Below are 72,089 nucleotides of genomic sequence, written 5' to 3'. Positions count from 1 at the left end.
TGAGGGGACAATCACCATACCTTTTCCCTGCCACTGATGCCATTTTGCCATGTTCTGATCTTGTGCATTCTTGCTGCAGGCAATTCTCTTACTGTGTGTACTGACACTAATTATGCCTATTCTGTGATTCATGACTCTGGTACAATTTAGCTTGACTGTGGATTTCTCACTTCTGCTGTAAACCCCATTGCTCATGTGACTCCTATCTCAAATCTCCTGTCTCCCAGTTTACCCCCCTCTCTTTCACTCACTCACTCACTCACTCACTCACTCACTCACTCACACACACACACACACACACATACATACATACATACATACATATATATATATATATATATATATATATATATATATATATATATATATATATATCTGGATGACCTAATTCCCCTCCAGAAGTTAGCTGCTGAAGTAGACCACTGCCATTGGCATGCCACCAGCACACAAAGCATAGAGATTGATGCATGGGATACTACAGAGCAGCCTTTCTCAACCGGGGTGCCGCCTGGCTTCGTTAGGGGTGCCATCAAAAAATTATATATTTTAACATTGAAATAAATAAAATGAATTAAAATTCCAAAAAACAATAGTTACACTAATGCAGATCATTGCCGCCTCATGCATCATCAAAATTTGTCTCATGGCCCCCTTTCACAACGTCACTGCCGGGGTCAGCGTGACTGCATATATTTTATATGGGGTGCCTTGAGAATTTGCATACTTCTGAAGGGTGCCGTGACTGAAAAAAGGTTGAGAAACCCTGCTACAGACAATCAGCCTGCTCTTCCTAAGACTGTTTTCACTTCCTTGCAAAATTGATACATAAGAAAGGCCATGTTTTATGGGTGGGGGGGGGGCAGTACAAAATTCTTGGTATGCACCAGGTTGATCAATTTTGTAAATAGTGTACAGTTTGTATGGCAATGAATATTGGGAAGCCTACCAATCCTTTTTTTTCAACCCAACCAGCCTGGACATGCCATCTGATCACCTGATAATGGGCTTCATTAAACTAATGCCATGTCAAGGTATCACCTATTGTTTAGTGATTGTGAACATGTATTCCCAATACCCTAAATGTTTCTCCTGCTGGAGACAGAATGTTCAGACTGTCACAAAATGCCTGATGAGACAAGTAATCTCTTGGGAAAACGGCACTCGCTCTGTGAACAAAAAGCAATTACACATCTCTCTGCAGCACTGCAAATTAACATGAAAATTCATTGAGCTTATTATCAATGAGTGCAGGAGCAGTTGAATGGCTGAATGAAACCATCAAACAAAAATGGTAAAAAATGATGCTTAAAACAGGGCTAAGTTGGGTACAGGCCCTCTGGTGCTGGTATAAATACAAGGTACATACAGACAGAACAACCAGACTGGTTTAAGGTCACACAAAGTACTAAAGGTCTTCCAATGAAAATCTTGATATTTATGCTTACAGGGCCCATGCAGATGGATTCATACAACATATGGAAGACAAAATGTTTCTATATATGACAGCTCTGTGCAAAACTATGTATTCACATGTGAAAGAAGCGCTACACTGAAGGGAACTAATGCAGAGTCAGAAGGGTCCAGAAGAAGATGACTACTAAACAAAGAATGGACTGTTGTTTCTGTTGGTTTGGAACATTAACTCTCATTTACTTTAATTAAACCTGATGAGCAAGCTGTAAAAGTGCTCTGTTTTTTGGCATATGTAGTGCTGGTGTGGAAATGTAGGTGTATAATATTGAACTAAGGTCTAAGTCTTTGTTTTTTCTACAAGGTGGTGGAGAAGATCTGAGATATTATTGTTGGTATGAACAGTCTTCATAGCAATAAGTATTGCAAAAAAGAAATCATTTGATTAAGAAAGGAGTCCTTTAGGTGAAATTCCACCACACTCAAGAATCATATTATTAGGCATTGATTGATTAAATCACTCAACCAGCCCATCCATCCAGGCACACTGGTATGAATTGATTTAATTCTTAATAATTTACACCACTGTTCATGAATTTGGAATCACTCACAAATTACCCTGTTTTTGAAAGAAACTTGTTTGTTTTTTTGGGCTGCTTGAGTATCTGGAGCAAGCATTTATGGGCTCAGCTATGGTCTCAGAATGGCCATAAAGAGAGGTTTCTTCAAGATCTCATCAGTCTATTGTTGTTTTGAGAATTGAAGGCTATTCCATGTGAGTAACTGGCAAGAAATTGAAGATATCTTACAAAGGTGTGTACTATTCCCTTCATAGAACTGTAGCGGGTATAATGTGTGGGTGGAGCACAGAAGACGGCAGGACAGAGATCAGGATGAATATCAGGCTTTTATTGCCATACTTTTCAGTCGGACACCTCAAAAGCAACACTTGGAGACTCGCACACACACACACTCTGTAGTCTCCTCTCGGAAAAGCTCCCCTCCGCTCTCACTCTCCCTCCTTAAATAGGGCGTGGTTTACTGGGGAGAACACACACAAAACACAGGTTAATTACACTCAGGTGTAGCGATTCTGCCACTTACCTTCCCCGACTCCGCCCTCCTGTCACAGACCGGCGCTTGACCACGCCCCTGCTGCCACATACCCCCACCGCCCGACTCAGGCCGGGCGCTCGTCCGGCCCGCAGCCGACTCCCCCCCCCTTGACGGGAGAGGAAGTCCGCCATGACCATCTGCGCCCCCGGCCTGTGGACCACCTTGAAGTTGAAGGGTTGGAGCGCCAGATACCAATGGGTGATCCGCGCATTGGCATCCTTCATGCGGTGGAGCCACTGGAGGGGCACGTGGTCCGAACAGAGGGTGAAAGAGCGCCCCAGCAGGTAGTAACGGAGGGCGAGGACCGCCCACTTGATTGCCAGGCACTCTTTCTCGATTGTGCTGTAGCGCCCCTCACGCACTGACAGCTTTCGGCTGATGTATAATACTGGGCGATCCTCTCCCCCCACCTGCTGGGACAAAACGGCCCCCAGCCCTCTGTCCAACGCATCCGTCTGTAACAAAAAAGGGAGAGAGAAGTCAGGGGAGTGTAAAAGTGGCCTCCCACACAGTGCAGCCTTTACCTCAGAGAAAGCCTGCTGGCACTGCTCCGTCCACTGGACCAGATCTGGCGCCCCCTTTTTAGTGAGGTCAGTCAGCAGGCTGGTGACGTCCGAATAATTAGGTATAAACCTACGATAATAGCCAGCCAGCCCCAGGAACTGTCTCACCCCCTTTTTGGTCTTGGGCCTTGGGCAGGCCGCAATCGCTGCTGTCTTATTAATTTGGGGACGCACCTGCCCGTTACCCAAGTGGAAGCCCAGATACCATACTTCCACCCGCCCAATCGCACACTTCTTCGGGTTGGCAGTGAGACCCGCCCGCCTCAGCGACCTAAGGACGGCCCTCAGGTGTTGCAGGTGCCGCTGCCAGTCATTACTATAAATGATGATGTCGTCTAAGTAAGCGGCCGCATAGGTGGCGTGGGGCCGGAGGACCCGGTCCATCAGCCGCTGAAACGTAGCGGGCGCCCCAAACAGCCCAAACGGAAGTGTGACGAACTGGTGTAAGCCGAACGGTGTGGAAAAGGCCGTTTTTTCCCGGGATAATGGAGTCAAGGGGATCTGCCAATATCCCTTCGTCAAATCCAGTGTCGAGTAAAAGAGAGCCGTGCCGAGTCGATCGAGCAGCTCATCAATACGAGGCATTGGGTAGGCGTCGAATTTAGACACCGCGTTGACTTTTCTATAGTCCACGCAGAACCGGACCGAGCCGTCGGCCTTGGGAACCAAGACCACCAGGCTGCTCCAGTCACTGTGGGACTCCTCGACAATGCCCATTTCGAGCATGGCCTGAAGTTCTTCCTGAACCACCTTTTTTTTGTGTTCGGGTAATCTATAAGGACGGCTACGTGCTACCACCCCCGGGGGCGTCTCTATGTGGTGTTCTATGAGGTTGGTGTGACCGGGCAGGGGCGAGAACACATCCGAAAACTCGGCCTGCAACTGAGCGACCTCCGTGAGTTGGGTCAGGGAGAGGTGGTCTCCACAGGGGACCGGAGAGGTGCGAGATGCCAATGACCCTTTTTGGACCTCCAGCCCCAGCTCCGCCTTCTCCGGAACTACCGACACCAACGCCACGGGGACCTCCTCGTTCCACAGTTTCCGCAGATTGAGGTGGTAGATCTGTAGCACCCCCTCCCTGTCCGTTCGCCTAACCTCATAGTCGACGTCCCCAACTCGCCGTGTGACCTCAAAGGGTCCTTGCCACATGGCGATTAATTTGGAGCTCGACGTGGGCAACAGGACGAGTACCTTATCTCCCGGAGTGAACTCTCTAAGGCGCGTGCCCTTGTTGTACAGGCGGGTTTGCTGTTCCTGGGCCTGCCGCAAATTCTCCTGAGTTAGGTGGGTGAGCGTGTGGAGTTTTGCGCGCAGATCCATAACGTACTGAATTTCGTTTTTGCTCTGTGAAGGTCCCTCCTCCAAATTTTCCCGCAGTACATCTAAGATGCCGCGCGGCTTACGCCCATATAATAATTCAAATGGGGAGAACCCCGTGGAGGCTTGGGGGACCTCTCGCACTGCAAACAACAAGGGTTTGAGCCACTTATCCCAGTTACGTGTGTCCTCACTTACGAATTTTTTGATAATATTCTTGAGGGTGTGATTGAACCATTCAACTAAACCGTCTGTCTGCGGGTGATACACGCTGGTGCAAATTGGCTTAATACCCAGTAGCCCATACAGTTCGCTCAGTGTTCGTGACATAAACGAGGTGCCTTGGTCAGTCAGAATCTCTTTCGGGATTCCAACCCGGGAGATGATGTGGAAGAGGGCCTCTGCAATACTACGTGCAGAGATATTGCGAAGAGGCACCACTTCCGGGTATCGCGTTGCATAGTCCACCAGAACCAATATAAAGCGGTACCCTCGTGTTGACCGATCTAATGGCCTGACGAGATCCATCCCAATTCTTTCAAACGGGGTCTCGATTAATGGTAGGGGGCGCAAGGGTGCTTTTGGAATGGCCGCTGGATTTACTAACTGGCATTCGCGGCACGCCGTACACCACTTACGGACGTCGCCGCGAATCCCCGGCCAATAGAATCGGGCCATTATCCGGGCGAGTGTCTTATCCTGCCCGAGGTGTCCCGCCATGGGATTAAAGTGAGCCGCCTGGAATACCAATTCCTGGTGGCTCTTTGGAATTAACAACTGGGTGACTCGCTCCTTCGTCTGAGTGTCCTGCGTCACTCGGTATAACCTATCCTTCAAAATGGAAAAATAGGGGAAGGACGGGGTGGCGTTCGGCTGGAGCGTTTGACCATCGATTACTCTCACTTGGTCAAACGCATGTCGCAGAGTCTCATCTCGCAATTGTTCCAGTGGGAAATCCACGAGGGATTCCCCAATAGAAAGAGGAGGGGCCGGGGGCTCCTCACTCTGTCGCGGAGATGACGTAGACGGCTCTGCGACCGCAGCTCCAGCCAAAGCGACACCGGGACCCTCCCCTGACAACCAGCAGGACCCACTCTTTACTAGGCGTGCCATCAACCCCCGAAATCCCGGCCAATCAGTCCCCAAGATCAAAGAGTGGGTAAGGCGAGGATTAACCACCGCCTTCACTATCGATTTTTCCCCTCTGAAATGTATGTGGACCGACACCAACGGGTAGCTGTGAATATCCCCATGCACACACAACACCTTCACCCCTTGTGCTCCCCCCAATGCCTCGTCTTGCACCAGGCTTTGGCGGATCGAGGTCTGATTGCAACCCGAATCCACCAACACCTGATATGTCGCCCCTTGTACACTTACCGGTATGCGATACGCTCCAGCCTGATCGAGGGCAGCCTCTGGCGCATCGGGGATCCACACCACCGCCCCCACCTCCATCGCTGCACACTGTTGCTGCAGGTGGCCCGGTTCCCCGCAGCGCCAGCAAACCGGCCCGGGCCTCCCCTCTGCAGCTGTGTTCTGAGGGTCACTCACCTGAGGGGGGGGAGAGACAGACACAGAAGGGAGAAACGGGAGGGCACCACGGGTGCGGTGGGCTGGCTGGGGTGGAGCCGGCCCCCACCTCCGTGGTGGGGGAATGGGGCGAGGACGGGACACGGGAGGAGGGGGAAGAGAGAGAGAGAGAGAAGAGGAGAGAGAAGACGATGTCATCCATTGTCCTGCCGCCGGGACAGCCGCCAGATGATCCTCCAGCAGTCCTACGGCATGATCCAGCGACGCCGGGCGGTGGCACTGGACCCACTCCGTGGTTCCGGCGGGTAGGCGGGCGATGAACTGTTCCAGCGCCACCTGGTCGATGATTCCCTCGGCGTTGCGATCTTCGGCCCTCAGCCACTGCCAGCAGGTGTCCCGGAGCTGCTGGCTGAACGCGAACGGGCTGCCGACTTCCTCCATCCGCAGCGCGCGGAAGCGCTGGCGCTGCTGCTCCGGCGTGCGCCCCACGCGCTGGAGGACAGCCCAGCGAAGGTCGGCATAGGCCAGCCGGCGGTCGGCAGGGAGCTGTAGTGCGGCCAACTGCGCCTCTCCCGTCAGGAGGGGGAGGAGGCGCGCCGCGCGCTGCTCCATCGGCCACCCCGAGGCTTCGGCAACCTGCTCGAACAACGCTATGAAAGCCTCGGGTCGTCCTGCGGGCCCATCTTGGTCAAGGTGAGGGGAGATGGGCCCGCGGCCGGGGCGCTGGTGGACCCCGCCGACGCGAGGAGGCGCCTGGAACGCCTCTCGGTCTTCCTGCTGAGCCAGCACCAGGGCTTTGAAGCGGCACTCCTGCTCCTTCCGGAGCGTGACGAGTGCCTGGTGCTGGCTCTGCTGAGCCGTGGCGAGGGCGTGGACCAAGTCCACGAACGGGGAGGATTCCATGGGGCTGCAGGACAGGTGCTCCACCTTTCCTGGGTTTCAGCACCACTGTAGCGGGTATAACGTGTGGGTGGAGCACAGAAGATGGCAGGACAGAGATCAGGATAAATATCAGGCTTTTATTGCCGTACTTTTCAGTCGGACACTTCAAAAGCAACACTCGGAGACTCGCACACACACACACTCTGTAGTCTCCTCTCGGAAAAGCTCCCCTCCACTCTCACTCTCCCTCCTTAAATAGGGCGCGGTTTACTGGGGAGAACACACACAAAACACAGGTTAATTACACTCAGGTGTAACGATTCTGCCACTTACCTTCCCTGACTCTGCCCTCCTGTCACAGACCGGCGCTTGACCACGCAAACTATTATATAACAGAACACTACAAACTATTGCTAACCAGGATAGAAAAAGAAGTCATAGGTCCCAATGCACAACTGTACTAGAATATATATACAGTCTTTAGTTTGAAAAACACATGTCTCACAGGTCTTCAGCTAGCAGCTTTATTAAACAGTACTCACAAAGCACCAGTCTAAGCACCTGTCTTCAACAGGGAAAAGGCGACTCTGGCATTCTGCTCTTCAAGGCAGAGCTTCAAAGAAAAAGCCATATCCATGACTGGTCAATAAATGGTAAAGGTTAAAATGAGCAAAACATCACAGACAGTGGACAGAGGATAATGGGGAAAAAGTTGTATGTACAGATGAATTCAAGTTGAGGTATTTGGATCACAAAGAAGAAAATTTGTAAGGCACAGAACAAATGAAAAGATCTTGGAGGAGTGCTTGACACCATCTGACAAACATGGTGGAGGAAATGTGGTGGAATGTTGAACAATGAAGTTTATCACTTCATTTGCGATCCATGCCATCCATTTGCACTCCAATCAAGTGACATCATGTGTATGCTGCTGTCGTGGAAGTCTGTACCTCAAAAGTAGAGAAAAACACACACAAAATAAGTTACCTATGAAAGTGCTTTTATTGCATAGAGACAATTCTGATGCTAAGTGGGTCTGGATTACACTGAATTCTAAAGTTCTACCATTAGCTTTTTACAGCTTTTTCCTGCTAGAAGAGACCAACCCTACAACTGCTCCAGAACAAATTGGCGGCTCCTATTAAAATAATTGTAAAAGGACTTTTCTTTGTTTAAACACACTTCTGAAAGTGTGTTTTGTTTAAACACACTTCTGAATGTGCTGCCTAATACAGGCTTCTCATTTGCTAAAGCACAACTTCTTCTGTCTTTAAAATAAAACAGACTCGCTCTTATTTCTTACCATGATATTTTAAGGGTTTTACATCACAATGGCAAGTCTGTGTTTGTCACGCAAAATGCCCTAACAATGATAACCATCAGTAGTAAACAACACAAGATCAAATCAAATCAAATCAAATCAAGTTTATTTGTACAGCGCTTTTAACAATAAACATTGTCGCAAAGCAGCTTTACAGAATTTGAACGACTTAAAACATGAGCTAATTTTATCCCTAATCTATCCCCAATGAGCAAGCCTGTGGCGACGGTGGCAAGGAAAAACTCCCTCAGACGACATGAGGAAGAAACCTCGAAAGGAACCAGACTCAAAAGGGAACCCATCCTCATTTGGGCAACAACAGACAGCCTGACTATAATATTAACAGTTTTAACAGATATAACCCTCAACTGTCCTCATGGGGCCGTCCTTCACAGGAGTGGGGCGATAAAACTCCGACCAGACACAGGGCACCAGGATGGATCAAGCAGGTCCGAGGGGCAGAAGAGGCCAGCATCTCAATCCCAGGATCAACATGTAACTCAGAGGGACAGATGGGGGGGGGGAGAGTGAAAGAAAACACGTTGTTAGGTATGCCCTAAAAATGACAAGTATTAAATCTGTGTGGTAGGCTCGCAGAGACGAGAGTCTTTACATCAGGCATAACACACAATGGCATGTTAATATGGTAAAAAATATATCATGACCTGCTCTGGCTGGATGCTTGATTGGGTGATGGGAGCACACTCCTCAGCAATGATGAGATGCAGATGGGACCCTTAGGCCTGGCCAAGACAATTCAGTTACATTTCACCGGGTCTGGGACATGCGACAGAATGTCTGACGGCCGATTCCCTGCAGGCTACGATAGCCAGTCGAGGTCCCCACCGTCTCCACCAAAAGATTTCCTGTTGACTCCATGTAACTCAGAGGGACAGATTTGGGGTGGGGGGGGAGAGAAAGAAAACACAGGTGGTTAGGTATGCCCAATGTCACCTGAATAAGTAGGAACAGTATACATATTGCACCGAGTACAAGCAGGGACTCCGGCAACTAACTATGACAGCATAACTAAAAGGAGAGAGCCAGAAGGTAACACAGGCATGAGGGAGCCCCGGGACATAAAGCAGCCAGCCACTACACCGTCAACAAACTCGAGTGAGCAAGCGAATGGGGACTGACAGCATCCATACATCCCAGTTTACCAAAACACTCTATGTCTGAGGACCCTCCAGATCTACTCCTTTACCTCATAAACACCATTAACAAAAGGCTTGACTAAACAGATATGTTTTCAGCCTAGACTTAAATGCTGAGACTGTGTCTGATTCCCGAACATTACTTGGAAAGATGGTTACACACACAAGATCCTCGAAACATTGAAACTCATAAATTATTCCTTGGCTCAATTTAATGTCAGAAAACCTCCTAAGAATAATATCATAAATTCAGGCTAAATAAAAAGACATAATTTCACCATGATCTTAGAAAAATAAATGGAGCAAACTAATGCAGTTGTGTGTGTGTGCCAGGCCCATAAAATATTGAAATGAGAGAATACTGTCTTTCTAAACTACCTAACAAAGGTATATTCCACAGTCTGGCCACAGTGTAGTTTCTGGATGCCATTTCCTGTGACATACAGTAATTCCTATTTTTGAGTTGTTTGCAGTGAGTCTTTTTTTTCGGTGTTGAGTTTAATTTACAATATTTTTCATCTTTTCAGGAAATAATTTTTCACTACCATTTTCATTTTTTGTTTGTATTTTCACTTTCCCCTTTTCCTCATTTTAATTTTTTTTGGAGAATGCCAAAGACTGGAAGTTTTTTTCCTTCCCATGCGAAGACAGAAATCGGAGGTCATCCACATTGTATCTGCCTTAATATCAACAGATTTTTGATTAAAATGCATAAGCCATTATCATGACACACACATTCAGCTTGTTCAGTGTGTTGAGTGCGGGATGTTTAGTCATTCTTTCTCTGTCATTAGTGATAGATTTATTTGTGGTAAGTGTAGATTAGCTAGCTCTCTGACAGAGAAGATTGCAGCTTTAGAGGTGTGCATTCAGATTCTAGAGAGGGTTAGTGAGAACGAGAGCAGTGTAGTTTTTGTAGGGGAAATTCTGGATGCCCTAGGTGGAGTTAGCAATTCTCCAACTCTGGCATTAGAGCCTCACAGCGGGGTGAATGGGTGATGATTCAGCAGCATAATTGTAGAGCCAAAGCTACTGCTGAGTCTTGCCCACAGGAGCACCACTGCTCTCCGCTTCACGTGTCTAAGAGGTTTGCTCTCCTCAGTGATGCACCCACTGAGAAACCTGAAAGAACTCTGGTTATAGGAGACTATCATGCAGCATGTGAAATTAGCTAGGCCTTTAGGGGCACCAGCAGCTTTAGTCAGGTGTATACCAGGAGCCAGAGTGCCGGACATAGCAGGTAATCTTAGGGTCCTAGGCAAGCACAGGTTCTCAAAGATAGTTATCCATGTAAGAGCTAATGATATACACCTTCATCAGTCTGAGATTACTAAGTGTAACTTTTTTAGAGCTGTTTAAAATAGTGAAGGCAATTTCCAGTGCCGTAGTATGCTCTGGCCCCATCCCAATGTGGTATGGTGATGTAGCTTACAGCAGGTTATGGTTGCTGAACTGCTTGTTGTCAAGGTGGTCCTCTGAAAACAATGTGGGCTTTAAAGATAATTGAGGCAGTTTTGAGGGGAAGGCTGGCCTGTTAGGGCGGGATGGTATCCATCCCACTCGGGAAGGTGCTGCTCTCATTTCTTGCAGCATAGCTCATAGTCTCCGAACAGGCTGAGTTTACTTTTGACAATCCAGAGCCAAGGCCAGGGAACAGATGAACAGGCTAAATCAACTGTCTGTTAGCTGCACAGAGTCATCACTCAGGTTCCACAATATCAAGAGTGTGTCTGTTCCCCGAGCGATACAAAAAAGTAGAATACTCAGAGTTTGAATCAAAATAATATAAAGTTAGATCATACTGACAATACAGCCACTGCCAGCACCTTTGATCTAAAGGTAGGACTATTAAATATTAGAGCTCTTATGTCTAAAGTGCCAACTGTTAATGAACTTATTACTGATCAGGAGTTTAATATACCGTGTTTAACAGAAACATAGATTAAACCAAATGAGTATGTAGCATTAAATGAAGCTAGTCCTCCTGAATACAATTATAGACACCAGCCTCATCAAACTGGTAGGTGTCACAGTTATTTATAATGATTATTGAGGCATAACACAAAAACCTGGATGTAAATTATTAAATACATTTGAAGTTCTTCATACTAACATAACATATGTAGCCACAAAAAATAAGTCTACCCAGTCAATTCCGTTACTTATTATTTACAGGCCCCGGGGCCATATTCTGAGTTTCTTTCTGAATTTGCGGATTTCATCTCAGACCTGGTGATTTCCTCAGACAAAGGTTTAGTTGTTGGAGACTTAAATATTCACTTCAATAACCTAGAAGACTCTCTGAAAACAGTGTTCATGTCCATTCTAGATTCAGTAAGGTTTAATCAGAACATCATAGGACCTATATAGTGGTCACAGTCTTAATTTAACACTCACATTCGGGTTAAATCTAGAAAATATAGTCACACTTCCACAGTCTGAAGCTACCTCAGATCATTATCTCATCTTATTCAAAACATGCCTGAGCAATAATATTTGCACCTTGCCACACTATTGTGTCAAACATATATTTATGTCAACTACTGCACAAAGTTTTATCAATAGTCTCCCAGAGTTATCAACTTTGATTGGGTCACTGTCTGACCCCACAGAACTTGATCAGACAACTGAATGCTTAGTGTCAATGCTCTGCTATACTTTAGATAATGTAACTCCACTTAAAAGAAAGATGATTAGAGAGAAAAAAAAACTAGCACCCTGGTATAATGATTGGACTTGCACTTTAAAATGGACCACTTAAATATTGGAATGTAAATAGCATCAAATAAAATTGATAGCATTTAAATTAGCTTGGAAGGAGTGCTTACTGAAATATAGAAAAGCTCTTTGTGCTGCTAGATCAACATACAGTGGTGCTTGTGAACCCATTAGAATTTCCTATATTTCTGCATAAACATGACCTAAAACATCATCAGATTTTCACACAAGTCCTAAAAGTAGATAACGAGAACCCAGTTAAACAAATGAGACAAAAATATTATACTTGGTCATTTATTTATTGAGGAAAATGACCCAATATTACATATGTGTGAGTGGCAAAAGTATGTGAACATCCAGGATTAGCAGTTAATTTGAAGGTGAAATTAGAGTCAGGTGTTTTCAATCAATGGGATGACAATCAGGTGTGAGTGGGCAGCCTGTTTTATTTAAAGAACAGGGATCTATCAAAGTCTGATCTTCACAACACATGTTTGTGGAAGTGTATCATGGCACAAACAAAGGAGATTTCTGAGGACCTCAGAAAAAGCATTGTTGATGCTCATCAGACTGGAAAAGGTTACAAAATCATCTCTAAAGAGTTTGGACTCCACCAATCCACAGTCAGACAGACTGTGTACAAATGGAGGAAATTCAAGACCATTGTTACCCTCTCCAGGAGTGGTCGACCAACAATTATCACTCCAAGAGCAAGGCGTGTAATAGCCAGTGAGGTCACAAAGGACCCCAGGGTAACTTCTAAGCAACTGAAGGCCTCTCTCACATTGGCTAATGTTAATGTTCATGAGTCCACCATCAGAAGAACACTGAACAACAATGGTGTGCATGGCAGGGTTGCAAGGAGAAAGCCACTGCTTTCCAAAAAGAGCATTGCTGCTCATCTGCAGTTTGCTAAAGATCACGTGGACAAGCCAGAAGGCTATTGGAAAAATGTGTTGTAGATGGATGAGACCAAAATAGAACTTTTTGGTTGAAATGAGAAGCGTTATGTTTGGAGAAAGGAAAACACTGCATTCCAGCATAAGAACCTTATCCCATCTGTGAAACATGGTGGTGGTACTATCATTGTTTGGGCCTGTTTTGCTGCATCTGGGCCAGGACAGCTTGCCATTATTGATGGAACAATGAATTCTGAATTATACCAGTGAATTCTAAAGGAAAATGTCAGGACATCTGTCTATGAATTGAATCTCAAGAGAAGGTGGGTCATGCAGCAAGACAACGACCCTAAGCACACAAATCATTGTACCAAAGAATGGTTAAAGAAGAATAAAGTTAATATTTTGGAATGGCCAAGTCAAAGTACTGACATTAATTCAATCGAAATGTTGTGGAAGGACCTGAAGTGAGTAGTTCATGTGAGGAAACCCACCAACATCCCAGAGTTGAAGCTGTTCTGTATGGAGGAATGAGCTAAAATTCCTCCAAGCCAGTGTGCAGGACTGATCAACAGTTACCGGAAACATTTAGTTGCAGTTATTGCTGCACAAGGGGGTCACACTAGATACTGAAAGCAAAGGTTCACATACTTTTGCCATTCACAGATATGTAATATTGGATCATTTCCCTTAATCAATAAATGACCAAGTATAACATTTTTGGCTCATTTGTTTAACTGGGTTCTCTTTATCTACATTTAGGACTTGTGTGAAAATCTGATGTTTTATGTCATATTTATGCAGAAATATAGAAAGTTCTAAAGGGTTCACAAACTTTCAAGCACCACTGTAGCTCTCCACCCTAATAGAAGATAACAAAAATAATCTGAGATTCCTATTTAATACTGTAGCAAAATTAACCAGGAAAAAGACCACTATAGACACATGCACACCTGCAGTATGTAGTAGCAACGACTTCATGAATTTTTTCAATGATAAAATTGAAAATATCTGACAAAAAATTCAAACTACTAATTTAAGGCCTGACAATTTAAGCAACCCGGTAGTTAACAATATAACTGTATCAGATCAGCAATTACAATGTTTTACTCCTCCGAGAGAATTCAAAATAATTTCATTAATCTCCGCATCAAAATCCTCATCTTGTGTACTAGGTCCCTTACCTACATGACTATTCAAGCAGATAATACCTGAAGTAATTGAACCGCTTATAAAAATAATAAATTCTTCTCTTAGGACTGGCTATGTGCCAAAATCCTGTAAACTAGCAGTTATCAAAACCCTAATTAAAAAACTTGACCTCAATCCTTGTCAGCTGTCCAATTATTGGCCAATATCAAACCTCCCCTTTATCTCCAAGATCCTAGACAAAGCTGTAGCTCAGCAGTTATGCTCATATCTTCATAGGAATCACATCCATGAAACGTATCAATCAGGATTTGGACCTCATCACAGCACAGAGACAGCACTGGTTAAAGTAGTAAATGACCTACTGTTGGCATCTGATCAGGGCTGTGTCTTACTGCTTGTGTTGCTTGACCTTAGTGCAGCATTTGACACCATTGATCATTCCACTCTCCTGGATAGACTAGAACAGTGGTTTTCAAAGTGGGGGCCACCAGGGGACCCTAGGGGGGCCTCAGAAAGTTGGAGGGATGATAACAAAAAAATCATTATTATAAAATATAATTATTAATAATAATACATCATATCGAAATGTTGTTTGCCATGCTCATCTCTCCGATTGCCTGTGATGTTGTGGTTTGCACCATTTATCAAGCTGCTTTGCACCTCAAGCTAGCGTATTGCTAGCTCAAAATGGACAGGTTTTTGAAGAAGAGACCGAAGGAACAAACCAACAACCCTGCGAGGCACTGGTCACAAAAAGGATGGATAACGAGTTGAATCAGGTACTACAGGAGGTTATACAAGTAGTGAATTTTATTAAAGCCCATCCCATGAAACACAGACTGTTTACCCTGCTTTGTTATGAGATGGGTGCTCGTTTTGAGGGGCTGCTGCTTCACTGCTGCTTAACTGATCGCTATCAGTATGTTGATGTAAATGGTGATTTTTTTCTAGACATACTGAGGTAAAGCTTGGTGTTCCACAAGGTTCTGTCTTAGGCCCACTGTTTTTTTTCTTTATATATGTTACCTCTGGGTGATATTATTCATAAGCATGGTTTTAGTTTCCACTGTTATGCTGATGACACACAATTGTATTAGCTTGACTTGCATTGACTTGACTCTTCTAAAAGTAATACATTTTTTCCTTACAGTTGGCTCTGTACCAAAATCCTTTAAATTAGCAGTTATCAAACCCCTGATTAAAAAAACCTGACCTTGACCCCTGTCAGCTATCCAATTATAGACCAATATCAATAGACACTGGATGCTTATTAAATTTCTTCTACTTAAGTCTAACAAGACAGAAGTATTTGTACTAGGACCACATGCAGCTAGAAATAGGTTTTCTGATTACACAGTATCTCTGGATGGCCTTTCTTTTTCTTCACATGCAGGAGTAAAAGATCTTGGGGTGATCATCAATGCCAGTCTTTCATTTGAAACTCATATTGATAACATTATGCGGATAGCTTTCTTTCATCTCAGAAATATTGCTAAGATAAGAAATATAATGTCATCTCATGATGCAGAAAAACTAGTTTGTGCTTTTATTGCCTCTAGGTTGGATTATTGTAATGTCTTACTGTCTGGATGTTCCAATAAGTGCATAAACAAGCTCCATTTAGTTCAAAATGCAGCAGCAAGAGTCCTTACTAGAACTACAAGATATGACCACATCACCTCATCTTATCCACATTGCATTGACTCCCAATCAAATTTCATGTTGATTATAAAATTACTAATATTGACCTATGAAACACTGAATGGTCTTGCACCACAGTACCTGAGTAAACTTCTGGTCCTTTATGACCTGCCACACCTACTTAGATCAAAAGGTGCAGACTATTTCTTAGTACCTCATATAGTGTCGGCTATATCAGGTGGCAGATCATTTTCTTACAAAGCCCCACAGTTGTGGAATTGCCTTCCAAGTAGTGTTCAGGACTCAGACACAGTCTCAGTGTTTAAAGGGGAACTGAAGGCAAATTTTTTGATTATCAAAATTCTATTTATCTTATTTTATAAAATGTAGGAATGCATTTCTGACAGCTATTTTGTCACTGCTATAGCAAGTTATGAGTGTTTGAAACATGTTATTTAATATATCAGTCCATATGTCAAAGCAATGGCCATAAATGAAATTTGCTGAGACCTGTGCGAGACCTGTGCAAGACTTCGTAGGATAAAAGTAAAATGTACAGTGGAAATCAAAGTGAGTGACCAACATCTGCCAATGTTGTCAAAAGACGTGCGCGCCCTCCTTTGAATGCTGACATAATCAACCTGGAAGTTTTCCCTGTGTCTGAAATCACTCCCTACTCACTATATAGGGCACTATATAGTGGAGACACCATTTTGTAGTGCTGTCCAAAACCTTAGTGAGGATTATGTGGGGAATGTGCTCAGTATAATATGTATTTATCACAAAAATACATGCATGTATTTATTATTTTGAAAACCCACCAGCCGCATGATTTGGCACGTTTTAATTGTGAGATAGTAATGATATAAATACCAGCATGATGGACTAGTTCTTATTCTGTCTTCTTTCCAGCTCATCTCTACTCCACATTGGTTTGAAGTCATATGGAATAATCTCCATCACTGATGAAGATGGCAAATCTTGAAATTAATCTAAATTGGAATGATATGGTGTTCTGGCCGCTGGCGACTGGCCGAGACTTCACATTTGAAGTCTCACACAAGTCTCGTGAAGATCGCGTGGATAAGCGACGCCTGCCATAGACCATACAAACTACATTCAACATGGCTAAAAACCAAAAAGGCCGATAAGTGTAATATATACGCCAATATGAGTCACAATATAAGGTTAATAAAACCAAAAATGTAATTGAATAACACGCTAATTAAGAAATAAAGCAAGTTTAAAAATGACTTCAGTTCCCCTTTAAGTCTAGGCTGAAAACATAACTTTTTAGTCAAGCTTTTTGTTAATCGCTTTTCATGAGGTAAAGGAATAGATCTGGAGGGTCCTCAGGCATAGAGTAAAGTGGGATTTTGGTAAACTGGGATGTATGGATGCTGTTGCCCCCCCCACTCTCACACGTTCACTCGAGTTTTTTGACAGTGGAGTGGCTAGCTGTTGTATGTCCCAGGGCTCCCTCATGTCTGTGTTAACTAAAAAGGAGAGCCAGAAGGTATGCTGTCAGAGTTAGCCTTGTCAGAGTCCCTGCTTGCACTCAGCACAAAATGTACACTGTTCTTAACCCTTAGGTGACATTGGGCATACCTAAAAACCTGTGTTTTCTCTCTCTCCCTCCCTCCCTCCCTCCCCTCCCTCTCTGTCTCTTGCTGTCAAGTTACATGTCGATGTGGAGGACGGCCCCATATGGACAGTTGAAAGTTGCACTTGGAAGATGGCTCTGGACACTTACAGTTTTGCTATAATGGCTGAGAAATACAATTGCCATCATAACTTTAGGACTTAAAGGATTTAGTTATCATGAACAGTTTTGCATTCAAGTCTCCATCAATGAACAGTTGATAACTTCAACAAAATAGACTTCATGCTAAAACTATAATGAATTTCCTGGTTACACAGTTGTACTTTGTGACTCTATAGGACACAGTTCTAGAAGCAAGTTATTTATAATCATGCTATCTGTTATCACTCAAATGAGGATGGGTTCCCTTTTGAGTCTGGTTCTTCTCAAGGTTTCTTCCTCATGTCATCTGAGGGAGTCTTTCCTTGCTGCTGTCACCACAGACTTGCTCATCAGGGATAAATAAATTTATTAGGGATAAAATTAGCTCAAGGGTGGCATGGTGGTGTAGTGGTTAGCGCTGTCGCCTCACAGTAAGAAGGTCCTGGGTTCGAGCCCCGGGGCTGGCGAGGGCCTTTCTGTGTGGAGTTTGCATGTTCTCCCCGTGTCCACGTGGGTTTCCTCCGGGTGCTCCGGTTTCCCCCACAGTCCAAAGACATGCAGGTTAGGTTAACTGGTGACTCTAAATTGACTGTGAGTGTGAATGGTTGTCTGTGTCTATGTGTCAGCCCTGTGATGACCTGGCGACTTGTCCAGGGTGTACCCCGCCTTTTGCCCGTAGTCAGCTGGGATAGGCTCCAGCTTGCCTGCGACCCTGTAGAAGGATAAAGCGGCTAGAGATAATGAGATGAGATGAAATTAGCTCATGTTTAAAGTCTTTAATTTTCTGTAAAGCTGCTTTGTGGCAATGTCTGTTGTTAAAAGCACTATACAAATGTACTTGACTTGATCCTTGTAAAACAGAGTCTGGTACAAAAGATAAGATTGCGGTGTGATCTGGATATGTGTCAACAATAGGCCAGTATACCAGGGGGCAGTCTAATAGGGAACGTCAGGTAATAGTGGACCAAGCACAGAGTTAAGGGTCATGTGATTTTGGAAGTAAAGCACTCAACGTGAAATCCAGGTCTTAGCATCTTTATTTATTGCTCCACAAAGAACCCAACATGACATGGTGTCAGAAGTGGCTCTGCAGTGAAGGGAAGGATAGAGGGCACCATATGAGAAGATAAACTAAAGCACTAGCAAGTAAGTGGACATCACGCTTAGCTGAGCTAACCTAGCAAGCATGTTGCAAGAGGAACAGCCTGAGCAGCACTACAGCCCACAGATACCAGCAAAGCCTTCAGCAACGTTCTTGATAAACCCACCAGAATCCTTCGACTTTTCAAAGCCACAGGACTGGGAAAAGTGGATAAGATGGTTTGAGCGCTTTCAAGTAGCCAGCGACTTGGACAAGTCATCACAAGCTAACCAGGTGAGCATGCTTATATACTGCATGGGAGACGAGGCAGATGATGTGTTGAAGGGGCTAACATTAACTGCTGAACAGAGACTTGTGTACAGCTCTGTTAAAGATGGCTTCACAAACTTTTTTGTGCCTAAAAAGAACGTCATTTATCAGTGAGCCAAATTTAACATGTGAGCTCAAGGGCCAACCGAATCTGCAGACTCGTTTATAACCACTTTATATGCATTGGCAGAAGATTGAGAATATGGTGCACTTCGAGACGAACTGTTAAGAGACAGGATCATTGTAGGCATTAGAGACAGTGCACTATCACAGAAAACGCAGATGGAATGCAAACTGGATTTAGCAAAAGCCATTAACATGGTCAGGCAGGCTGAGAACATTAAACGACAACAGACAGACTTGAGAGGAGACGCAACACATGCTACTAAAGCTACAGTGGATGCGGTGCACAGTAACAAAGGGAAAAAGCAAGCCTGGAAAAACAAAAAACAGCCAGTTAGACAGTGCAAGGACAAGCAAGAGACACAGCCGGGAGCAGAATAGTCATGCCAGAGATGCGATAAGGCTCCAGTTCATACTAAGTTCCAGTGCCCTGCAAAGAATGCAGACTGCCATAACTGTGGGAAAAGGGGGCATTATGGCAAAGTATGCAAGTCTACCAAGCGTGTGAGTCCTGTCTCGGAAGACACAGACAAAGATCTATTCCTTGGCACAGTTGACCCAGGCAAACATGCATGGACAGTAGACATAAAGATTAAAGACACAAAGGTAACATTCAAGATTGACAGAGAGGCAGACATTACCGTCGTACTAGAACAGGTATACAGACAGATATGCGGCGGTGCCTTAAGCAGCCTCGCGCCAGGTAACAAGGCATTGTATGGGCCAGGGCATGTACCTCTCTCTGTAGTGGGGGTAGCCAGGGAGGTGCTGCACTGTGGTGATAAGCACACCATAGAGGACTTGTATATAGTGAAACACCTGAACACAGCTCTGTTGAGCAGACCTGCATCAGTTGATCTCAGACTGGTAGTCAGAGTAGACAGTATTGACTTGGATCCTGTAAAACAAAACTACCTGAAGCTGTGTGATGGGCTAAGTTTAGTATAGCAGCCATACACCATTAAGCTCAGACCTGATGCAAAGCCCATGTCCTTGAAGGTGCCACGATGTGTCCCACTGCCTTTGATGGGAAAAGTAAAGCAGGAACTCCAACGCATGGAGCAGCTAGGAGTCATTAGCCGGATTGAACAGCCAACAGAGTGGTGTTCTGGCATGGTGGTGGTGGCACCAAAGAAATCTAAGGATGAAATACGAATCTGTGTTGATCTCTCTCCTCTAAATGAAGCAGTGCACAGGGAAAAATTCATCCTCCCGTCAGTGGACCAGACCTTGGGCAGGCTATCAGGGGCAAAGATCTTCACAAAGTTAGATGCCAACATGGGGTTTTGGCAAATCCCATTGACAAAAGACTGTGCCCACTACACTACCTTTATTACTCCATTCGGACCCTACTTCTTCAACTGCCTACCATTTGGCATAGCCTCCGCCCTGGAACACTTTCAGAACCGGATGGTGAAAGTAATGGAGGGGTTAGAAGGAGTCGTCTGTCACATGGATGACGTTCTCATATGGGGTTCTACACAGGCAGAGCACGATGCCCGGGTGCACGCAGTTCTGCAGAGGGCACAGGCGGCTGGCATAACATTGAACACAGCTAAGTGTGAGTTGAGCAAAACAACAGTGAAATTCCTTGGATGCGTCATATCAATGGATGGGGTAAGCCCAGACCCAGAAAAGACATGTGCTGTACGGGAGATGGATCTGCCACAGAACATCAGCGAGCTCAGGAGTTTTCTGGGCATGGTGAATCAACTAGGCAAGTTTGTGCCCAATCTAGCTGAAAAAGATAAAGCTCTCAGGGACCTGTTGTCAAAGAAGAACCAGTGGTACTGGGGGCCAGATCAATGGAAAGCATTCACCAGTCTCAAGCAGGAGTTGTCGTCCACGCCAGTGTTGCAGTTGTATGATCCAAACAAAAATCTGAAAATCTCTGCTGATGCCTCATCATATGGGCTAGGTGGGGTACTTCTGCAAGAACACTAGGGCATCTGGGCACCAGTGGCGTATGCGTCCAGAGCACTCACAAGCACAGAGCAGCGCTATGCTCAAGTGGAAAAAGAAGTGCTGGCCCTGACCTGGGCATGTGAAAGATTCAGTGACTTCATCATAGGTCTTCACTTCAAGCTAGAGACTGATCACAAACCCCTTATGAGCCTGCTGGGTGGACAAGCGCTGGACGCACTCCCACCTAGAATACAAAGATTCAGGATGAGACTCATGAGATACAGGTACACCATTACACATGTCCCAGGGAAAAGCCTCACTACTGCAGACACACTCTCACAGGCTCCGCTGAAGATCAGTGGAGTCATGGATGGTGATGGCTTGATGGAGGCGACAAACGTATATGTGGACTCTGTGATGGCAAACCTGCCAGCAAGTGAGGCTTACCTGTCAGAGCTGCAAAAACAGCTGAGTGCGGATAGCATATGTGCTGAGGTCATGAGGTACTGCACAGAGGGCTGGCCAGATCGCAGCAGACTAGATGCGCTAGTCAGACCCTACTGGGCCAAAAGGGCTGTTCTTATCACACATAATGGACTGCTATTGCGGGGTACTAGACTAGTAATTCCGTCTGTAATGAGGAATAGTGTGCTAGAGAAGATTCATGAGGGGCACCAGGGGATAGTTAAATGTCATGGAAGAACCAAGCAATCTGTGTGGTGGCTGGGGCTAAGTAGCCAAATTGGAGAGCTAGTGTTAAAATGCACTGCGTGTGTCAAAGAACGAACAAATGCGTTTGAGCCTCTTATGCCCACCAAGCTACCAGACTGGCCATGGCAGAAGCTAGGGGCTGATCTCTTTACACTGAAGAACACTAACTATCTGCTTGTTGTGGACTATTTCTCTAGGTACATTGAGATTGCACAGTTGAGCCCAACTAGGTGTGCAGATGTTATTGTGCACCTCAAGTCTATTTTTGCAAGGCATGGCATACCTGAGACTTTAGTCACTGATAATGGGCCACAGTTCTCGGGTGCCCAAATGTCAGCGTTTGCCACCGAGTAAGAGTTTGAACACATAACAAGCAGCCCGAGATACCCTCAAAGCAACGGTGAGGCCGAGCGTGCTGTCCAAACCATTAAAAACCTCTTGATGAAAGCAGCAGACCCCTACCGTGCACTGCTGGCTTACAGGAGCACTCCTTTGAGCAATGGCTTCAGCCCTGCCCAACTGCTCATGGGGCGCAGATTGCTCACCACAGTGCCAGCTTTTCCCGCAGTGCTTGAGCCAGCCATTCCAGACCTTCGGTCAGTGCAGCGTAAAGAAAGAGAGAGGAGGTGGATGGACGTGAGCAACTACGACCACAGACACAGAGTGAGAAATCTCTCTGACCTGTGTCCAGGAGACCCTGTGTGGATCACAGATGCTAAGATACCAGGTACTGTGACATCCGCACATGAAACACCAAGATCCTACCTGGTCAGTGGACCCCCGGGCACTCTTAGGAGGAATCGTCGCCACCTTGTGCCCATGGCAACAGACAACTGCAGTAAGAATCAAGAACAAGCTGCTGGGGCAGACCTGCAGGACACTCCTACAGACACTAGTATGGTGTCCCCAGAGGGGTCACATGGCTCTCCCCAAACCATTAGAACCAGGTCCGGTAGAGCTGTCATCAAGTCAGATCAACTGGATTTGTGATGATTTTGTATGTTTGAGAACAGAACAATGTGAAAAAAAGAAACACATTTATGGAGTTATACTGTGTGATATAGTGATGCAATGTTAAATAAGGGTTAAGGGGAAACAGACCCTGTTGTATGTTGACTTCATGTTGTCTAAGGTGTGTTCTTAGGTAGCCTAAAGAGGGGTAAATGAGTTAATATTCTTTTTGACTTTAAGAAAAGGTCCATATAGAAGTAACAGTGTTATGTAAGCTCTCTAAGGGAATTGTTGAGCAAAGCATGACATATGATAACAGTAAGGTTAACAGGTTAATGCAAATGTATTAAGTATAATGTGCTTCACAGTCTATCATTTCTCAGAAGGGGAGATGTGGTGTGATCTGGATATGTGTCAATGATAGGCCAGTACACCAGGGGGCGGTCTAATAGGGAACATCAGGTAATAGTGGACCAAGCACAGAGTTAAGGTTTGTGTGATTTTGGAAGTAAAGCACTCAACGCAAAATCCAGGTCTCAGCATCTTTATTTATTGCTCCACAAAGAACCCAACACGACAAAGATAACTGTGGCCAAAGAAGCAGAAATCCTAATACATTCTGATGCTCTAACCAGTAATCCTGAGGTATAAAATAATCTTACACCACATGATTGGAATTAATCTTATCCCAAACCCAGACAATTACCCAAAGCATTGCTCAAAATTATGCAAAACTTGTTTAAGGAAGAAGCAATTAGCTGAAATTTCAGCAACAGCTGAAATGGACTGGCCAGCACAATCACCAAATCTCAGCCTTATCGACCTATTGTGGGAGCAGCTTGACCGGATGGTACAAACAAAAGTGCCCATCAAGCCAATCCAACTTGTGGGAGGTCCTTCAGGAAGCATGGATATTGGTGCAGATTACCTCAACAAATTGATAGTTGGAAAACCAATGGCTGTAATTGCTGTGAATGCAGGATTCTTTACTGAACAGTGGAAGTAGGGGCACTGTCAAGTGCAGTTTGTGAATGGAGGATGGAACCAGGTAACATGAGCTATAAGGATCTACATCTGTGTGGAATTTTCCATCAAGTGTTCTGTAACAGTTTGTATGGGTGGGTGGAGCACAGAGGATGGCAGGACAGAGATCAGGTTCGAAAATGGGGTTTTATTGCCACACTTTGCAGTGAACAACTTCATAAACTTAAACAGACACACACACAACCGGCGTCTGGTTTGGGGAAGAGCTCCTCTGCTCTCGCTCTCGCTCTCCCTCCTTAAGTAGGGTGCAGTCACTTGGAAGACACATAAACACAGGTTAATTGACATCAGGTGTAGTGATTCTGCCACTTACCTTCCCTGACTCCGCCCTCCTGTCACAGACTGGCGCTTGACCATGCCCCCGCTGCAACATACCCCCACCACCCGACTCAGGCCGGTCGGCCGTCCAGCCTGCAGCCGACTCCCCCCCCCCCTTGACGGGAGAGGAAGTCCGCAACGACCATCTGCGCCCCCGGCCTGTGGACCACCTTGAACTTAAAGGGTTGGAGTGCCAGATACCAATGGGTGATCCACGCGTTGGCATCCTTCATGCGGTGGAGCCACTGGAGGGGCACGTGGTCTGAACAGAGGGTGAAAGGGCATCCCAGCAGGTAGTAACTGAGGGCGAGGACTGCCCATTTGATCACCAAGCACTCTTTTTCGATAGTGCAGTAGCGCCCCTCATGCACCGACAGCTTCCTGCTGATGTACAAGACTGGGCGGTCCTCCCCCTCCATTTCCTGGGACAAAACAGCCCCCAGCCCTCTGTCCGATGCATCCGTCTGCAACATAAAGAGGAGCGAGAAGTCAGGGGAGTGTAAAAGTGGCCCCCCACACAGTGCAGCCTTTACCTCAGAGAAAGCCCGCTGGCATTGCTCCGTCCACTGGACCGGATCTGGTGCCCCCTTTTTAGTCAGATCAGTCAGCGGGCTGGTGACGTCCGAATAATTAGGTATAAACCTATGATAGTAGCCAGCCAGCCCCAGGAACTGTCTCACCCCCTTTTTGGTTTTGGGCCTCGGGCAGGCCGCAATTGCTGCTGTCTTGTTAATTTGGGGACGCACCTGCCCGTTGCCCAAGTGGAAGCCCAGATATCGTACTTCCACCCACCCAATTGCACACTTCTTTGGGTTGGCTGTGAGACCCGCTCACCTCAGCGACCTAAGGACGGCCCTCAGATGTTCGAGGTGCCTCGGCCAGTCATTACTATAGACGATAATGTCATCGAGGTAGGCGGCCGCATAAGTGGCGTGGGGGCGGAAGACCCAGTCCATCAGCCGCTGAAACATAGCGGGCACCCCAAACAGCCCAAAAGGAAGTGTGACGAATTGGTGTAATCCGAACGGTGTGGAAAAGGCCGTTTTTTTCTCGGGATAGAGGAGTCAAGGGGATCTGCCAGTACCCCTTTGTTAAATCCAGTGTCGAATAAAAGCGAGCCGTGCCTAGTTGATCGAGCAACTCATCAATATGAGGCATTGGGTACGCGTCAAATTTAGACACCGCATTGACATTTCTATAGTCCACACAGAACCGGACCGACCCATCGGCCTTGGGTACCAAGACCACCGGGCTGCTCCAGTCACTGTGGGACTCCTCGACGATGCCCATTTCGAGCATGGCCTCAAGTTCTTCCTGAACCACCTTTTTTTTGTGTTCGGGAAGCCTGTAAGGGCGGCTACGCACTACCACCCCTGGGGGCATCTCAATGTGGTGCTCTATGAGGTCGGTGCGACTGGGCAGGGGCGAGAACACGTCCGAAAACTCGGTCTGCAACTGGGCGACCTCTGCAAGTTGGGTCAGGGAGAGGTGGTCTCCACAGGGGACTGGAGAGGTACGTGACGCCAATGCCCCCTTTTGAACCGCCGGCCCCCGCCTCCGCAGTGGGGGAATAGGGCGAGGACGGGACACAGGAGGAGAGGGAGAGAGAGAGAGAGAGAGAGAGAAGAGAAGAGAAGAGAAGAGGCTGTCTGCTGTCCTGCCGCCGGGACAGCCGCCAAATGGTCCTCCGCCAGCTCGATGGCCTGATCCAGCGACGCCGGGCGGTGGCACTGGACCCACTCCGCGGTTCCTGCTGGCAAGCGTGCGATGAACTGTTCCAGTACCACCTGGTCGACGATCTCCTCAGCGTCGCAGTTGTCGGCCCTCAACCACCGCCAGCAGGTGTCCTGGAGTTGCTGGCCAAACGCGAACGGCCGGCCGACTTCCTCCAAGCGCAAAGCGCGGAAGCGCTGGCACTGCTGTTCGGGGGTGCACCCCACACGCTGGAGGATGGCCCGGTGAAGGTCCGCGTAGGTCAGCCGGCAGTAGGCGGGGAGCTGCAGCGCGGCCAGCTGCGCCTCTCCCGTTAGCAGGGGGAGGAGGCGCGACGCGCGCTGATCCATCGGCCACCCCGAGGTCTCCGCAACTTGCTCAAAGAGCGTGATAAATGCCTCGGGGTCGTCCTGTGGGCCCATCTTTGTTAGGGTGAGGGGGGACGGGCCCGCGGTGGGAGCGTTGGTGGACCCCGCCGACGCGAGGAGGTGCCGGAACACCTGTCGATCCTCTTGCTGGGCCAACACCAGGGCCTCGAACCGCTGCTCCTGCTCCTTATGGAGAGTGACTAGCACCTGGTGTTGGCTTTGCTGGGCTGTGGCGAGGGCGTGGACCAGTTCGGCGAACGGGGAAGACTCCATGGGGCTGTTTGGCTTCTGCGCTCCAGGTCCCGGGTTTCAGCACCACTGTAACAGTTTGTATGGGTGGGTGGAGCACAGAGGACGGCAGGACAGAGATCAGGTTCAAAAACGGGGTTTTATTGCCACACTTTGCAGTGAACAACTTCATAAACTTAAACAGACACACACACAACCGGCGTCTGGTTTGGGGAAGAGCTCCTCTGCTCTCGCTCTCCCTCCTTAAGTAGGGCACGGTCACTTGGAAGACACACAAACACAGGTTAATTGACATCAGGTGTAGTGATTCTGCCACTTACCTTCCCTGACTCCGCTCTCCTGTCACAGACCGGCGCTTGACCACGCCCCCGCTGCCACATGTTCTGTTTTTCAGTGAGCAGTGGCAAAGATAATAAGGGGAGAGATGAGAGCCACAGGGAAGAGAGCTGAGTAGCACAGTGTGTGTGTCGATGTGTGAAGTGAAATAAAATATCTGAAATTAAAGGAATAGTGAAGGAAAATAAAGAGCCCATTTTGAGTTGTCCCAAGCCTGCCTTCCATCTTCTCATTTCTGGTCCAACCCATAAAAGTGTCACACTGGTACCAAAACCTGGGAAATTGAAGAATGTACACAGTAATGAAGTCCTCAGCACTTGCAGAGATCATCAAAACCCTCACTGACATCCACCAGATGCAACATCAGGCCCTCCTTGGAGCACATGGAGCAGGACCAATGCTTCTAGGCCATTCTCCAAGCCCAGGAAGAGGACCTAGAGGTGCTATGGAGCCTGGTCCAGCTGGCAGGTGCTCCAGCAGCAGCCCACAGCAGCTGCCGTGGCCATACCACACATCACATTCTCCAAGATGGGACCACAGGACAATCTGGAAGCATTTGTTGACCTCTTTGAGCATGCTGTAGAAGCAAAGGGCTGACCAGATTCACAATAGTTGATCTGTTTGCTGCTACTGTCGGGAAGCCCAGCTCGCAGCCCATCAGCTTCCGGTCATGAATCTGCTGGAATCCCCAGACCTAAAGCAAGCTACTTTGCAACAGGTCAGCCATACAGCTGAAGAGCACAGTGCTTCTGTGAGATCTGCTACCCATTCTGATTTGCCCAATGTGGTGATTTTATATCCTGAATGCAACCACACACACACACACACACACACACACACACACACACACGCCTTGATGTCATCATATAAACAATAATTTTGTTGTTATTGTATTTCTTTCTTGCTTGTTTGTGCACCATCGGTTCTGCGAACATCTAGTACACCCGCCAGACACTTTTGGACATCGGTGACCAATACCGGATATCTGTTTCGAGCGATTTTCACTACTCACATAATATCCCAGATGACATAGCGAGACCGCCTGGCTCTCCGTGGATTGTTATCGCGTCTAGGAGGTGGCGCAGATGGAGGAGGTAGAGGAAGCAGAAGCAGGGCCGGTATTATGCTAAGGCTAAGGAAACAACCACACAAGCCACCTCTACCGAGCCTGTATCTCTCCAATGCCAGATCCCTGGTACATAAAACGAATGACTTGGAATTACAACTTGCTGGAAATCGCTATGTTCGTGACTGCTGTATTTTGATTATCACCGAAACCTGGCTTCACCCGGGAATTCCTGATGCTAGCTTGCAGCTAGCAGGTCGCACTCTGCTCCACTGAGACAGGACTGAGGACTCCGGTAAGAGCAGAGGAGGGGGGCTCTGTATTTATGTGCATGATAACTGGTGTAACAACAGAACAATTATAGACAAACACTGTTCCCCAGACCTTGAGTACATGTCTGTAAGATGCTGGCCTTTTTTCTACTGAGAGAGCTAACTGTAGTGATTGTCACGGCTGTGTATATTCCACCCGACGCCAGTGTAAACAGCGCTTTCTCTCCTGCTGAACACCATAAATGAACAGCAGCGAGCCCACTCTGATGGTGTTCACATAAGTGCGGGAGACTTTAAGGCCAATTTGAAGACTATACTGCCAAAGTTCTATCAACATGTCAAGTGTTCTACTAGAGGGGAGAACACTCTGGATCATGTTTACTCCAACATCAGGCATGCGTACAGAGCCATAACCCTCCCCCACCTCGGCCAATCAGACCATCTTTCCCTCCTGCTCTCCCCAGCCTACACCCCCCTCAGACGCAGAGCCAGGCCCACCATTAGGAATGTTACAACCTGGCCTGACAATGCACTCTCCAAACTACAAGTGATAGGTTAGAGATTCAACCGTCTCTTCACCTCTTGCCCCCCAGCCGGAGCGATTACCCTTTCGAGATCAGTGCCTCCGTGCCACCTCAGAATTCTGGGGCGAGAACCGCGAAGAACAGACAGGGACCCAGAGAGTGGTTTCACCATCTTTAATTCACAGCTTTGCTGAAGATGGAAAATCCACAGAAACTTTTATATATGTTGTTTATCTCTCTTAAGGCAGAGAGAGAGAGTGTGTGTGTGTGTGTGTGTGTGTGTGTGTGTGTGTGTGTGTGTGTGTGTGTGTGTGTGAGAATATGCAGCTGTGGGTGTGTGTGGGTGTGTATGACATCAGACTACGACATCAGCTATGTGTGTGTGTGTGTGTGTGTGTGTGTGTGCACGTCTGTGAATGAGTGTGTGTGTGCGTGTGTGTGTGTGTGTGTGTGTAAATGACATCAGCTGTGTGTGCTGATATCTGTGACTGGGTCAGTAAACCTTGGTCTGAGCAGGTCACATCTTAATTACATCAATATGTATGTATGTGTGTGTGTGACTGAAACCTTGGATCAATCATGAGCATAATGTTCTTACACATTTCATATCAGCAGATTACGCACAACTTAATCTCTAGAACACAGACCAATACATCCTTACGACAGTAATGGAATTTTTAAACAAAAGATAGCAATGTTCAGACAGAATGTTCAAAAAATATCAATATTATGACTCGAGCAATATGTCATTACGACAGTACTGTGTCTAGCTGAGACAGAAGGTCACAGAAGAAATTAATGCCTTCTTGGTCAAGTTAAACAGAAATAGTTTAAAATAGTAAAGGATCTAAAAGCTAAAGGATGAAAAGCTAAAATATTAAAATCATAAATTCTTAACAATTCCCCCTCTTTGATACTATTGTATCAGTACAATAGTATCAGATTAGACTTTGATACTAGATTAGACTAGTATTACACCCTAGCAGGATAATATACATTGTTTTCCCTGTGCGGGGGTTTATGGGTAAAAACATTTATCATCTTATATATCCTATCCATCAAGCATTTAAAAATGCAGGGTCCAAACAGAAGAAAAAAAGGAAAACCACAATCACTGGTATACACATAGATAAAGTCGCAGTCCATTTCCCAAACAGTTTAGAGAACCATGTCCACCCAGCTGAGTCTCCATGCTCGTCATGCTCCAGTTGTTGACCGATCTGTTTCATTTGATGTACGACTGCACCTATTTCACCATCTGGGTTATCATTAGCAGGGACAAAAGTGCAATAGCTTTCTCCGACCATAGCACAAACACCCCCCTTTACTGCCAACAAAATATCAAGGGCCATACAATTTTGAGTAGTCATTAGACGCAGGGCAGTTAATTCAGTCCTAATACCATCTACAGCTCTAGTGGTTTCATTAACAAAGCTGGCTAAGTGATAATGTGTTATTTCTACTTCCCTCCACAGATCAGATAAGTCAAAATGAGGAAACAGTGACGTCCAGAAACGGTGCCATTTAGAAGTAAGCTGATGTGCCGGGGGTGGGAAAGTACCATAGACATCTCGTTTCAGGCGATGAGCAGAGAGGGGATGGAGAGCAGTGATAGCGTTCTTGAGTTGTATGGGAGCACAAATGCCTGACCAATTGGTGGGAAAAGAAACAAAAAGATCAGATCTATTACCGCAGTATCAGTACCAGTTTAATGCTAATTTAACACCAGGATAATTATTAGGGTGCAGTGGAACACAGTCAGGATGAGCCCTACACGTATTATTGACATACCCGATACTGTTGCGTGTGCAATTAGTTAGCGGGGGGTTACATTGGCATGAATTTGGGACCCAGCAAGGACATGGAGAGGTGGTGGAATTCTGATCATATATGTGATTACATTGAGAATTAGGAATTTGTCCCAAATACACATTACTTCCTTCAGAGTAATTTGTTCTAAAACAGTGAGGGAAAATGAAATTAGAGGGCATATCGACCTGCAGAGTAGTGAGAACAGAGGGGGTTCTCGTGCTAGATACTGAAGAAGTCTGGTTTAACATTGCTACCACAGAGGAGTGAGGAGAGTAATTACAGAAAGGGCCCCAAAATTTGAAAGGTTGGCCCCTTGGGCCGCACGCATAATACAGAGCTTCAAGCATAGAGGCAAAGGTGGACGTGTAATAATAGTAGAAGGCGGCATCAGATGACATACATAACAACTTTCGTTTGTGTGCACTCGTGCAGTCCAGTTAGCGAATTGCCAGAAGATGTTGTCTCGAGATCCAGCTCGAGCGGGTAACCCTGCTCCGAGCAGCAGTAGAGTGGTCACGAAACTCGTGATGAGGACTTTCATGGTTGTAGTGAGGATGATTAGTCCCAGACGGGGCGCGAGATCCCCTCTTTGTTCACAACGTCTTACAGGGAGTAATCTGAGGATTCTCAGTCGGCCAGGGCTGCACAAATGTCACGTCAAATCTGTATAGAGCTCAGAGATAGAGAGAGAGAACAGAGACTGGATAGGGACACAGAGAAAACGTTAATAGCAAACTTGTCATTGTAACACAGCTTTATGGAGCCTTCTTCAATCGCGTGGCATGGATCCACTGTGGAAAAAGATCAGTTAAAACAGCAGTATGAGTAATGGCGATTATTTCTGCAGGCCCACTATATCTAGGTTCTCCCATGTAGGTGCAATTGGTAATTAAGTGATCAATCTCATTAAATCAGTCTCATTAAATAATACCTTTATGTAGAGCTCTCTGAAGTGTGGGTGGAGCACAGAGGACGGCAGGACAAAGCTTCAGGTAATAATAGGCTTTTTATTGCCAGACTTTTCAGTGTAACAGCCTACTTTTATTCTTTAGAGAAACAAACACACACACAAGCTGTGTTCTAGTCCCGGGATGAGCTCTCCTCTGCTCTCCCTCTGCCTCCTTAAATAGGGCGCGGTTACTGGGAAGACACACAAACACAGGTTAATTACCGTCAGGTGTAGTGATTCTGCCACTCACCTTCCCTGGCTCCGCCCTCCTGTCACAGACCGGCGCTTGACCACACCCCTGCTGCCACATACCCCCACCACCCGACTCAGGCCGGGCGCCCGTCCGGCCCGCAGCCGACTCCCCCCCCTTGACGGGAGAGGAAGTCCGCCACGACCATCTGCGCCCCCGGCCTGTGGACCACCTTGAAATTGAAGGGTTGGAGTGCCAGATACCAAAGGGTGATCCGCGCATTGGCATCTTTCATGCGGTGGAGCCACTGGAGGGGCGCGTGGTCCGAACAGAGGGTGAAAGGGCGCCCCAGCAGGTAGTAACGGAGGGCGAGGACCGCCCACTTGATCGCCAGGCATTCCTTCTCAATAGTGCTGTAGCGCCCCTCACGCACTGACAGCTTCCTACTAATGTACAGGATGGGGCGGTCCTCCCCCTCCACCTCCTGGGACAACACCGCCCCCAGCCCTCTGTCCGACGCGTCGGTCTGCAACACAAAAGGGAGAGAGAAGTCAGGGGAGTGTAATAGTGGCCCCCCACACAGTGCAGCCTTTACCTCAGAGAAAGCCCGCTGGCACTGCTCCGTCCACTGGACCGGATCTGGCGACCCCTTTTTAGTGAGGTCAGTCAGCGGGCTGGTGACGTCCGAATAATTAGGTATAAACCTACGATAGTAGCCAGCCAGCCCCAGGAACTGTCTCACCCCCTTTTTGGTCTTGGGCCTCGGGCAGGCCGCAATCGCTGCTGTCTTATTAATTTGGGGACGCACCTGCCCGTTGCCCAAGTGGAAGCCCAGATACCGTACTTCCACCCGCCCAATCGCACACTTCTTCGGGTTGGCAGTGAGACCCGCCTGCCTCAGCAACCTAAGGATGGCCCTCAGGTGTTGCAGGAGCCGCTGCCAGTCGTTACTATAAATAATAATGTCATCGAGATATGCGGCCGCATAGGTGGCGTGGGGCCGGAGGACCCTGTCCATCAGCCGCTGAAATGTAGCGGGCGCCCCAAACAGCCTAAAAGGAAGTGTGACAAATTGGTATAAGCCGAACGGTGTGGAAAAGGCCGTTTTTTTCTGGGATAATGGAGTCAAGGGGATCTGCCAATATCCCTTCGTCAAATCCAGTGTCGAGTAAAAGCGAGCCGTGCCTAGTCAATCGAGCAGCTCGTCAATACGAGGCATTGGGTACGCGTCGAATTTAGACACCGCGTTGACTTTTCTATAGTCCACACAGAACCGGACCGACCCGTCGGCCTTGGGTACCAAGACCACCGGGCTGCTCCAGTCACTGTGGGACTCCTCGATGATGCCCATTTCGAGCATGGCCTGAAGTTCTTCCCGAACCACCTTTTTTTTTTTGTGTTCGGGTAGCCTGTAAGGGCGGCTATGCACTACCACCCCCGGGGGCGTCTCTATGTGGTGTTCTATGAGGTTAGTGCGACCGGGCAGGGGCGAGAACACATCCGAAAACTCGGCCTGCAACTGGGCGACCTCCGTGAGTTGGGTCGGGGAGAGGTGGTCTCCACAGGGGACCGGAGAGGTACATGATGCCAATGACCCTTTTTGAACCTCCGGCCCCAGCTCCACCTTCTCCAGAACTACCGACACCAACGCCACGGGGACCTCCTCGTTCCAGAGTTTAAGCAGATTGAGGTGGTAGATCTGTAGCGCCCCCTCCCTGTCCGTTCGCCTTACCTCATAGTCGACGTCCCCGACTCGCCGTGTGACCTCAAAGGGTCCTTGCCACTTGGCGATTAATTTGGAGCTCGACGTGGGCAACAGTACGAGTACCTTCTCTCCCGGAGTGAACTCCCTAAGGCGGGCTTGCCGTTCCTGGGCCTGCCGCAAATTCTCCTGAGTTAGGTGTGTGAGCGTGTGGAGTTTTGTGCGCAGGTCCATAACGTACTGAATTTTGTTTTTACTTTGTGAAGGTCCCTCCACCCAATTTTCCCGCAGCACATCTAAAATGCTGCGCGGCTTACGCCCTGTGGCAGCGGGGGCGTGGTCAAGCGCCGGTCTGTGACAGGAGGGCGGAGTCAGGGAAGGTAAGTGGCAGAATCATGTCACCTGAGAGCAATTAACCTGTTTGTGTGTCTTCCCAGTGACTGCGCCCTATATCAGGAGGGAGAGCGAGAGCAGAGGAGGCTCAACCCTGAACCAGACGCCGGTTGTGTGTCTGTGCATATGATTGTTAGACTGAAAAGTGTGGCAATAAAGCCCATTTATAAAACCTGATCTCTGTCCTGCCGTCCTCTGTGCTCCACCCACACGTAGGGTCTCTTACAGTGGTGCCGAAACCCGGGACAGTGGAGCACCAAACCAGCAGCCCCATGGAATCCTCCCCGTTCGCCGATCTGGTCCACGCCCTCGCCACGGCTCAGCAAAGCCAGCACCAGGCACTCGTCACGCTCCGAAAGGAGCAGGAGCGGCGCTTCGAAGCCCTGGTGCTGGCCCAGCAGGAAGATCGCGAGGCGTTCCGGCATCTCCTCGCGTCGGCGGGGTCCACCAGCGCTCCGGCCGCGGGCCCGTCTCCCCTCATTGTCACCAAGATGGGCCCGCAGGACGACCCCGAGGCGTTCATCACGTTGTTTGAACAGGTCGCCGAAGCCTCGGGGTGGCCGATGGAGCAGCGCGCGGCGCGCCTCCTCCCCCTGCTCACGGGAGAGGCACAGCTGGCCGCGCTACAGCTCCCCGCCGACCGCCGGCTGGCCTACGCGGACCTCCGCCGGGCCGTCCTCCAGCGCGTGGGGCGCACACCGGAGCAACAGCGCCAGCGCTTCCGCGCGCTGCGACTGGAGGAAGTCGGCCGGCCGTTCGCGTTCGGCCAGCAGCTCCGGGACGCCTGCTGGCGGTGGCTGAGGGCCAACGATCGCGACGCCGAGGGAATCGTCGACCAGGTGGTACTGGAACAGTTCATCGCCCGCTTACCAGCCGGAACCGCGGAGTGGGTCCAGTGCCACCGCCCGGCGTCGCTGGATCAGGCAGTCGAGCTGGCGGAGGATCATCTGGCGGCTGTCCCGGCGGCAGGACAGCAGATGGCATCTTCTCTTCTCTCCTCTTCTCTCTCTCTCTCTCCCCCTCCTCCTGTGTCCTGTCCTCGCCCCATTCCCCCTCCGCGGAGGCGGGGGCCGGCACCCCCCCAGCCGGCCCACCGCACCCGCGGTGCCCTCCCGTTTCTCCCTTCTGTGTCTGTCTCTCCCCCACCTCAGGTGAGTGAACCCCAGATCACCGGTGCAGAGGGAAAGCCCGGGCCGGTTTGCTGGCGCTGCGGGGAACCGGGCCACCCTCAACAGCAGTGCACGGCAATGGAAGTGGGCGCGGTGGTTCGGATCCCCGACGCGCCAGAGGCCGCCCTCGATCGGGCCGGAGCGTATCGCATACTGGTGAGTATCCAAGGGGCTACATATCAGGCGTTGGTGGATTCTGGTTGTAATCAGACCTCAATTCGCCAAAGCCTGGTTCAAAACGAGGCATTGGGGGGAGCACAAGGGGTGAAGGTGTTATGTGTGCACGGGGATGTTCACAGCTACCCTTTGGTGTCGGTCCACATTATTTTCAGAGGGGAAAAATTCATAGTAAAGGCGGCGGTTAATCCTCGCCTTACCCACTCTCTAATTTTGGGGACTGATTGGCCGGGATTTCGGGGTTTAATGACACGCCTAGTCGAGAGTGGGTCCTGCCATTTGACAGGGGGAGGTCCCGGTGTCGCTTTGGCGGGAGCAGCTGTCACAGAGCCGTCTACGTCATCTCCGCGTCAGAGTGAGGAGCCGCCGGCTCCTCCTCTCTCTATTGGGGAATCCCTCGCGGATTTCCTATTAGAGCAGTCGCGAGACGAGACTCTGCGGCATGCGTTTGACCAAGTGAGAGTAATCGATGGTCAAACGCTCCAGCCGAACGCCACCCCGTCCTTCCCCTACTTCGCGATTATGAAGGATAGATTATACCGAGTGACGCAGGACACTCAAACTAAAGAGCGCGTCACGCAGCTTTTAATTCCGAAGAGCCGCCGGGAATTGGTATTCCAGGCGGCTCACTTTAATCCCATGGCTGGACACTTGGGGCAGGATAAAACACTAGCCCGAATAATGGCCCGTTTCTATTGGCCGGGGATTCGCGGCGATGTCCGTAGGTGGTGTACGGCATGCCGCGAATGCCAGTTAGTAAACCCAGCGGCCATTCCAAAAGCGCCTTTGCGCCCTCTACCGTTAATCGAGACCCCGTTTGAGAGAATTGGGATGGATCTCGTCGGGCCATTAGATCGGTCAGCACGAGGGTACCGCTTTATATTAGTTCTGGTGGACTATGCAACGCAATACCCGGAAGCAGTGCCTCTGCGCAATATCTCAGCACGCAGTATTGCAGAGGCACTCTTCCGCGTCATCTCCCGAGTTGGAATCCCGAAAGAGATTCTGACTGATCAAGGCACTATGTTTATGTTACGAACACTGCGCGAACTGTATGGGTTATTGGGGATCAAGCCGATCCGCACCAGCGTGTATCACCCACAAACGGACGGTTTAGTGGAACGATTCAACCACACCCTCAAAAATATTATTAAAAAATTCGTAAGTGAGGACGCACGTAACTGGGATAAGTGGCTCGAACCCTTGCTGTTCTCAGTGCGAGAGGTCCCCCAAGCCTCCACGGGGTTCTCCCCGTTTGAATTATTATATGGGCGTAAGCCGCGCGGCATCCTGGACGTGCTGCGGGAAAATTGGGAGGAGGGACCTTCACAAAGTAAGAACGAAATTCAGTACGTTATGGACCTGCGCGCAAAACTCCACACGCTCACCCACCTAACTCAGGAGAATTTGCGGCAGGCCCAGGAACGGCAAGCCCGCCTGTACAACAAGGGTACGCGCCTTAGAGAGTTCACTCCGGGAGATAAGGTACTCGTACTGTTGCCCACGTCGAGCTCCAAATTGATCGCCAAGTGGCAAGGACCCTTTGAGGTCACACGGCGAGTTGGGGACGTCGACTATGAGGTGAGGCGAACGGACAGGGGTGGGGCGCTACAGATTTACCACCTCAACCTGCTTAAACTCTGGAACGAGGAGGTCCCCGTGGCGTTGGTGTCGGTAGTTCCAGAGAAGGCGGAGCTGGGGCCGGAGGTTCAAAAAGGGACATTGGCATCACGTACCTCTCCGGTCCCCTGTGGAGACCACCTCTCCCCGACCCAACTCACGGAGGTCGCCCAGTTGCAGACCGAGTTTTCGGATGTGTTCTCGCCCCTGCCCGGTCGCACTAACCTCATAGAGCACCACATAGAGACGCCCCCGGGGGTGGTAGTGCGTAGCCGCCCTTACAGGCTACCTGAACACAAAAAAAAGGTGGTTCGGGAAGAACTTCAGACCATGCTCGAAATGGGCATCGTCGAGGAGTCCTACAGTGACTGGAGCAGCCCGGTGGTCTTGGTACCCAAGGCCGACGGGTCGGTCCGGTTCTGTGTGGACTATAGAAAAGTCAACGCGGTGTCTAAATTCGACGCGTACCCAATGCCTCGTATTGATGAGTTGCTCGATCGACTCGGCACTGCTCGCTTTTATTCGACACTGGATTTAACGAAGGGATATTGGCAGATCCCCTTGACTCCACTATCCCGGGAAAAAACGGCCTTTTCCACACCGTTTGGTTTACACCAATTCGTCACCCTTCCGTTTGGGCTGTTTGGGGCCCCCGCAACGTTTCAGCGGCTGATGGACAGAGTCCTCCGCCCTCACGCCACATATGCGGCAGCATATTTAGATGACATAATCATCTATAGCAATGACTGGCAGCGGCACCTCGAACATCTGAGGGCCGTCCTTAGGTCGCTGAGGCGAGCGGGGCTCACAGCCAACCCAAAGAAGTGTGCGATTGGGCGGGTGGAAGTACGGTATCTGGGCTTCCACTTGGGCAACGGGCAGGTGCGTCCCCAAATTAATAAGACGGCAGCAATTGCGGCCTGCCCGAGGCCCAAGACCAAAAAGGGGGTGAGACAGTTCCTGGGGCTGGCTGGCTATTATCGCAGGTTTATACCTAATTATTCGGACGTCACCAGCCCGCTGACTGATCTCACTAAAAAGGGGGCACCAGATCCGGTCCAGTGGACGGAGCAGTGCCAGCGGGCTTTCTCAGAGGTAAAGGCTGCACTGTGTGGGGGGCCACTTCTACACTCCCCTGACTTTTCTCTCCCTTTTATGTTGCAGACCGATGCGTCGGACAGAGGGCTGGGGGCAGCTTTGTCCCAGGAGGTGGAGGGGGAGGACCGCCCTGTCCTGTATATCAGCAGGAAGCTGTCGGTGCGTGAGGGGCGCTACAGCACCATAGAGAAAGAGTGTCTGGCCATCAAGTGGGCGGTTCTTGCCCTCCGGTACTACCTGCTGGGGCGCCCTTTCACCCTCTGTTCGGACCACGCGCCCCTCCAGTGGCTCCACCGCATGAAAGATGCCAATGCGCGGATCACCCGTTGGTATCTGGCGCTCCAACCCTTTAATTTCAAGGTGGTCCACAGGCCGGGGGCGCAGATGGTCGTGGCGGACTTCCTCTCCCGTCAAGGGGGGGGGGGAGTCGGCTGCAGGCCGGACGGCCGCCCGGCCTGAGTCGGGCGGTGGGGGTATGTGGCAGCGGGGGCGTGGTCAAGCGCCGGTCTGTGACAGGAGGGCGGAGTCAGGGAAGGTAAGTGGCAGAATCATGTCACCTGAGAGCAATTAACCTGTTTGTGTGTCTTCCCAGTGACTGCGCCCTATATCAGGAGGGAGAGCGAGAGCAGAGGAGGCTCAACCCTGAACCAGACGCCGGTTGTGTGTCTGTGCATATGATTGTTAGACTGAAAAGTGTGGCAATAAAGCCCATTTATAAAACCTGATCTCTGTCCTGCCGTCCTCTGTGCTCCACCCACACGTAGGGTCTCTTACAGTGGTGCCGAAACCCGGGACAGTGGAGCACCAAACCAGCAGCCCCATGGAATCCTCCCCGTTCGCCGATCTGGTCCACGCCCTCGCCACGGCTCAGCAAAGCCAGCACCAGGCACTCGTCACGCTCCGAAAGGAGCAGGAGCGGCGCTTCGAAGCCCTGGTGCTGGCCCAGCAGGAAGATCGCGAGGCGTTCCGGCATCTCCTCGCGTCGGCGGGGTCCACCAGCGCTCCGGCCGCGGGCCCGTCTCCCCTCATTGTCACCAAGATGGGCCCGCAGGACGACCCCGAGGCGTTCATCACGTTGTTTGAACAGGTCGCCGAAGCCTCGGGGTGGCCGATGGAGCAGCGCGCGGCGCGCCTCCTCCCCCTGCTCACGGGAGAGGCACAGCTGGCCGCGCTACAGCTGGCCGTGTACACCACTTACGGACATCGCCGTGAATCCTCAGCCAATAGAATCAGGCCATTATCCGGGCTAGTGTCTTATCCTGCCCTAGGTGTCCAGCCATGGGATTAAAGTGAGCCGTCTAAAATACCAATTCCCGGCGGTTCTTTGGAATTAACTGCTGTGTGACTCGCTCTTTCGTCTGAGTGTCCTGCGTCACTCGGTATAATCTATCCTTCATAATAGAAAAATAGGGGAAGGACGGGGTGGCGTTCGGCTGGACCGTTTGACCATCGATTACTCTCACTTGGTCAAACGCATGTCGCAGAGTCTCATCTCGCGATTGTTCTAATGGGAAATCCATGAGGGATTCCCCAACAGAAAGAGGAGGAGCCGGCGGCTCCTCACTCTGTCGCGGAGATGACGTAGACGGCTCTGTGACAGCAGCTCCAGCCAAAGCGACACCGGGACCTCCCCCTGTCAACTGGCAGGACCCACTCCTTACTAGGCGCGTCATTAAACCCCGAAATCCCAGCCAATCAGTCCCCAAAATTAAAGAGTGGGTAAGGCGAGGATTAACCATCGCCTTCACTATAGATTTTTCCCCTCTGAAATATATGTGGACTGACACCAAAGGGTAGCTGTGAACATCCCCGTGCACACACAACACCTTCACCCCCTGTGCTCCCCCCAATGCCTTGTCTTGCACCAGGCTTTGGCGGATCGAGGTCTGATTGCAACCAGAATCCACCAACGCCTGATATGTAGCCCCTTGGACACTCACCGGTATGCGATACGCTCCGGCCCGATTGAGGGCAGCTTCTGGCGCGTCGGGGACCCGTACCACTGCGCCCACCTCCATTGCTGCGCACTGTTGTTGCAGGTGGCCCGGCTCCCCGCAGCGCCAGCAAACCGGCCCGGGCTTTCCCTCTGCACCTGTGCTCTGGGGCTCACTCACCTGAGGGGGGGGAGAGACAGACACAGAAGGGAGAAACGGGAGGGCACCATGGGTGCGGCGGGCCGGCTGGGGTGGAGCCGGTCCCCGCCTCCGTGGTGGGGGAATGGGGCGAGGATGGGACAAAGAAGGGAGGGGAGAAAGAGAGAGAGAAGAGGAGAGAAGAGAAGACGTCGTCGGTTGTCCTGCCGCCGGAACAGCTGCCAAATGATCCTCCGCCAGTCCTACTGCCTGATCCAGCGACGCCGGGTGGTGGCGCTGGACCCACTCCACGGTTCCGGCTGGTAAGCGCGCGATGAACTGCTCCAGCAGCACCTGATCGATGATTCCCTTGGCGTCGCGATCGTCGGCCCTCAGCCACCGCCAGCAGGCGTCCCGGAGCTGCTGGCCGAACGCGAACAGCCAGCCGACTTCCTCCAACTGCAGCGCGCGGAAGCGCTGGCGCTGTTGTTCTGGTGTGCGCCCCACGCGCTGGAGGACGGCCCGGCGAAGGTCCGCGTAGGCCAGCCGGCGGTTGGCGGGGAGCTGTAGTGCAGCCAGCTGCGCCTCTCCCATCAGGAGGGGGAGGAGGAGTGCCACGCGCTGCTCCATCGGCCACCCTGAGGCTTCGGCGACCTGTTCGAACAATGTGAGGAACGCCTCGGGGTCATCCTGTGGGCCCATCTTGGTCACGGTGAGGGGAGACGGGCCCGCGGCCGGGGCGCTGGTGGACCCCACCGACGCAAGGAGACGCCTCGCGATCTTCCTGCTGGTCCAGCACCAGGGCTTCGAAGTGCCGCTCTTGCTCCTTTCGGAGCATGACAAGTGCCTGGTGCTGGCTTTGCTGAGCCGTGGCGAGGGCGTGGACCAGGTCTGCGAACGGGGAGGATTCCATGGGGCTGCGAGGTTGGTGCTCCACCTTTTCCCGGGTTTCGGCACCATTGTAGAGCTCTCTGAAGTGTGGGTGGAGCACAGAGGATGGCAGGACAAAGTTTCAGGTAATAATAGGCTTTTTATTGCCAGACTTTTCAGTGTAACAGCCTACTTTTATTCTTTAGAGAAACAAACACACACACGCTGTGTTCTAGTCCCGGGATGAGCTCTCCTCTGCTCTCCCTCTGCCTCCTTAAATAGGGCGCGGTTACTGGGAAGACACACAAACACAGGTTAATTATCGTCAGGTGTAGTGATTCTGCCACTCACCTTCCCTGGCTCCACCCTCCTGTCACAGACCGGCGCTTGACCACGCCCCCGCTGCCACACTTTAATTTTGATGCTTAATAATAAATTACCAAACAGCTAAATTATGGTACATTCCAAATTATTATGATCATTTACCGTATTACATAACTCATATGCACCTTGGAATTCTTTGAGATTGAATGACTTCAAGGAATATGGAAGCAACACAGACACAGTTTAACAGAATAATTGAATTTATTATAACAAAGATAAAAATGAATAATGGCAGTTGAAATCTTCAAATAGTCAGCAGCAAACAGTGAGATGTGTGTGTGTGTGTGTGTGTGTGTGTGTGTGTGTGTGTGTGTGATCATGTTTGTGTGATAAAAAAATTAAATATTAGCAATTGAAATACATTCAAATGGTCATCCGTGATATATGTGGGTTTGAATGTGGGCACGGGAGAATGCGCTATAAAGTTTGAATTGAATCAGGGCTTGGAATGTTATCTAAAGTTGAGAGAAAGGATCTTGTGACAAAGAACGGAGGGGGGAAGGGTCACCACGTGTTTCTTTGTAGAACAAAAGAGTTAGCTTTGGTTTGCTAGCTAAGGTGTGTTGTGAGGTCTATGGCCTAAACAAAAGGATAGCGTGGGATGCTATCTAAGGCTATGTTTACATTAGACTGTATCTGTCTCGTTTTCTTCGCGGATGCACTGTCCATTTACATTAAACCGCCTGGAAACGCCGGGAAACGGGAATCCGCCAGCGTCCACGTATTCAATCCAGATCGTGTCAGTTCCGGTGCTGTGTAAACATTCAGAATACGCAGAAACGCTGTGCTGAGCTCTAGCTGGCGTCTCATTGGACAACGTCACTGTGACATCCACCTTCCTAATTTGCTGGCGTTGGTCATGTGACACGACTGCTGAAAAACGGCGCAGACTTCCGCCTTGTATCACCTTTCATTAAAGAGTATAAAAGTATGAAAATACTGCAAATACTGATGCAAATACTGCCCATTGTGTAGTTATGATTGTCTTTAGGCTTGCCATCCTTCCACTTGCAAGTGGTAAGTGATGTGCGCTGGGATCACACACACACAGCGGCTCAGTCCCGAATCACAGCTTGTTCACTTCACTCGTGTGCTCTGTGAGCTGCGCAAGGCTGGAGTGCGCACCCTCCAGAGGGCACTCGCTGTTCAGGGCGGAGTGATTTGGAGCGCAGGATGCCTGCAGAGCTGAGCGTATCCGTGTATTGGTGCTGCTGTGTGCACACTAATCATTTTAAAAACGTTAATCTGATGATCCACTGATACGGTCTAATGTAAACATGGGCTAAGGTGTGTTTTGTGTGTGTGTGTGACCACGTGGTGAGGCCTTATGGTCCCTGGAGACAATACAATTAGCCCTGGATGCTAATGAGACAAAAAAATTAGCCGTAGGCTAATTTCACTAGCTTATAACATTACTAAATCCACTGAAAACTTGATGAGGTCAAAATATGTGTAATAATGAAATTAAAGTGTTAGACAAGAATAAGAGAGAGAGCATGCAAAGCCTATCTATTAAACAATTGAGAGATCAAAAATAGAACAATGATGGAAACACAAAATCAGTGTGCACACTTAAACAGTTCCTGAGTTTAAATTCACACTATGTAAATAAACTAATTCCTAAGACTAGTCTTTTTGCCCAAAATGCCAAATCTGCTCCAGTACCTTGCCTCTGTGTAGGAATACAGAGAAGCTACGAAGATGCTGAATTTTACAGGAGCTTGTGAAGACTTCTGTAGAAGGCAGAGAATTCTTGATCCGAGGCTTTGTAGTTCGTGGGAAGAAAGTCCCTGATCAAATAATGTGCATAGCGCTTTGTTAGAAGGAGCCGGTCGCTTCTAACATTAATTAACTGCTTGGGCCGCAGTCCATACGTACTTACGGTATAATGAATAAATGAAAACTGGTTGTAACTCAATCCGAGTTTAAAATCGCGCAATTCTAGAGTCTACCGTGGCCAAAGGTACCGTAAATGAAAGAAAACGCGCTAAATCATGGATCTTGCAAGAAAGATGTCTTTATCTGGGTTTGCTCGGTGGAGCGAATCTCTTTGTGCCTGCAGACGGCTGGTCCAGACGGAAAAGAGGAAGAGCTGAAACGTGTTCAGTTACTTATGGCTTCAAAGAGGATGTGACGTAGGTGATCCCGCCCAGGCGTGACGTAGGCCAACGTGGAAGTTGGCTGATGGGAAATGTAGTTCTTAAAGGGACTGTACCTACATTCCCCCTTTTGGTCTCAGGGGTATGATGGAGTCATAGCACTGAGAGCACAGTACCGTACAGTCCACATGTCCATAGTCCTTGAGGTAACCTTGCTCTGTACAGTCCATGGTGTCCTGTGAAAACTGTGTAAACTCATGAGTTCCAGTAAGACAGTTGGAGGCAGAGGCATTTGGGCATATAATCAGGCTATAGGCATTTTGGGCATATAATCAGGCTATCTAACTAGGTCAATCACATCTATAAAGAAACATTAAACACTACACTACCTATATACTTCATTTCTTATGCAAAAAAAAAACAAGAAAAGAGAAGGAATGAAGGAAGAAAAGAAGTATTAGTGTTTGGGTTGGTAAACCTAATCTTCTGGAAAGGTATTGGGTTGGTGAATGTGACTGGGAATGTCAGTGTATGCTTATGAGTGAGGCGTACAAGCTAGGTGGACAGGATGGGCCTACTATCATCCCCCCCTTTTGGAGTGAGGACTGTTCAAAAGGCTTGATTTGATTGTTATGGAAATCGATCTGAGGGCGTTTGATTAGGCCTGGATGTCCTAATGCGATACGCGATGGGGGACAGTTTTCCACGATCGAAAGGTCCCGACCAGTGTGGTAGGAACTTTTTGAGACTTCTACCGGCTTAGTAAAGTTAAAATGTAGGACTTTGTTGCCTATTTGATATTTGTGATGGGAGGCTTTTCGGTCGTAGCAGGCCTTTTGTCCTTTTACTCTCGCTTCTATTTATCTGTTGAGGGTTCTGACCTTTTTTGTAACAGTTCTTTAATCTCAGCCAACTGGGCTTTCAAAGAGTCCAGCTCTGAGCGGAACTCACCAGGTTGGTCTGAGTCACTGTGTCGGTCATCTCTACCCCTACGTTTAGAGCTACAGTCGGAATGCTCCTGCCGTCTCTGGTCAGAGCGGGGATGACGGTCTTGCTGCCAACCGCCTTGTCCCCTACAACCCTTTCCATATGAGGGGCGGTTGCCATGGTCACTGTGGACTTGCCCTCGGTCCCTCCTGGCCTTACCTTGCCGATTTTTCCACTCACCCTGGTGATGGCTCGGCAAGGGGCGGTTCGGACCGGGATTTCTCCAGGGGGGTCCCCCTTTTGGAGCTTCACCTCCTTCTAAGGCTAGCGGGGGCCCATCTGCACTCTGGAGACTAAGGACTCTGGGTTCTTCATTGTTCCTGTTTGTGGGTTTGACAATGGTCTCCCAGGTCATTTGGGCTAGTTGCCTAATTTCCCTCATCGAGTGGAAACCCTGTCGACACGTCAGTGCAACTTGAGTCCGCACGCTTGGGTGGAGGTTATGTAAGAAGAGGGATTTGAAACCTCTATCTTCTTCCAAGCCTGGTGAGCTGCTACCCTGGAAATAGGCAGTACGTAGCCATCTATAATATTCATGAGGCACCTCAGACTGTTTTTGTTTGATTTGTATGGCACACAATGTCATGGAGGTTTCGTCCGTGTACGGCACATATTCTTCCCTCATGTAATTGCGAAGTTTCGAGTAACTATCATGAATGTTTGGGGGTAGTGTCTCTAAAAAGGCACAAACGCTGCTACTGGAGGTCTTCCAGATCAGTCTAAGTTCCTCCCGCGTTGTGGCTTTTGGCAGGTCCATCAGGCATCGGTCAATTTCTCGCAAATAATCGTTCACATTTGTTCTTTTATTCTCAGGATCGAATCGCTCAACATCTTTGGCAAGTAGGTCAATTTGCCATAGGCGGAGGGTTTGGTGCACGTCCTTGTGCGACCTTCTTGGCCCTCCTGAGTACTTACTATCTAAGCTACTCTGGTGTTGCTCCCGTTTCGCACTAGATTCATAGCCTGATTCATCTGAAGATTGATCAGGGATACTGTAGCACACTGACCTGGGTGTGCTATGGTTCTGGGCTCAGGATGAGCACAGTATGGCTCCATCCTGGCTAAATGACGAAATCGTGTAGCGAGTTGATGGAGTTTGGCGGGGTGTCTGGTCCTCGACCAGGTAATCTACGGTGTCCAGTTCGGACGTCTCTTCCTGCTCTGAGCTTCTGCACATTGTTGGGGGTCTTTCACGCCCCTCGCACCCTTCTTGGGGGGTCTGCTCCTCGGCAGCCCTCTTGGCAGCCTTTTCGGCTTTCTCTAGCCTTTCGGCACAATCATCAAGGGAGGTTTTCAAGAGCTCACGCTCCCTATATAAATTATTGTTGTCGGCTGCCAGCTCGGCATTGCTGGTGGTCAGCCTTTCAACCTCTCCGCGGAGGCGTCTGATTTCTGAATCAGTATCTCGGAAGTTTGACAGGAATAGCTTGCCTAGTGCCGCTTGGACACCAATGGTTGTTCCTTTTGGATCTCTCATATGTTTGTTCGAGTTATCTATGTTGTTTTGGCATTCACTCTTGCTCGTGTTCCTAATGTTTGCCTTTTCGGAGGCAGAGCAGTGAATGAGGTCTGCGATGACCTCAAGGAGAGACATGTCTTGAGCGTTGTCTTCAATTTCTGAGACACGAGGGGATGCCATTTTACTTAGGTTGGATATTATGTAATTAATTAATCAATGAGTTAATTTATTAATTAATTGCTATTAATTAATATTAACTATGTAATTAATTAATCAGTTGATAAAGTTTGTTTTGTTTGAAAATGCTATCTCTTATCCTAAGTTAAGAATAGGTTATTAGTATTTTGTGATACGGTTATCATGCTACTGTTAACCATTTAACACGCCTGGGGATATACCTTAGCAACTGCTGAATCAAACTGATAGTTTATCTGTTGTTGCAACAATATTCAAGAAGTCAACACCAATCTCCTCACATGGGGCACCAATATAAATGTAGGTGCAATTGGTAATTAAGTGATCAATCTCATTAAATCAGTCTCATTAAATAATACCTTTAATTTTGATGCTTAATAATAAATTACCAAACAGCTAAATTATGGTACATTCCAAATTATTATGATCACTTTCCATATTACATAACTCATATGCACCTTGGAATTCTTTGAGATTGAATGACTTCAAGGAATATGGAAGCAACACAGACACAGTTTAACAGAATAATTGAATTTATTATAACAAAGATAAAAATGAATAATGGCAGTTGAAATCTTCAAATAGTCAGCAGCAAACAGTGAGGTGTGTGTGTGTGTGTGTGTGTGTGTGTGTGTGTGTGTGTGTGTGATAAAAAAATTAAATATTAGCAATTGAAATACATTCAAATGGTCATTCGTGATATATGTGGGTTTGAATGTGGGCACGGGAGAATGCGCTATAAAGTTTGAATTGAATCAGGGCTTGGAATGTTATCTAAAGTTGAGACAAAGGACCTCGTGACAAAGAACGGAGGGGGGAAGGGTCACCATGTGTTTCTTTGTAGAACAAAAGAGTTAGCTTTGGTTTGCTAGCTAAGGTGTGTTGTGAGGCCTATGGCCTAAACAAAAGGATAGTGTGGGATGCTAACTAAGGTGTGTTTTGTATGTGTGTGTGACCACGTGGTGAGGCCTTATGGTCCCTGGAGACAATACAATTAGCCCTGGATGCTAATGAGACAAAAGAATTAGCCGTAGGCTACGGTAGTGACATACTCAGAATGCTCGCCTGTCTGCCGCAGAACGGTAGGGGCCCTCGCGGTAAGCTGCGGTAAGGGTGCAGTTACAACTTGCAGCCATGGGGCAGCATAACACTGAAGTAAGCTTTGTCAGTGGCCGCCAAAACATGTGCGCCCGCCATCTCTCCCTCTCCTTTCGTTGATAATCGGCAATTTGGTGATAGCAAATTACCTCTATTGCTAACTAATAACAGAGACAATTGAACGCATACGAGTTGATAATTGCACGCCACAAACTTGAGCAGATGCGCCAATTTCTCCTCTCACCTCCTTTCCTCCATGCAGCTGTTAAAAAAAAAATTGCAATTGCACAGTTTGTTTGGCATGCCCCGTCACTTAATTTTTTGTACAGACACTGCTGTTGTTTTGTAGGTGAAGACAGTTCATCTGGTTATGTTAGTTATTAATAAATATCCCAACTTAATTTATAACATTAATATTCTAGCGCATGCCGATTCAGCTGATAACGAGATCATTAAACTGCACAGTATTCTCTAGCACACTTCCAGGATTTAAGTTAGAGAGGTGAAGTGGCTGTGCGTGATTTCGGTATTTAAAATAAATGTTGTTTGTATAAACGTAGTTCGGGAGGAAGCCTGCGGAGTGATTGACAGCTGTCATTACCTGCTCCCGCCTTCCCGGAGATTTAATCCCTCCTGCTCCTTTCACCTGTCATGCGCGAAGGCTTCTCGAATTGTCCCACCACCTCCCCCTTCTCCTCCATTTCACTAGAGCACCCAGCTGCAATTCCTCTATAGGGGTTGTGTGAAGCGGATCTCATCCTATATGATCTCCGCTGAAAGCATCCAGGTACCGAGGCCAGCTGACATGCCAAACATGCTTACTGTACACCAAGCACTCAAGGGCGAACTAGTGAAACTTGGTTTATAATTTACGCTATTTTACGCATCTAATGACAAAAGTTAAGATAGGCTACTAAACTGTTGGGACGAAGGCTGAGCATTTTTGCACAAGTGGAATTTAAACACATAGCCTAGTTATCATGCAGTGACGTTTCATTTAATTTCTCAGCATTCCAGCTTAATGCGCGGCAGAAATGACACTGCATGAAAAGTGGGATTTACGGGAGCAAACGGGACTGTAGATTTCTGTGGAATTTCAGGTTTATGACAATTTACAGCAATTTGCAGGCAACACTGAAAACTGCCGTGAATTGTCGGAAATGGATGTGTAACTTGCTTTGGCAGTTGTCCCCCATGACCCCCCTTCCCCTAAGCCTAGGGAAGGCTATACAAATGCAAATCAGGATAGCAGGGGGAGTTCCCAGGTAACATTTTACTAAAAGGTATTAACTTAATTGTAAGAATTGTAGAATTGTAAGCTTTTTAAAACTGAGTTGCTGCACACAAGTCAAGTCAAGAAGGTTTATTGTCATTTAAGCCATACATAGTACACAGTGAGATGAAAAACTTTTACTAGTACTAAAAATAACAAAGACATGAATGCAACAATAATGTGTTTCAACAGTGTACTGTGAAAGTAGCAGCCAAGGGTATATGTCTATCAATAATAGCAATAGTACAAAACCTGTATATTGCTGGAATATTGATGGAAAAGGCAGTGAGGGAATTAACACAGAGAACATTTCCAAGTATCCACACAAACTGTTTGATGCACAGAAGAAGCGATATGATGGCGTTATCAGAAATCTTGAAGGCTGATTGCCATGACAAAAGCATCATGGCCAGAAATTTCATCAAGTCTTCTGGTTTTTCACTTCTGGACTGATCACTTCCATGCCCCTCTCCATCTTGTATGTCTGGACAGGCTTCACTCTGCTCCTCAGCAAGGCTTTCCCCCTCTTCAGTCACATACTCATCCTATGCAAATGTAAAACACACATTTAAATTCATATCCATGCAATAAATTACAATGCATGCAAATGCCCACATTCGACACCTCAAACGACCATACTCAGTGCATGAATATGTCCATGTCAGAGTGAATAGGCCATCATTAGCATGGCCATTTTAGTATGAGACCAGTCAAATGACCACAGTCAGTGCAAGAATATGTCCATGGCAGAGTGAATAGGCACCGTTCGAACTATGGGGGTACTCGGGGTATCCGAGATCCCCTGAAACAGACATGAGATCCTTTGAAAACATGATTTGGGAAATGTTGGGGGGGTCTCTAAAATATTGGCAAAATGATGTTTATTGAGGGCGGCATGGTGGTGTAGTGGTTAGCGCTGTCGCCTCACAGCAAGAAGGTCCTGGGTTCGAGCCCCGGGGCCGGCGAGGGCCTTTCTGTGTGGAGTTTGCATGTTCTCCCCGTGTCCGCGTGGGTTTCCTCCGGGTGCTCCGGTTTCCCCCACAGTCCAAAGACATGCAGGTTAGGTTAACTGGTGACTCTAAATTGACCGTAGGTGTGAATGTGAGTGTGAATGGTTGTCTGTGTCTATGTGTCAGCCCTGCGATGACCTGGCGATTTGTCCAGGGTGTACCCCGCCTTTCGCCCGTAGTCAGCTGGGATAGGCTCCAGCTTGCCTGCGACCCTGTAGAAGGATAAAGCGGCTAGAGATAATGAGATGAGATGTTTATTGACATAGCAATTGTGTGTAACGGGAAGCATTTGCATATCCGAAGTGTTGTGTTCACATCAAAGATAAAATAAACCAATATGACAATGACTGCTGCTGCCAGGTTGGGGACACAAACTAGTAGAAAGGAAGTGTGCCAACAGTGCCAACACACTTCCTTTCTACTAGTTTGTGTCCCCAGAATTTTCCCATTGTTACCATTGGTAATGTTCCCGTTGATATCATTGTTGATGCGAGGTTGTTTTTTGAACATGCCAATGCGGACATGATTTCCCCTGATGAGTTATGACTTCAGACGCGATGCGTGTGTGGAGGTGTGGAGTCCGCGTGATATGTGCGTAAGATAGGCTTCTCATGTGTTTGGAGAGCCGCACTCTGAGACAAGCGCAAGCACAAGCACCCCCCCCCCAAGGGAAAAAAGGGACCCCCCGAAAATATCGGCATAGTTTGAACACTGTGAATAGGCCATCGTTAACATGACCATTTGAGTATGAAAAGATTGTGAAAGTATAGTTTAAAAAAATCATATGCATCTCAAACTGCTGTTAAAAGAAGCCTAATCTGTGGCCTCTGTGTTTATTTCAGGGGAATCTTGAAATTACTTATAATTGAATTATTTAATTCAGTCAGTAAGCAGGAACTTCATACTTCTATATTCAAAAATATCCAAAATGGTTTATATCACAAACATGCGAGCATGTACCATATAACAATAACCTCGCATGTGATTGGACCAGGACCAGGCGGTCATGGGCGTGGCTCATACAGTATAAACAGGTGTACCGTAGCTTACCAGGTACTGTAGTTTTCATGTGCTCCGGAACTTTCTCTTGGTTTCTGGGATTTTTGCTGCTTGGTGATCTTCAATGGCTGGACGGCGCCTCGCGTTCTACTCTCCGTCGACTCCTGTGTCTGGACGCGATGGACCTGTGTCGGGAAGTCCGCAGATCGATGAGAGAAAACTGCTGTCTGCTCTCAGTGGGTTGTCTCGTCAGATTGCAGAGCTGACTACGTTCGTAACCGACAGATTCAACTCTATGGACGACAGATTCAACACCATGGAAGACAGATTGACTGCTTTGGAGGGATGTAACTTTGGGGAAAACGCAAACTCCAGGAAGAAAAGACGGGTGCAGAGTCCCATGATTGCGGTAAGAATTTGTCCGGTGTCTGCTAGCTAAGCTAAATAGCCTAAAAGTAAGCATAGCAGCTAGCCCAAGCTAAAAGTAGCCAGTAGCTAGCTATGAGGGACAAGTGACTTAAAAACGTTGTTTTGTTTTTTTCATAGGAAACAGTACGCCGTCTTCACAACTCGGAGACAAACACTAGGCGATAAGAGCCGGCGCAAGGGTAAGATTTAAAGAATATGCTTTCATTCTGTATGAGATACGTTAATAGATGCAGATCCTAGCCTGATCCTAACTGTAGCCATCTTGTTTTCACAGACTAACTTTGCCTCATAACGAAGCCGTGACAAGCTATTTAGTGCGGGCTTTGTCGACAAATCCAAATCTTCATGATGCTGACAAAGACAACATTGTGTGTAAGTAACAACTATTTCACTAAATATTATGGTAGCCTATACTGTCCTTTCTCTGCTGTCTACACTTCCCTTCTTCCTTTCCCTTATTAAGCTTAGCCTACTGCTACGTTGTTAATCGTACTCTCATTTGTTTTTCTAGCTGCCTGCAAGACGTATTACGAAACCTTATGCAGGAGCTACAGATACCAGCAGCCTGATCTTTCGTTGCAGGCGGAAGCAATGAAGTAGCCGGCTCGTAGTCGCTCCAGAAGAAAGAGGGTAAGATTTTTCAGTTTTGGTCAATGTGACTTTTTTTTTCAGTGTTTTTCATGTGTTGTGTCCATACGCAGTGCATTGCTCAGTACTTATTCTCTTTATCGATCGTTTTTACAGCTGTTTGACGCGAGACGAGGTGTCCTTGCTATGGACGAGATGGATGTATGGCAGTGTGCTACCGTAGACCTGATGTCGGATGAGGAAAATGGGGTGGTGGATAGGGTGTCTGGGTGGATCGTTAAGCCTCCGCCGTCCCGTAACCCGGAGCTCAGCGAACTATTGCCGCTTTTCCACTACAAACGTGGCTGAGCCATGCCGTGCTGAGTTGGGCTGAGTCGAGCTGAGCGGGGCTGTTGGAGTTGCATTTCGACTACAACCATGCTGAACCGTGCTGGCTGGAAGTGGGTGGACACATTGGGTGGAGTTAGCGAAAGTGGGTGGACGTCACATGATGTCGTTAAGCGGCGCAAACAGTGACATCAGTGATCTTTTAAGCGGTAGTCTCACAGCCCGGATAGTAAACAATAAACATGGAGGACATGGTGTTGTTAGTGTTGCTGGTCTTGGTGCTGTGGCTTGTTGTCACCGACAACGCCAACAGATACTGGCAAGAGCGTATAGATGAGACGAGGCGCATAAGGCTTCAGAAATTCTCGTAATTCGTAATTCTCCTTCTTCCGGGTTTACAGATCTCAGCGTGCTCGCGGGGCGTGTGAGGACACTCCTCCTCACCAATCAGTGCACAGGGGAGTGTCTGCTCACGCCCCCAGCCTCACTCAGCTCGGTTTGGCTCGCTTCAGCCCCACTCCAAAACCGTGCGAGTTTTGGGGGCTAAGCAGGGCTGAAGCGAGCTGAGTCGTGCTGTTTTAAGGTAGTCGAAACGCGAGCCGTGTCGGGCTGAAGTGAGCTGAAGCGAGCTGAAGTGAGCTGAAAAAGGGTAGTGGAAAAGGGCCATATGTGCTACCAGTACGCTGCAATCAAGGCTTGAGGCAGATCCAAAGTACAGGGCAACCCACCACAGACGACTGCATGTCGGTCCGATGCTGCCTGCTCCCCACAGCTCAGAGACCGCAAGCATGCACTTCATGGAGCTGTAGGACTAAAATACGGTGCTTATTTGCTTTTGTTTAGTTTTGTATCCTGCACATCTCTCTTGCACTAGAGAATGTATAGGCAACTACTGTTTGTCTTTGACTGAATGCTGCCATTTTGTTTATTTTTTAACGTCTTGTACTTACTCTGATTTTGAAAATAAAGCTCTTGTTTGATACAACGTTCCTTGCAAATTTTCCTTCCTCAATAAATGTGTGTCATTGATAGGATAACAATGACATGAATATACAGCATCATAGCTAATCATAACCACAACAGATATATATACCATATATATATATATATATATATATATATATATATATATATATATATATATATATATATATATAGGTTGTGGTTATGATGACCCAGGGTAACCAATAGCCTAGGCCTAGTGGCATCTGCCAACCAATCACGAGTGATTTCTTTGGTTTAAAAGTAGTGTTTTCATCCAATACTGAGTGAGGAAATTCGAGGCAAGCCAGGCAATTCTCGGACCACGCGCGGTTTCGCTGCTATTCATATGCAAATAGGCTACCCATTGATGCAGCAGTTTCGTTGCTATTCATATGCAAATAGGCTACCCCGTGAGTAGAGGGGGGCCGGAGGATTTTGCGATCTGGGGCGAGTGCTCCCAAGTGCTACCTGGTGGTCGTTTGGGTACATTGCAGCTCAGTTCAAAACAGATGCGGTACGTACCGCGTCGATACCGCGTGCTTGCCGCGTCAATGCGGGCACATTGGCCTGCCCCCGACGGTAATTTCACTAGCTTATAACATTACTAAATCCACTGAAAACTTGATGAGGTCAAAATATGTGTAATAATGAAATTAAAGTGTTAGACAGGAATAAGAGAGAGAGCATGCAAAGCCTATCTATTAAACAATTGAGAGATCAAAAATAGAACAATGATGGAAACACAAAATCAGTGTGCACACTTAAACAGTTCCTGAGTTTAAATTCACACTACGTAAATAACCTAATTCCTAAGACTAGTCTTTTTGCCCAAAATGCCAAATCTGCTCCAGTACCTTGCCTCTGTGTAGGAATACAGAGAAGCTACGAAGATGCTGAATTTTACAGGAGCTTGTGAAGACTTCTGTAGAAGGCAGAGAATTCTTGATCTGAGGCTTTGTAGTTCGTGGGAAGAAAGTCCCTGATCAAATAATGTGCACAGCACTTTGTTAGAAGGAGCCAGTCACTTCTAACATTAATTAACTGCTTGGGCCGCAGTCTGTACGTACTTATAATGAATAAATGAAAACCGGTTGTAACTCAATCTGAGTTTAAAATCGCGTGATTCTAGAGTCTACCGTGGCCAAAGGTAAATGAAAGAAAACACGCTAAATCGTGGCTCTTGCAAGAAAGACGTCTTTATCTGGGTTTGCTCGGCGGAGCGAATCTCTTTGTGCCTGCAGATGGCTGGTCCAGACGGAAAAGAGGAAGAGCTGAAACGTGTTCAGTTACTTATGGCTTCAAAGAGAATGTGATGTAGGTGATCCTGCCCAGGCGTGACATAGGCCAATGTGGAAGTTGGCTGATGGGAAATGTAGTTCTTAAAGGGACTGTATCTACACCCAATTGTCCAAATCGTTTAAAAAGTCGCACAGGCTGTTAGGACTGGGACTGTTTTGGCCTCTAGAGGTCACTGTTATTTCCTTTTCTGGTCATGTTTGTTTTGGCCTCTAGAGGTCACCACTGTGTTCTGTGTTTTGTTTTTGTCTTATTGCCTGTTTTCTGCCCCGCCCTGTCCTTAATTAGTTTGTGTATTTATACCCCTGAGTTCAGTCCTCTTGTCACGGAGTCTTTGTGCTGTTATGTTTAGCTCCAGTTACCTCTGTTCCATGTTCCTTGCCTGTGTCTTTTTGGTTTTGCACATTGCTTTACTTTTTGGACTTGGTATTTACTGTTTTTGGATCTTCTGAGCGTTGGTATTTTTGCCTTTTCTTTTCTGTTTTTTTGGCTTTTTTATTTGACTTTGAACTTTTGGATATTTTATTTTCCCTTCATCTTCTGAGCATTTTTTGGATTATATTTTTTGGGACTGTAAATATTGTAAATAAACATTTTGATACTTTTCTACTTCTGTCTCACGCCTCTGCACTTGAGTCATTCCCCTGGTGGCCTAGTGGGGGTTTGCTGGATTATCACATCAGCGAACCAGGTTCGCATCCCAGCAAAACCCTAACAGAAAGACTCCGTCCTGACCGACTCAGCAGAGGCTTCTTCATCTGTCTACCCGGCCAACCTTCAGGGAATGATGGCTGTGTTAACACGCCTCGGATCCACCATGGACACTCATGGATGGACTCTCGCAAGCCAACGTGAGACCCTTGCTCACCACGAGGTACTGCTTCAGCAGATTGGGAAAACCCTGGCACAGCTGACTTCTCTGCCCCCATCTCCTCCGCCTGATTCTGCTCCTGCTCCACCATCCGCTCCTGCTCCAGTGCCTCCTGCCATGCTGCCTTCTTCACCTCGTGAACCCAGCCTTCCTGCACCACAGAGGTATGACGGCAAGCACAGTGAGTGTCGGGAGTTCCTTACCCAGTGCCAACTCACCTTTGAGCTTCAGCCTACCACCTACACTACGGATTGCCGCAAGATTGCCTTTGTGATAACCTTGTTAGCTGGTAAGGCGCGAGCCTGGGCCACTGCTATCTGGCAGAGACAGGGACCCGAGTGCTCTGATTTTCAGTTGTTTACTGAGGAGATGCTTCATGTCTTCGATCAAGCAGACATCAGTAAAGACACAGCCAGAAAGCTCATGTCCATCCGGCAAGGGGGAAGCATCGCAGACTATGCCATCTTGTTCCGGACGCTAGCAGCAGTAAGTGGATGGAATGAGACTGCCCTGGTGTCAGCCTTCCACCATGGTCTGTCTGACCCCATCAAAGATGGTCTGGCTTCTATTGGATGCCCAAGTGACCTTGAAACTCTGATCTCACATTCTACTCGTCTTGACAACAGGATGAGAGAACGCTGCCAAGTCCTGAGCCTCCCTGGCCTCCCTGCCTCTATTTGGAGCCCATCTACCTCCTCCAGTGACTGTCCAGAGCCCATGCAAGTTGGCCATACTCATCTCTCCGCAACCGAGAGGGAGCGCAGAAGGAGGGACAAGTGCTGCATCTACTGTGGCAAGCCTGATCACTTCCGAGCATCATGTCCCGAGCTCTCGGGAAAAGGACCGCCCCGTCCAGCCGAGGGAGGGTTGTGACGGGGCCTACCCTCTCTCCTGGACTCCCTGGCCAAGGAATCTACATCCCGGTCTCCATTTCCTGGGGTGAGTCTGTCCACTCTTGTCAAGCCTTGTTAGACTCAGGGGCGGCTGGAAACTTTATGGATATCCACTTCGCCCAAAGCATCAATGTCCCGACTGCGCCTCATGAAGTCCCACTGTCTGTGTCTGCCCTGGATGGCCAAGCTTTAGGTGATGGAAGAGTCACCCAAGTTACTTCTCCAGTCTTTCTCCAGTCTCAAGGTCACAAAGAAGAAATATCCCTGCACCTTATTCATTCACCTGAGTTCCCAGTTATTCTAGGCCTTCCTTGGCTTACTTGCCACAACCCTCGCATAGACTGGGTAACAAGCCAGGTTGTGGAATGGGGCCCTGCATGCCATGCCTCTTGTCTGCTCTCTAGCTCTCCTGTGTCTCCTGCCGAGCCTCCTGATCTCACCGAGTTATCTCAAGTTCCCACAGAGTACTGGGATCTCAAAGAGGTCTTCAGCAAGAGCAGGGCTGCCATTCTTCCCCCGCACCACGCCTACGACTGTGCTATCGACTTGCTCCCTGGGACTACTCCTCCTCGGGGCCGACTGTTCTCCCTCTCTCAGCCAGAACGTAAGGCCATGGAGGAATATATCAAGGAGGCCTTGGCCTCTGGGTTCATTCGACCCTCCACCTCACCTGCTGGTGCCAGCTTCTTCTTTGTTGGCAAGAAGGATGGGGGGCTCCGGCCATGTATTGATTATAGGGGCCTGAACAAAATCACCGTGCGCAACTGCTATCCCCTTCCGCTGCTGTCCAAAGCATTCGACCTGCTCCAAGGCGCCACCATCTTCACCAAGTTGGACTTACGGAACTCATACCATCTCATCCGTATCCGACAGGGAGACGAGTGGAAGACTGCCTTTAACACCCCGTCAGGGCACTACGAGTACCAGGTCATGCCCTTCGGACTCACCAATGCACCAGCTGTTTTTCAGGCCCTTATCAACGACGTCTTGAGGGATATGATTAATCAATACGTTTTCGTCTACCTCGACGACATTCTGATATTCTCCAAGACCTTACAGGAGCACCGCCACCATGTCCACCAAGTCCTCCAGAGACTTTTACAGAATAATCTGTTTGGTAAAGCCCAGAAATGCAAGTTTCATGTCCCCGAGGTCTCCTTCCTGGGATTTATCGTACGAACGGGGCAACTCCAAATGGACCCAGCCAAGACCCTGACCGTCCGGGACTGGCCTACTCCCAAGTCCGTTAAGGAGGTTCAGCGGTTCTTAGGATTCGCTAACTTCTACCGCAAGTTCATCAGGAACTTCAGCTCCATAGCAGCACCTATGTCGGACCTCACCAAAAGGACTGGTGGTTCCTATGTCTGGTCCCCTCAGGCGGAAAAGGCGTTTAATGACCTCAAACACCGCTTTTGCACGGCACCTATTCTGGTTCTCCTGGACACCTCCCAACCATTCATCGTGGAGGTGGACGCCTCAGACAGTGGTGTCGGCGCGGTGCTCTCTCAATGCTCGGAAAGGAAGCTGCACCCCTGCGCTTACTTCTCCCACCGCCTGAGCCCTGCAGAGTCCTGCTCTGATGTGGGGGATCGGGAACTGCTAGCGGTTAAACGAGCCCTTGAGGAGTGGAGGCACTGGCTGGAAGGAGCGCAACATCCATTCCTGGTGTGGACAGACCATAAGAACCTGGAGTACCTCCAGCAAGCCAAGAGGCTGAACCCACGACAGGCTAGGTGGGCTTTGTTTTTCAGCCATTTCAATTTCACCCTATCATACCACCCGGGCTCTAAGAACACCAAACCGGACGCGCTCTCCAGGCTGTTCTCACCCAACAACAGGGAGAATGAACTTGGGCCTATCATCCCTGTATCCCGGATTGTGGCTCCTGTCCACTGGGGTATTGAGGAGACCATTCAACAAGCTCAACGCCGGGACCCTGATCCTGGATTGGGGCCACTGGGCCTCCTGTACATCCCTCGTTAAGCCAGGGCCAAGGTTCTCCAGTGGGGTCACTCTTCCCCTCTCACCACCCACCCGGGAGCTCGGAGGACCCTGGACTTCCTGAAAAGACACTTCTGGTGGCCTAACATGGAGAAGGAAGTAAGGTCATTCGTCCTGTCCTGTGAGGTCTGCACCAGAACCAAAAACCCGCGACAGCATCCCCAGGGTCTCCTGCATCCTCTGTCTATTCCCCGGTGTCCCTGATCCCACGTGGTGGTCGACTTCATCACGAGTCTCCCTGAGTCTCAAGGTAACACTGTCATTTTGGTCATTGTGGACAGATTCTCCAAGGCCTGCCACTTTATACCACTGTGCAATCTCCCTTTTGCCCTTGACACTGCTAAATTGCTATTTAACCCTTTGGTGACTGACCCCTTGAAAATGGTTCCTCCAGGAACGATGACGTTTCAGTTGTCAAGACAACGGAAAAACTAAAATACAAACACAGAAAGATACGTCACAATGATCTTGTGCACAAAACAAAATGCTCTTGTATTTGTATTTGTATTTTAGTTTTTCCATTGTCTTGACAACTGAAATGTCATGGTTCCTGGAGGAACCATTTTCAAGGGGTCAGTCACCAAAGGGTTAATCATGTCTTCCGAGTCTTTGGTCTTCCACAGGACATCGTCTCTGACCGGGGGCCCCAGTTCTCCTCCCGAGTGTGGCATGGCTTCTGCAAGCTCATCGGGGCCACTGCCAGCCTCTCCTCTGGGTTCCACCCCCAGTCCAATGGCCAGACGGAGAGGCTCAACCAAGACCTGGAAACCACCCTGCAAGGCCTGGCTATGGATAACCTGACATCGTGGAGCACCTGGCTGCCATGGGCTGAGTACGCCCACAACACCCTGCAGTCATCGGCCACTAAGCTGTCGCCGTTCCAGTGCCAATTCGGGTTCCAGCCACCTCTGTTCCCGGACCAGGAGGGGGACGCTGGGGTGCCCTCGGTCAACCAATACATGAGACAGTGTCGCAAGACCTGGAGCAAGGTCAGGAGGACACTCATCCAGACCTCCAGTACCAACCAGACTCAGGCCAACCGCCATAGGAGACCTGCCCACACTTTCCACCCTGGGCAGCGGATTTGGCTGTCCACCAAGGACCTTCCGCTGAGGGTGGAGAACCGCAAGCTTGCTCCTCGCTACATTGGCCCCTTCAAGGTTGTACACAGAGTTAACCCTGTCTCCTACCGGCTCCAGTTACCACGTACGCTAAGGATTAACCCCACATTCCATGTTTCCCTGTTGCGGCCTGTACTGACGTCCACGTATGCCCCTGCCCCAGGAACCCCCCGCCCCCCCGCATCTTCCAGGGTCAGACTGTTTTCACCGTGCGCCCCCTGCTGGACTCCCGCCGGGTTCACGGGGGTCTCCAATATCTTGTGGACTGGGAGGGCTATGGCCCTGAGGAGCGCTGCTGGGTCCCAGCTCGGGACATAGTAGACAAAGAACTTTGTCAGGACTTCCATTCGGCCCATCCTGATCGTCCTGGGAACGTCAGGAGATACTCCTGGGGGGGGGTCCTGTTAGGACTGGGACTGTTTTGGCCTCTAGAGGCCACTGTTATTTCCTTTTCTGGTCATGTTTGTTTTGGCCTCTAGAGGTCACCACTGTGTTCTGTGTTTTGTTTTTGTCTTATTGCCTGTTTCCTGCCCTGCCCTGTCCTTAATTAGTTTGTGTATTTATACCCCTGAGTTCAGTCCTCTTGTCACGGAGTCTTTGTGCTGTTATGTTTAGCTCCAGTTACCTCTGTTCCGTGTTCCTTGCCTGTGTCTTTTTGGTTTTGCGCATTGCTTTTCTTTTTGGACTTTTTGGACTTGGTATTTACTGTTTTTGGATCTTCTGAGCGTTGGTATTTTTGCCTTTTCTTTTCTGGTTTTTTGGCTTTTTTATTTGACTTTGAACTTTTGGATATTTTATTTTTCCCTTCATCTTCTGAGCGTTTTTTGGATTATATTTTTTGGGACTGTAAATATTGTAAATAAACATTTTGATACTTTTCTACTTCTGTCTCACGCCTCTGCACTTGAGTCATTCCCCTGGTGGCCTAGTGGGGGTTTGCTGGATTATCACACCAGCGAACCAGGTTCGCATCCCAGCAAAACCCTAACACCAGCACCTTGTCTCCCACGTGAAAGGGGTGTGTGGGTGCTGCTGGTGGAGACAATATTGTACTATTGACCTTGGTACAAATTTTATGCAACTTATCTATAAGGGCTGCAGAATACTCATCCATATGTGTTTTCAAATCAGAGGTACCCAGAGCCGGAGTTCCCTTCTTCCAGGGGAGAGGGAAAGGTCTTCCAAAAATAATTTCGTAGGGGGAGTATCTCCCTAGGCTAGGTCTTGGTGTCATATGAATTTCAGCCAGAGTGGCTGGCAATAAGTCTACCCAATTTTTCAAACTTGTGGCCTGCATGGCCTCAGTTAGTTTGTCTTTCAATGTTCGATTAGTACGTTCTATGATACCAGAGGATTGAGGGTGGTACGGAATGTGAAAACGCCAGTTTAGTGAGAGATACTTGCAAAGGTTTTGTGTGACTTTCGAAGTAAACGGGGTACCTTTGTCTGAGTCTATGGCATCTGGAACCCTATAACGAGGTATTATTTTATTTTGCCAGAATACGAGTAACTACCTTTGTGTTTTCTCGAGAACAGGGAAAGGCTTCTACACATTTAGAGAATTTGTCCACAATCACCAGGAGATATTTAAACGGCCCACAGGGAGGCATGTGTGTGAAGTCGATTTGCCATTCTAGGAATGGAGACGTAGGTATGGGTAAACACTCGTGTTTCGCGCCTGCTTTAGAGGGGTTATTTTGTGCGCAGATGAGGCATCTCTCAAGAATTGAGTCCACCAAACTGTTTAAATTGGCTATACAAAAAAGTTTGTTCATGTCCCCCTTCACCCCCCTTCATGCATGATGTGTCACGCTGTGAAATTCGCGCACGAGGAAGGGAATAATAATAATAATAAGTTCAATTTATATAGCGCCTTTCACAAACCCAAGGATGCTTTACAAAAGAGTTACCACCAAAAAAAAAACAAAATTAGGAAGAATAGTGTGAGGTAAAGAGAAAAGTTTTCAAGTTGGCTTTGAAGGAAGAGAGTGTGGAACAGTCACGAAGCGATTGTGGTAACGAATTCCAAAGTTTAGGAGCAGCAACACTAAATGATCTGCCACCCATAGATGCCAATTTAAAATGAGGAACAGTCAGAAGTCCACAGACAGAAGATCTGAGGGAGCGGGAGGGACAGTACAAATGAATTAGCTCACAGAGATAGGAAGGAGCGAAACCATGAAGAGCTTTATAGGTTAACAGCAAGATTTTGTATTTGATCCAGGAGATAACTGGCAACCAATGCAGTTACTGTAAAACAGGAGTGATGTGAGCAATGAGATGGAAGACAAAGGCGGCCATCCTGACTGTACCATAGGCCATCAGAGGCAACATAAGCGCCTTGTAACTGCCAAAAGGCAGAGTCATTTGGAGAGGCTGAAGCCTGTAAAGAAAAAATATCTAAGTCAGGAATCAGTGAGCTGGCAAGGCAAGAGGTATTATACAGTGAAGGATCTAGGCCAGGAGACATGACACCAGAAGCAGCAGCAAGTTTTGCAATACAATCGGCAAGAGAATTACCCATGATTTCAGGTGTGTTTCCCAAGGCATGTGCCTTAGTTTTAACTATGGCGAGTGACCTAGGGAGATGACAAGAATCAATGAGATTTTGTACTAAGGTAGAGTGAGAAATGGGCTTCCCATCTGCGGCGTGGAAGCCTCAAGACTGCCAAATCCTCCCAAAATCATGAGCCACACCAAAGGCGTAATGAGAGTCTGTGTAGATTGTGACATCCTTTCCCTAAGACAAAATACAGGCATGAGTGAGAGCATACAACTCAGCTGCCTGAGCCAAAGAGAAAGGAAGAGCGTATGCCTCATGCACAATATCAGGCAGTGAACACACAGAATAACCACAGAGGAAAACACCATCTGAGGGTTTAGAACAAGAGCCAACAACAAAAAGTACTTCCCCCATCCCTAGAGGGCTGGAGGAGAGATCAGACCTGATACTAGTAGTATGTATGATTTCAGATAGACAATCATGATCAGTGTCATCCAGAGTGTCGTCCTGAGAATTAAGAAGGTGTGCGAGAGCGTGACCTACCATATCGAAAGAGAATGTGGCATGAATTTCGAGATTGTCAGTAGAACAGAGAATGGTTTCATATCCGGAGCGTCGCTGAGCAGTCATATGTTGGGTCTGTAAATTTTGCAACACCTGTTTAACTTGATGTGACAAGTGCAAAATCAGTGAGTGAGACAAAACCATTTTTTCCGCATCTAAAACCATCAGAGCACATGCGTTGACAGCCCTTAGACATGCAGGTAAGCCTTGAGCAACAGTGTCTAACATTTTGGATAAAAACGCACAAGGACACATCCCCCCCCATGCTCCTGGGCCAACACCGCAGAGGCTGTGCCTTGTTGTTCACAGGCATAGAGATGGAAGGGCTTGGAGTAATCAGGTAAACCCAGGGCCGGGGCTGAACAAAGGGCGCTTTTGAGGGAGTGATAAGCATCCACCATAGCATCAGTCCAGGTCAAAGGGTGTTGCAGTGGATCGTGATGAGAAATTGCAGAATGGAGAATTTTGTCATATAAAGAGCAGTCAGGGATCCATTGTCTGCAGTAATTGATAAGACCCAGAAAAGACATCAGTGCATGTTTAGTTGCAGGGCGTTTTGTGTCTAGAATCACCCACACCCGATCAGATGACAGCTTACGACAACCTTGTGAATGTTCAAACCCCAAATACTTAACAGTGTCCATGCAATATTGCAGCTTGGTCCTGGAAACCTTAAAACCCTTGTGCGCCAGATGTTGGAGCAGGCGTAAGGAGGCGTCTTGGCAGATTTCTGGTGACTCAGCAGATACCAGAAGATTGTCTGCGTACTGCAGGACCACAGAGCCCTGGGGGAGGGAGAGGTCACAGAGTGCGTCACGAACTATGGCTGAGAAAACAGCAGGAGAGTCAATGAAACCTTGAGGCAAACATGTCCAAGTATACTGTCTCCCCCGTGCATGAAGGCAAACAAAGGCTGTGTGTGTTCTTCAACAGGAACACTGAAAAAGGCAAAACAGAGATCAATAACAGAAAAACAGCAATGATGAGCAGGAACCTGTGACATTACAGAGGAAACGTCAGGTACAATAGGTGCAACAGGGACAATCAGTTCATTAATCTTGCGTAAATCCTGCATAAAACGCCAGGTACCATCAGGTTTAGGTACTGGATTGACAGGTGTATTGTACGAGCTGGTACACGGTCTCACCATGCCTTGCTCGAGAAGAGACTGTAGGATGACATCAATCCCCTTAGCTTCGGAGAGAGGGTACTGCTTAACATAAACAGGAAGCAAATGTTTAAGCTTAGCTTCATAAGGCACACAGTGAACCAGGCCAACCTCGTCCTTGTGTTCAGCCCAGAGGGAGGAGGGGAGGGCACTCAAAGGATCTGTAGAAGGGAAGATAACAGTGTTTACAGAAGCAGTGCAAACAGCAGAGATATTTGTGACAGTCATACATGAAGATAGATGAGCCAAGTCGGGAGGCAGAAAGTCAGGGGTGCAAATAATCATTTTGGATCCCTGAAACAAAATGGATAAATGTAACAGACTCATTAGGTCCCACCCCATTAGATTAAAGGGACACTGTGGCATAAACACAAAAGAGTGATGTGTACGAAGTGCTGTGTTGGCGGGTCAGGTTACCAATAACAGAGGAGTGCAAGGGGAGGAGAAGGGGACCCCATCAATTCCCACAGAGCGAACGGTTTTGTTAGAGAGAGGGCCCTCGTAGGATTTTCCCACAGAGGACATCGTAGCACCAGTGTCAATTAGAAAAGGAAGCACCTGTCCATCTATAGCTAATTCTACAACAGGCAAATCATTGGCTAGATAAGAGTCGAAAGAACAATGTAGCATTACGGGGTCACAGCTCTGTAGGCAGCTCTAAGGTTGATATGGGCCTGTGGGGCATTGCTGCACAAAAGGATTTGCCGTAGGGGCAGCCGGTGGTGGCTGCTGAAGATTAGGAGGAGGAAGGGGAAACATATCAGAAGATTGAGGGTCAGGGGGTTAAGGGGAAACATATGCTGCGAATTGGCTTCATCCGTCTTTTTCTTTCTACGCTCATGTTGCCAATGTCCTTCTTTGCCACAATAGTGGCACGCTCCAGGGCGTACCCTGCCTTGTGGGCGGATGCTCGAATTCTGATTCTTTTGTCATCTATTCATGTTTCCACGGGGCTGTGAGTAGCCACCAGCCATAGAGAGGCAGGCTACCTGCTTACTATCCAGAATGCCATCTCCCTCCATAATTCTAATTCTTTCCCCTAGGGTTTTTATTATCATATTACTATGGTCACTTAAATGATATTTCAGAACCTTCTGTATATCAGGACGACAATTGTTCAAAAATGTCGAAGTAAAGAGCAGATTGGCTTGCTGCTGATCTAATTGCATGTTTCCCAGACAAGTCCACGTCTCGCTAAAACACGTCAGAAACTTTGAAGTGAGTTCAGCCTTCTCCTGTTTACAATTAGTAACCTGTGAAAGATCACGGTTAGCCTGCTGTCGTGAGAGCAGATAACGTGTCAATTGTGCCTTTAATTCCTCCATAGCTTTACTGGTATCCTTCCAGTAGAACTTAAACTCATTCTTTGTGGTGGTTTTGCCATCTCCTTCTATCTTAGTTTTAACTACTTTGTATTCATCATTTTTAGGATCTAGACATGCCACTGCAGCTATTAATGCAGTTTCATCATAACTGTCGCCTAGAACGGCATGAAGAATAAAATGGTAATCTGCTCCGACCAGCTGGCAGTGTCGCGACATTTTTACGAGCATGTCTACAAAGTTAAGTGGTTTGTCTAATGAAGGCAACATTTTAATAATATCTTTTAGGTATGATGCTGAAGGCAGAGTGATCTTAAGTCCTCTTCCCTTCTGAACCCATACACAAGCGGCATTCACGGGGGGAGGCGGCGGTGGAAGGGAACCTCTATCTGGTCCCACATCATCATCGTTATTATCATCAGAGTCGTCGTCTGTATTAGAATCGTCAGTCTCGTTTTTTAGTAACAGCGTATTTGAGCTTAAAGAGGGTTTTTATCCACTTTGGGTTTCTTAGGTTTAGCACCTGTCTCAAGAGATACAGGTGCGCTGGGACTTAACTCCGGATATAGTTTTGTGACCGGTGTGTATGCAGGAATGTTATTTGATCCCTCATACATCAGCGGGAGAGCGGAGACTGTAGGTGGTGTAACAATAACAGATTTAGACAAAACGGGTTTTGCTTTATCTTCAGGCTTAGGGCATGGTACTAATTTCTTTTGCTTTTTAGTTTCTTTAATTCCGTGAAAATCGTCCCATATTGATTTCATTCTGACCCATTCTAAATAGCCTTTTGTCATATGATCATAATCCCATTCTGGGTTGCCAAATCCCTCGTATATCTGTCTATGTGCCGAAGCAAGGTACTTTGATTTAAAAGTTCTGGCATGAGGATAAATCAAAAACTGAGGCTGGGATTCTGTCCAGCCGGCCAAATTGTCTAACCACGGATTGGTGTATAATTCTAAATCACAGCGGTTCATCCAATCCCATGGAGTTTCTTCAGGATCGGGTCTGAGTACCTTAGTACAATTTCCCCCCATGGTGGCATGAAGGGACCGTCTCGAGATTAATTATTCTCTGTTAACTCACACAGACACGTGCACTCTAATCGTCCCATGACAACCATTCACGGGGATACACAAATCATTCCATGGCAACTCACACACGGAGATAACTGGGTTTTCGGATACTACCAACCAGGCGGAAGTCCCTTAAAAAATAAAAAGAGATTTATCTTACCTGATTGATGGTAATCCCAGACGAGCCCCCAAATTGATAGGTTAGAGATTCAACCGTCTCTTCACCTCTTGCCCCCCAGCCGGAGCGATTACCCTCTTGAGATCAGTGCCTCCGTGCCACCTCAGAATTCTGGGGCGAGAACTGTGAAGAACAGACAGGGACCCAGAGAGTAGTTTCACCGTCTTTAATTCACAGCTTCGCCGAAGATAGAAAATCCACAGAAACTTTTATATATGTTGTTTATCTCTCTGAAGGCAGAGTGTGTGTGTGTCTGTGTGAATATGCAGCTGTGGGGGTGTGTGGGGGTGTATGACATCAGACTATGACATCAGCTATGTGTGTGTGTGTGTGTGTGTGTGTGTGTGTGTGTGTGTGTGTAAATGACATCAGCTGTGTGTGTGTTGATATCTGTGACTGGGTCAGTAAACCTTGGTCTGAGCAGGTCACATCTTAATTACATCAATATGTATGTGTGTGTGAGTGAAACCTTGGATCAATCATGAGCATAATGTTCTTACACATTTCATATCAGCAGATTATGCACAACTTAATCTCTAGAACACAGACCAATACGTCCTTACGACAGTAATGGAATTTTTAAACAAAAGATGATAGCAATGTTCAGACAGAATGCTCAAAAAATATCAATATTATGTCCCAAGCAATATGTCATTACGACAGTACTGTGTCTAGCTGAGACAGAAGGTCACAGAAGAAATTAATGCCTTCTTGGTCAAGTTAAACAGAAATAGTTTAAAATAGTAAAGGATCTAAAAGCTAAAGGATGAAAAGCTAAAATATTAAAATCATAAATTCTTAACAACAAGACTGCTTCAATCAGACAGACTGGGACTTATTTGAACACCAGGAGCTGGAGATATTCACAGGAACGGTACTGGACTATATCAAGTTCTGCATCGGGAATGTGACAGTGGACAAAAACATCTGGGTTTTCCCAAACCAGAAACCCTGGATGACCAGCCAGGTCTGCTCACTCCTCAGGGCCCGTGACGCTGCCTTCAGGTCAGGTGACAGAGCTCTGTACAGAGCTGCTCGAGCTGACCTGAAAAGAGGAATTAAAAAAGCCAAGGCGGACCATAAGATGAGTATAGAGTCCCACCTGTCCAGCAACAACACACAGGAGGTGTGGCGGGGTATGCAAGACATCAAAAACTTTAGAGGCTGTGATGCTTCAACAGGAGACCTGAGTGCGCCACTGGCAGAGGAGCTAAATTGCTTCTTTGCTCGCTTTGAAACATCCCAGCAGCACTCATCTGCTCCAGCCCTGCCCCCACCCCCACCCAGTTCCTGCACCACTCCATTCACTGTACAGGAGCATGATGCCAGATGGATGCTCCTGGCAGTGAACCCCAAGAAAGCTACTGGCCGAGATGGAGTACCTGGCAAGGTGCTCAGAGCGTGCACCCATCAGCTTGCCCTCACCTTCACCAAGATCTTCAACCTCTCCCTGGCTCAGGCAGTCATCCTGCCCTGCCTAAAATCAGCAACAATAATCCCAGTGCTGAAGAAGTCTCCCATCACCAGCCTGAATAATTACCGTCTTGTGGCCCTCACCCCGGTGATCATGAACTGCTTCGAGAGACTAGTTCTTCAGTACATCAAGGACTACCTCCCCCCAGACTTCGACCCCCACCAGTTCACATATCGTGCGAACAGATCCACAGAGGACGCCATTGCCGTAGCTCTCCACTCTGCACTGAACCACCTGGAGCAGTGCCAGAGCTATGTCCGGATGCTCTTTGTGGATTACAGTTCAGCCTTTAACACAATAATCCCGGACATCCTCATCAGAAAACTGGACACTCTTGGCCTCCCCCATCTCACATGTGCCTGGATAAAGGACTTTCTCACCAACCAGCCCCAGACTGTGAGACTTGGCCCCCACTTCTCCACCCACATGTTGAGCACCGGCTCTCCACAGGGCTGTGTGCTGAGCCCCCTCCTGTACTGCCTCTACACCCATGACTGCAGTTCAACCCACAACAACAACCTCATCGTCAAGTTTGCTGATGACACCACTGTGGTCAGACTCATCTTGAAGGGAGAAGAGGCAGCCTACAGAGAGGAGGTCCTGAAGTTGGCAGCCTAGTGTTTGGAGAATAACCTTGCTCTGAACACCAAGAAAACCAAAGAGATCATCGTTGACTTCAGGAAGCACATCACTGACCTAGCCCCCCCTTCATATCAACGGCGAGTGTGTGGAGAGGGTCCACACCTTCCGGTTTCTCAGCGTTCTCATCTCCGCTGACATGTCCTGGACAAAGAACATCACGGCAGTCATCAAGAAGGCTCAGCAGCGGCTACACTTCCTGAGAGTCCTCAGGAAGTACAACCTAGACTCCAACCTGCTGCTGACCTTCTACCGCTCATCCATTGAGAGCCTGCTGATGTACTGTATCACAGTATGGTATGGCAGCTGCATTGCTGCAGACAGGGAGAGGCTCCAGAAAGTAGTAAAGGCAGCACAGAAGATCATCGGCTGCCCTCTCCCCTCCCTGATGGACATTTACACCTCCCGCTGCCTCAGCAGAGCTAAGAACATTGCCAAGGACAGCTCCCTCCCTGGATTTGATCTGTTTGACCTGTTGCCCTCAGAGGTACTACAGGTGCATCAAGACAAAAACAAATAGATTCAAAAACAGCTTCTTTCCAAAAGCCATAACCACCCTGAACTCGAATATGCACTGACTTTATAGTCTAACCCCCCCAGCCCCCGGACTCTCCCTGTGCAATACTTATAATGTGCAATACCCGGACTCTCCCTGTGCAATACTTATAATCTGCAATACTTATAATGTGCAATACCCCACTCCATAATGTGGAACACAACATTGTACATAGCACCCCCTTGTTTTGCACTATATTCTTTGTTCTGTGTTTATATTGCATATTTTTATGCTGTTTGCACTGTGATTGGAGTTGCTTTTAATCTCATTGTACATGTGTATAGTGACAATAAAGGCATTCTAATTCTAATTTGATTTATGATGATTGTATTTTGATTCAAAGCCAATCATGTAGATTTTCAGTAATGAGTAAATGAAGTTGATTCAATTAAAAGTAATATGATTTATGATCATAATTACAGTAAATAAATAAAATACGATAAAGATATTGAGATTGCTTATACTGAAAGGTTGTTTTTTGCTAAATCACAGGCCTATTCAAAAAGTGTATTATTTCTAATTCCAGTGCCTGCAGCATTATCATATATTGCAGTGAGTGAGCCAAGGCCATGCTAATGTTGAATTAAGCAATTGTTCATTCTGGAGTGTTTTGCATGCTAATGTAATACATTTTATCAAGTTATTCTGAATTGGGTATTATTACAACACAATTTCTACAGCTGCAATGTGCATAATTTTTTTAAAAATCCTATGTTGTGGTAGACTGGCCAAGGCCATGATTGTACCCTATTGAGTGTTGTGCTCATTTGCACCTGCAGCCTGTATCAATCTTTATTTTGTACTGATTGGCTGCAATCATTTTGAATCATGTATTGTACGCTCTGAATGCTGTATTCATGAAGTATTACTTCATATCATATGTTTTGATTCTCTCTCAATGGACCATTCATACTGAAAAATTTGGCATGGTTTATACAAAATATGAGAAGCGTGAGATGTACTGCCCAATAGAAAATGTTGAAGTGATATGACGTGACAGGTTAACCAATGAGATTATTTGTATACACTGTGTTACTGTATAAAATAAGAACTTTGTGATTTTGAGTCAGTTCACTCTGCAGACTGAACTTGGCTTTTATTAATTGATTTAATAAAAGTCTAAACTTTTCTACAACCTCTTTGACTCTGAATCATTTTTGCTTGGGAAAGTTTAAGTTTTGAGAGTTTCTATGACACCAACAGCTCAGAAACATCTGCCAAAGGTGGGGGCTGGCAGGGGAGAGTGGTGCTGAAGATGCAGTCAACCTCGTGGTGCTGGAGCAGTTCATCACCCAGCTACCAGATGAGATGGCAGAATGGGTCCAATGCCATCATCCAGGGTCGCTAGAAGAGGTGGTCCAACTGGCAGAGGGCCACTTGGCCATATATCTGTGTGGCAGTGGGGGCATGGTCAAGCATCGGTCTGTGACCGGAGGACGGAGTCAGGGAAGGTAAGTGGCAGAATCACTGCGCCTGATGTGAATTAATGTGTTTGTGTGTCTTCCCCAGTGACCATGCCCTATTTAAGGAGGAAGAGCGAGAGCAGAGGGAGCTCTTCCCCGAACCAGACGCCAGTTGTGTGTGTGTCTGTCTGTGGACAAGTTGCTAAGTGTTCACTGAAAAGTGAGAAAATAAAACGGTTTACCAATCTGAACTCTGTCCTGCCGTCTTCTGTGCTCCACCCATATGTACGAACTGCCACAGTGGTGCTGAAACCCGGAAAAGTAATTTGGAGTGCAGAAACAGACCAGCCCCATGGAGTCCTCCCCATTCACCGACCTGGTCCACGCCCTCGCCATGGCCCAGCAAAGCCAGCACCAGGCGCTAGTCGCCCTCCGAAAGGAGCAGGAACAGCGGTTCAAGGCCCTGGTGTTGGCTCAGCAAGAAGATCGTCAGGCGTTCCGGCACCTCCTTGCATCGGCGGGGTCTACCAACTCCCCACCGCGGGCCCATCCCCCCTCACCCTAACAAAGATGGGCCCGCAGGACGACCCCGAGGCATTCCTCACGCTCTTTGAGCAAGTCGCAGAGTCCTCGGGGTGGCCGATGGAACAGCGCGTGGCGCGCCTCATCCCCTTGCTAATGGGAGAGGCGCAGCTGGCCGCGCTACAGCTCCCCACCGACCGCCAGCTGGCCTATGCGGACCTTCGCCGGGCCATCCTCCAGAGTGTGGGGCGCACCCCCGAGCAGCAACGTCAGCGCTTCTGCGCTTTGCGCTTGGAGGAAGTCGGCCAGCTGTTCACGTTTGGCCAGCAACTCCGGGACGCCTGCTGGCGGTGGTTGAGGGCCGACAACCGCAATGCCGAGGGGATCATTGACCAGGTGGTACTGGAACAATTCATCGCACGCTTACCAGCGAGAACCGTGGAGTGGGTCCACTGCCACCGCCTGGCATCGCTGGATCAGCCAATCGAGCTGGCGGAGGACCATTTGGCGGCTGTCCCGACAGAAGGACAGCAGACGGCCTCTTATCTCTCTCTCTCCCCCCCCTCCTGTGTCTCATCCTCGCCCCATTCCCCCACAGTGGAGGCGGGGACCGGCGCCACCCCAGCCGGCCCACCGCACCCGCGGTCCCCTCCCGTTTCTCCCTTCTGTGTCTGTCTCTTCCCTCCCTCAGGTGAGTGAGCCCCAGAACACCAGTGTGGAGAGGAAGCCCGGGCCGGTTTGCTGGCGCTGCGGGGAGCCGGGCCACCTCCAACAGCAGTGCACGGTAATAAAGGTGGGCGCGGTGGTTCGGATCCCCGACACGCCAGGAGCCGCCCTCGATTGGGCCGGAGCATATCGCATACCAGTGAGTATCCAAGGGGATACATATCAGGCATTGATGGATTCTGATTGTAATCAGACTTCAATCCACCAAAACCTGGTGCAAGACGAGGCATTGGGGGGAGCACAATTGGTGAAAGTGTTGTGTGTGCACGGGGATGTTCACAACTACCCTTTAGTGTCGGTCCACATTTTTTTTCGAGGGGAAAAATTTATAGTAAAGGCGGTGGTTAATCCTCGCCTTACCCACTCGATAATTTTGGGGACAGATTGGCCGGGATTTGGGGAATTAATGAATCATCTAGTGAAGAGTGGGTCCTGCCATAGTTTAATAAGGGGAGGTCCTGGTGTCGCATTGACAGGAGCAGCTGTCACAGAGCCGTCTACGTTATCTCCGCATCAAAGTGAGGAGCCGTCGGCTCCTCCTCTCTCTATTGGGGAATCCCTCGCGGATTTTCCATTAGAGCAGTCATGAGACTCGACTCTGCGGCATGCATTTGACCAAGTGAGAGTAATCGATGGTCAAATGCTCCAGCCAAACACCACCCCGTCCTTCCCCTACTTCGCGGTTATGAAGGATAGATTATACCGAGTGATGCAGGACACTCAGACCAAAGAGTGAGTCACGCAGCTTTTGATTCCAAAAAGCCGCCGGGAATTGGTATTCCAGGCGGCTCACTTTAATTCCATGGCTGGACACTTAGGACAGGATAAAATATGTAGGTGCATTTGGTAATTATTAAGTGATCTCATTAAATCGGGCGGCACGGTGGTATAGTGGTTAGCACTGTCGCCTCACAGCAAGAAGGTTCAGGTTCGAGCCCCATGGCTGGCGAGGGCCTTTCTGTGCGGAGTTTGCATGTTCTCCCCGTGTCCGCGTGGGTTTCCTCCGGGTGCTCCGGTTTCCCCCACAGTCCAAAGACATGCAGGTTAGGTTAACTGGTGACTCTAAATTGACCGTAGGTGTGAATGTGAGTGTGAATGGTTGTCTGTGTCTATGTGTCAGCCCTGTGATGACCTGGCGACTTGTCCAGGGTGTACCCCGCCTTTCGCCCGTAGTCAGCTGGGATAGGCTCCAGCTTGCCTGCGACCCTGTAGAACAGGATAAAGTGGCTAGAGATAATGAGATGAGATCTCATTAAATCAGTCTCATATTAAATTTGAAGGTTAATAATTAAAATGAATCAATCCCATTGAATCGTTTAATTTGACTCATTTGAATTGAATAGTAGTCTCATTGAATTGTTTGAAGTGAATCACTCAAGTGAATCATTTAGTGAATCATTTAGTGAATCGTTCAGTGAATCATTTAGTGAATCATACCATTAATC

At 48.2% G+C, this 72,089-nt stretch overlaps 1 long non-coding RNA gene across 1 annotated transcript; it reads right to left on the bottom strand.

Moving 5' to 3' along the window:
• Positions 1-48,074: 48,074 nt before the first annotated feature.
• On the bottom strand, positions 48,075-65,371 carry LOC132870017 (uncharacterized). Its single transcript, XR_009651041.1, has 3 exons — positions 65,307-65,371; positions 50,052-50,293; positions 48,075-48,536 (listed from the first exon to the last, which is right to left on the bottom strand). It is a non-coding gene; the product is annotated as an uncharacterized LOC132870017 (long non-coding RNA).
• Between the last annotated feature and the right edge of the window lie 6,718 nt (positions 65,372-72,089).

The sequence above is a fragment of the Neoarius graeffei genome, chromosome 21 (assembly GCF_027579695.1).
Source record: "Neoarius graeffei isolate fNeoGra1 chromosome 21, fNeoGra1.pri, whole genome shotgun sequence".
NCBI lineage: Eukaryota > Metazoa > Chordata > Actinopteri > Siluriformes > Ariidae > Neoarius > Neoarius graeffei.
Note: the sequence above shows the minus strand (reverse complement) of the source record. Positions and strands in the feature narration are given on the sequence as shown.